The sequence below is a fragment of the Sitophilus oryzae genome, unplaced genomic scaffold (genome assembly GCF_002938485.1).
Source record: "Sitophilus oryzae breed Bouriz unplaced genomic scaffold, Soryzae_2.0 scaffold_1177_pilon_pilon, whole genome shotgun sequence".
In the NCBI taxonomy this organism is placed as follows: Eukaryota; Metazoa; Arthropoda; class Insecta; order Coleoptera; family Curculionidae; genus Sitophilus; species Sitophilus oryzae.
Genome location: NW_022145812.1, coordinates 2,139,799 through 2,211,887, shown reverse-complemented (window position 1 = coordinate 2,211,887; position 72,089 = coordinate 2,139,799). Strand labels below are relative to the sequence as shown.

General features: G+C 32.9%; 2 protein-coding genes across 2 annotated transcripts in view; both read right to left on the bottom strand.

The window, feature by feature from the left end:
- Positions 1 to 15,389: 15,389 nt before the first annotated feature.
- Positions 15,390 to 56,685, bottom strand: LOC115889798 (Kv channel-interacting protein 1). The gene is made up of 6 exons (XM_030909877.1): positions 56,536 to 56,685; positions 45,809 to 46,132; positions 40,736 to 40,805; positions 40,101 to 40,171; positions 20,624 to 20,788; positions 15,390 to 15,791 (listed from the first exon to the last, which is right to left on the bottom strand). The coding sequence occupies exons 2-6, from the start codon at positions 45,962 to 45,964 to the stop codon at positions 15,633 to 15,635; spliced, it is 621 nt and encodes a 206-aa protein (XP_030765737.1). The 5' UTR covers positions 45,965 to 46,132; positions 56,536 to 56,685; the 3' UTR covers positions 15,390 to 15,632.
- An 8,064-nt stretch (positions 56,686 to 64,749) lies between these two features.
- LOC115889785 (suppressor of lurcher protein 1) overlaps positions 64,750 to 72,089 on the bottom strand; it is a 246,276-nt gene continuing 238,936 nt past the window's right edge. The window contains 2 exon segments of the mRNA XM_030909869.1: positions 64,750 to 64,874; positions 67,471 to 67,718. Of these exon segments, the coding sequence (XP_030765729.1) occupies positions 64,825 to 64,874; positions 67,471 to 67,718 (298 nt within the window). The 3' untranslated portion in view covers positions 64,750 to 64,824.

The following is a 72,089-nucleotide window of genomic DNA, read 5'->3' as shown; positions in this document are numbered from 1 at the left end:
CCCTCGACAGGCTGCGTGGATTTGACGATTCCGAAGGGGGACTCGTATCTGCTGTCCCTCGCCCTGAGAATACTGTTTATTTCTTTGTATTTTTTTTTTTTGTTTTGGTTTGGTTGCATTTTATACCTAACTGCCAGGTTGGGGAAGGTTGACAGGATAAGGGTAAGTGGAATTTTATGAGAGCGTGGAAAGATAGGAGGTTAGGATAGGTCAGCGGACAGCTGGCGATACTGGCAGTACCGTTTCCGCATACGATAGCGGTAGGTATACTGCTGGCTACGGTACCCTTGCCGGCCAGACTTACTTATTATTATTATTATTATTATTATTATTATTATTTTTTTTAATTCACAGGTTTTTCTTATGCGCTAGCCGGGGTTTAACCAAGGCTATCACATTTCCACATCACCTGGACAGAAACCTTCTCACAATTGCTGTAGTGCCCAGAATTACAGCTTTTTGTAATAGAACAAGGACTGATCTTCGTAATCCCAAACGCCTCAGGATATCAGGTAAGTTTTTATGTATTAAACCGTTGGCAGTAATAATTATTGGCAAAATTTTTATGGTTTTTAGATTCCAAACTCTCTTCAACTCAACGCTTAGAGCCTCATATTTATTTATCTTTTTTTTGTACGCCCTACCTATGTTATCATCTACAGGAATTGACACGTCTATAATGGTAAGTTCTTTATTTTCCTTTTCCAAGAGCATGATATCAGGCCTATTATTGAGTACTAGTTGATCCGTAATTACGCTCATATCCCAATAAAGCTTAGCAGAATCATTTTGGATTATTGATTTAGGCTGGTATTTATAATATGCCTCTTTATTTTGGACTATTTTGTGTTTCAGACCCAGTTCTTGGTGGATGATTTTGGCTACTTCATTGTGTCGGTTGAGGTATTCCGTAGGAGCCAGATGAGTGCAGCTTGACACTATGTGCTGGATTGTTTCCTCCTGTTTGCACCCCATGCGGCATGATGTATCGGGTAAGTTCTCTTTTAATATGAATTTCCTATAGTTTTTAGTTGGAATTACTTGGTCCTGTATTGCTGTCAATGCCCCTTCAGTTTCAGTAAATAAATATCCCTGTGTTAGATAAAGAAATGATTCCTCTCTTCCTACTTCAGGGTTTTGCAAACTGTTATAGCACCTACCATGCAGAGACTTCTTTTGCCATGTTTCTTTAAAAGTTTGTGGTATGGGTTGGTCTTCTCTAACATCTGAAAGTGATAGTGGTAATAACTGCTTATCTATTTGGATTATTGCTCTAATTAATGGATGGTTTTGTCTATTGAAATATTTACATAAACTGTTTTTTTCTTGTTTTAAAGCCAGCTCTAAATTGGTTAGACCTCTACCGCCCTCACATCTTGGTAAATATAGTCTTTCTATTGCAGATTTTGGGTGATGTATGATATACTTTGTTAGAAGCGTTCTTATTTTCCGATCTAGAGCTTGTATGTCTGTAGGAGTCCAGGCAAGAACTCCGAAGGTGTAAGTGATAGTAGGCATAACCCATGTGTTTATAGCGTTGATTTTGTTTTTGGCTGTTAATTGTGTTTTTAATATTGTTTTCAATCTGTGGGTCATTTTCTCTGAGTATTGTTCTTTATTTATCTTCTGGTTTATAGCAAACGACTCGGCAAATCCTAAGTACTTATATTCCCCTTCCAAATTGTTGATGACACTTCCATCTGTTAGTTCAATATGTTCTTGTTTTTCTACCTTTCCTCGCACAACATGAATGGCAGCACACTTACACAAACCGAACTCCATTTTTATTCCCTTGCTAAATGTAGAGACTATCTCCAAGAGACTATGCAATTGTTGTCTTCCTTTTGCATATAGTTTGAGGTCGTCCACATAAAACTGGTGTGAGATATCTTCTTCTTTATTTATTTTGTACGCATAAGGGCTAGAATTTAGTAGATGACTTAAGGGGTTTAAAGCTAAACAGAACCATAGGGGGCTTAAAGAGTCCCCTTGGTAAATTCCCCTTTTTATGTTTATATGCTCCGTTTGGTAATGAAAATGTGCCGCACCCACATGCAGTTTTGTTTTCCACGTTGTCATGAGTGTTTCTAACAGTCGTACAACTTGGGGATGTATGTTATATATGTTCAATACTTTAATAAGCCAGGAGTGTGGTACCGAGTCAAAAGCCTTTCGGTAATCTATCCACGCCATTGAAAGATATCTCTTTTTAAGTTTTGCCTGCTTAGATACAATACAACCTATTATGAGATTTTCTTTGCAGCCCCTTGCTTTATTTTTACAACCATTTTTTTCCCATGCCATTAAGTTTTTGCTATATATATGTTTTGAAATTTTCTGTGATAATATTGATGATAACAGTTTATATACATGATTCAGGCACGTTATTGGTCTATAATTTTCTGGTAGGCTTGGGTCCCCTGATTTCGGAAGCATGTATGAGATTCCTTCCGCCAGATTGATAGGCACACTCTTCGGATCATCTATAAATTCTTGGAAATGTTTAGCCAATGTGCTATGACATCCAGTAAAGTTCTTTAACCAAAAGTTCTGTATCTGGTCTACCCCGGGTGCTGTCCAATTTTTTGATGTGCTTAAGGTGTCTGATGTTTTATTCTTTAATATTGACTTTTAGCATTTCTGGAGTTTCTTGACAGCGCCCAATTTCCTTGTTAAGCCAATAACTCTCTTCATCATGAGTCACTTTATTTTTCCATATGCCATTCCAAAAAGTTTCCATTTGTGATTTGGTAGGTATTTTTTCTGGAGGTTTCTGTTCTTCTAGGTTTCTATAGAAGGCTTTTTGGTTATTAATAAATTGTTTGTTTTGTTTAAATCTTAATGTTCGTTTTCGGTAGCGTTTAAGACGATTGTTTGATCCAGCAATTTTCTGTTTAGTCTGTTCCAAGAGTTCTTCTAGTTTTGGTCTATAGTTTGGGTTGGTTGGTGATACAGAGATGCTTGCTGCTATTTTTTGTACCTTAGTTTGATGTCTTGTAGTTGGTTTATTAGGCCCAAATAGGAAACTTTGGAGTACTCCAGCTTTCTTCCTCCATTATTATTTTATGGAATGTACGAAGCCTGTTCCAAGCCGGAAAGATACATAATGTAATTAAGAGTTAATATTGATATACTTGGATGCAGCGAAGTTAGATGGCCCAATTCGGGGCACTGTAGGATTGATGACTATGATGTATATCACTGTGGAGATACAACAACACAAAACAGAAATGGAGTACCTATAATAGTCAGCAAAGAAGTAAACAATTTTGTAATTAAATTTATGGGTATATCAAACAGAGTGGCACTACTTAAAATTAATGCCAAACCTTTTAATATAAATATTATACAGTCATACGCTCCAACCTCAGAAAGCTCTGATCAGGAAATCAAAATATTTTACGAACAACTACGGACAGCCTTGAAGTACACAAAAAAACAAGAAGTCAATATCCTGTTAGGGGATTTCAATGCTAAGGTGGGCAAAGGTTCTGTTGACAATGTTGTGGGAAATTTTGGCCTGGGAATGAGAAATGATAGAGGAGACCGCCTAATCCAGTTTTATCAAGAAACAGACAGTGTGATAATGAACACCTATTTCCAACTACCGCCTCGACGGCTCTACACATGGAAATCTCCAGCTGACTCGCCGCAAAAAGTGATTAGGAATCAGATTGATTTTATTATCATTAACAAGAGATTCCAAAACTCTGTAAAATCCGTAAAAACGTATCCAGGAGCGGATATCCTTTCAGATCATAATCTTCTGCTTAGCAAAATCAAGATACGATTGAAGAAAACTCGCAAAAGAAATCCTCAAAAACGCCTAGACACCCACAGGCTAAAGAACAACACCACAAGAATGGAAGTTAAAGGGGAACTAAATAACAATATTAACAGCATATCTCTGGATATAAATTATGTTAGAAGATACCTGGAGCAAAATAAAAAATCTCTGCAATCTTGTAGCAGATAATATGCTTAAACCTGAAAAAGGAACAAAAAACAGCAATGGATGACAGAAGAAATCTTGGATCTTATGGAAGGACGACAAAACCACAGGAATTAGAACGAAAGAACGTACAAGAAAATAAACAACAAATTCAACAAAAAGATCAAAGAAGCAAAGGAAAAATGGTTACAGATCCAATGTAGGGAGATTGAAGCCTTGAAACAAAAACATGACACCTTCAACCTGCACAAGAAAATCAAGACCATGGCAGGAAGGACTAGCTCACGCAGCAGTAACTTGGTATTGGACAAACAAGGTGGTCTTATAAGTGACACCGGAGGAATACTGGAAAGGTGGAGAGAATACATGGGAGAGCTGTTTGATGAGGAGCAACAGGCGGAAACCATTGTCCATGCTGATTCAGGTCCAGAAATAATACTAGATGAGGTACGGCACTCAATAACACGGCTAAAAAATAACAAAGCAACTGGACCAGACAATGTTCAAGCAGAAATACTGAAGCTGTTGGAAGACAACCAACTTAAACTTCTGACAAAGCTACTCAATAAAATATACGAAACAGGAGAATTGCCTAGAGACTGGCTGGTTTCCGCGTTTATTCCCCTTCCTAAGAGAGCAAATGCTACTAGGTGCTCTGACTACCGAATTATAAGCTTGATGAGCTATGCATTAAAAATCCTACTTAACATCATTCACTCTCGCATATATAGAAAGCTTGAAGAAAACATGAGCAAAGTTCAGTTTGAATTCAGAAGTGGAATGGGAACGCGAGAAGCCCTATTTTCTATACAGGTCCTGATACAAAGGGCCAGAGACGTAAACTGCGATGTCTACGCTTGTTTTATCGACTTCGAGAAGGCGTTTGATAAGGTGCAACATCACAAATTATTTGAAATATTAATGGAATATGGTATCGACGACAAAGACTTTCGCCTTATAACAAATTTGTATCTGCACCAGAGAGCGACCGTGCGTGTAGACAACGAAACCTCCCAAGAATTTACAGTGAGTCGGGGAGTGCGTCAGGGATGCATACTGTCACCAATTCTGTTTAATACGTACTCCGAAATACTGTTTAGACAAACGCTCGGTGAAACAGAAGAAGGAATAAAGATCAATGGCGAAACCATCAATAATTTAAGGTACGCGGACGATACAGTTCTCATGGCAGATAGTGCTGAGGAATTGCAGAAATTAATATACCGAGTAGTAGAGGCATGTGATATGTATGGTATGAGGCTTAACTGCAAGAAGACCAAAATTCTAGTAGTTAGTAAAAATGATGAGGCGCAGTACCACCAGTTTATGGCGAATAACGAAACCTTGGAAACAGCAGATACAATCATGTATTTGGGCTGCAGCTTGAACAAGGAATGGGATCACTCACGAGAGATCAGATGCCGCATAGAAAAATCCAGAACCGTTTTTAACCGTCTTAGAAAAATTCTATGCAATATGCACCTGAATATTGCTATAAGAACACAGGTCCTAAGGTGCTACGTATTCTCCACGCTAATATATTGAGTGGAAGCTTCGACCCTGACAGATGCTACATCTAGACGCTTGGAAGCATTTGAAATGTGGTGCTATCGCCGCATGCTCAGGATCTCATACACTTACCATGTTACAAACCACCCCGTGATCCAGAGAATGCAAAAGGAACTAGAAATAGTACATAGCGTGAAAGTGAGAAAAATGGCATACCTTGGGCATGTGATGCGTAAAGATAAATACCAACTTATCCAACTGATATTGCAGGGCAAAATAGATAGTAGAAGAGGTCAGGGACGCCGAAAAACATCATGGCTGAAAAATATTAAACAGTGGACGGGAATGACGACCGTACATCTATTCAGGGCGGCTGTCAATAGGATTGTGTGGACCAAAATGATTGCCAACATCCATAGAGGATAGGCACTGAAAGAAGAAGAAGATAAAATTAAATATATTTTATTTTCTTAGATCATAATTTAATGACCGATTTAGACGATAATATAGGCGCCAAGTTTGCCTAATTTATCTTTTTCCAAAAATCCAGTGAAAAGTAGTACTATTGCTACCAAAATGACCGAATTAAAAATAAATTGGGAATTGTTTAAATCTAAATTGGACAATATATGAAATTTTGACGGAGATAGTAACAATTTAAACAAATTTATAAAGAGATATGAAAGTTTTATTGATAGCTATTCTTCTATGAATAGTCCAGATTTGGAAAAACATATTTTCGAATGTATACAAGAAAAATTAATAGGTAGAGCTGAGGTAATGGTCGGTAATCGCGCTGAACTTAATGATTGGGTTAGTTTAAAAAATGCTTTAATACAATGTTTTTCTGATCGTCGCGATATCGATTGTCTGGTATAAGAACTGACCAGAACTAGGCCTTTTAAAAACGAACACTTGTTAAATTTCGGGAGTGGATTACAATTGTTAAGAAGCAACGTCAATCAAAGGGTTAGTAATGACATAAATTTAAATAGGGAACAAAAATTATGTCACATTAGTTACTTTGATAAAACAGCCTTAAACACTTTTATAGCTGGTTGTACAGGGACGCTTAAAAATAAAATGCATATAAAAACACCAAAAAGTCTCGAAGACGCAATCTCGTACGTAACCGAATTTGAGAATTTTGAGCGACTTTATGGCCAGTGTAATAACGTTTTTGATAAACCAAAAAATAATTTTCAAAATTCAAAACATAATACGAATAATTTTGGCAACCAAAACTTTAATTCGTATAATCAAAATACTCCTAATAATTCATTCAATAATCAAAACCCCCAAAATAAGTTTAATAATTATCGACAAAATGATGTACCTAATTTTAGCAATAATAACTATAATAATCACCAAAATCACTAAAATAAACCGGCATGGCCTTGTCAGCCAATAAATATTCAAACCAGACAAGTTCCACCACAAAGGTTTCCAACGAACCGAGAAGTTTTTGGGCCTCCCGTAAACGTATTTAAACCAGGACAATTGCCAAAATCGGAGCCAATGTCAACGACCTCCAGAATACCCAGTTTAAACAGTAGTGGAGGATTTTCACAAAACTCTTATAATCGAAACAAAATGTTCGATAGAAATCCGAATTTCAATTTCCAAGAGTTGTACAATAATGATTGTAGTACAGAGGAAAACTATACGGATTCCACGGAAAATTATTGTGATCAGAATACGACAGATTACAATCAAGACGAAGATACTAATCAATATATTGACAATAATCAATATAATGAGTATTAATACACTCAACCAGGTACCGAAGAAATGTATCAAGAACAGAATTTTCAGGATACCGGGCCAAAAAATCAACAGAGCTGATTGAGATAAATATCTCATCGAACAACGCCTTACCTTATATAGAGACTATCAACCCGCCTTTGAAACTTTTAATCGATACAGGAAGCACAAAATCGACAATAAAAGCTTCGATTATAGAAGAAAAATTTCCAAATTGTATTTACCAAACAACAAATGATATAAAAACAGCTTTAGGTAGTAAACAAACGAAATTTCAAGCCACTGTACCGATTCTTCTCGATTACGGTATCAATCATGATATTGATTTTATACTTTTTGACTTTCACGATTACTTTGACGGAGTGATTGGTTTAAATGATCTTTGCCAAATGAATCTAAATATTAATTTAGTCGATCAAAAGTTGATTGGAAATAATATTCAGATACCTTTTAAATTTAGACAGCTTTATGAAGTAAATTTTTCAATTAGTGTAAATCCTTATAAAAAGTTTATTTAAAATTTACCCGTCAGTGTTTTCGAGGGAGAAATTCTTACTAAACCAGGTAAAATTAACGAACTTTATTTTCCCCAAATTTTATCTTAGCTAAGGACGGTTTTGCCCCTGTAGAAATACAAAATCACACGGATAGGACCATTTCAATAACACTACAAGAACCAATACCTGTAGATAAATTCGAGCCAAATGTTTGTGAACTATACACATTTGAAAATGTCTCCAGAGAAATGGAACAATACCATTTAAACAGGACAAACACAGAAATAGACAAACTAATAAGGACAAGTCATATGAACACCGAAGAACGAAGAGAAACATCCAAATTGTGCAGAGAATACTCCGATATATTTTATAAACCAGGAGACAGATTAACATTCACATCAAAAGTAAAACATAATATCAGGACATAAAATGAAATACCTGTACATTCTAAGTCAGTGATTCCCAAAGTGGTCCAGGTGGACCCCCAGGGGTCCACGGGAGACTTGCTGGGGGTCTACGTAGGCGTGAACAAAAAATGGGGGTCCATAAGATGTTAATGGGGGTCATTATCAGACAAAACTTACGTCAACATCATTAGTGCCTACGCTCCCACCCTTGACGCTAAAATTGAGGATAAGGATAAATTTTACCAAGCTTTACAAAATGCCCTTCAACGAATTCCAAAGCACGAACGAATCATCTTGCTAGGTGACTTTAATGCCCGTGTAGGCAAACAACAGGAAATATGGCCTGACGTATTGGGAAACATGGAATGGGAAACGCAAATAGCAATGGTGAACGCTTATTAACAACATGCGCAGAGTATAATCTTTGCATCACCAATACGTGGTTCATGTTGAAGGACAAGTTTAAAGGTACCTGGAAACATCCTAGATCAGGCCACTGGCATCAATTGGACCACATAATCGTTCGAAGGACGCATCTAAAAAGATGTTAGGCTCACAAAGCTAAAGTAGATGCCGAATGCGGCACTGACCACCGACTTTTGATTTCAAAAATGAAAATCAGTTAAAACCCAAACATCCACGCTGTAAAAAGCAAAACAACATGACCAGATTGAACGTACGGGGTCTAGAAAACAACAATACCGCCGACGCCCTCCGGGAAGCATCAAAGAATCACTTCCACCGATAACTTCAATCTCAGTATTGGAAGCTGAACAAGGCTGGACACAATTAAGGGATGCGATTCATAAAACCAGCGAAGCAGTACTGGGAAAGTCGAACAAAAAGAAACAACCAGACTGGTTTGACGAAAATCAACCGCATATACAGGCTTTGTTGGAACAAAAGCATAGAGCATATCAAGCCGTCACTGCAAATCCACATAATCCAAGACTGGTAGACAACTTTAAAGCAGCCAACAAAATGCTTCGAAGAGAACTGCGCCAAGTAAAGGATAACTGGTGGTCACAAAAAGCGAATCAGATTCAAGAGTACGCCACGCATCACGATTATCGTAAATTCTTCGAGGCTGTAAAAGAAGTATACGGTCCAACTAAGAAGGTAAGCTGCCCAATCATGGCTCAAAATGGCGAACTTCTAAAGAGGAAGAACAAATTAGAAATCGCTGGAAAGAACATTACAGCCATATCCTTAACCAAGAAAACAACCCCAATATGGAAGCATTAAACACAATACCTCAGTATAACAGCCTCGATGTATTAGACATCCCAATAACAGAACAAGAAATAAAGACCTCCATAAAACAGTTTAAAAACAACAAATCAGCTGGCTGTGACGATATTCCAGCGGAAATCTATAAGTGTGCAAGTAAAGAACTTATTGGTCATCTTAAGGCTCTCTTTGATGTCGTATGGGAAAGCGGAGAGGTACCTCAGGATTTTCGCAATGCGAATATAGTGAATATATTTAAGAACAAAGGAAGTGCATCAGACTGCGGAAATTACCGGGGAATTTCGTTATTGGCTATCGGCGGAAAAATTCTTGCAAAAATAATGTCAAACCGCCTGCACCCACATATAGAAAAAATTCTTCCAGAATCGCAACAGGTTTTCGTACCAACCGCGGCACCGTCGATTCCATATTTTCCATCCGTCAACTACAGGAAAAAGTAAAAGAGCAGCAGTCTAAACTTTATGTTGCATTCATCGATCTAACAAAAGCCTTCGACTCTGTGAACAGAGATGCGCTTTGGGCAATTATGGAAAAGTTCGGAGTACCCAACAAAATTTCTTACAGTGTGTAAAAGCCTCCATAACAACAACAAGTCAAGAGTGTCACATCATGGATCACTGAGCGACCCATTCCTAACAAATACAGGAGTTAGGCAGGGATGTGTCTTAGCGCCTCCTATTCAACATATTCATGGCAGCGCTCTCCATTATAGTGGACAGCAAACTGCAGGAGAGAGGATTGGGCATTAGATAAAGATATGACGGCGGTCTGTTCAACATAAAAAGACTCAGGGCAAAAACACGTACAAAATTTATCACAGAACTTCAATACGCTGACGACTGCGCTCTAGTTGCAAACACGGTACAACAATTACAAGAAATGTTGAACACATATACCTGGGCATACGAGGCTTTGGGCCTTAAGCTGAACATCACAACAATGCTATAAAAATCGGAGAAGAACTATTCGAATATGTGGCGGAATTCAATTACCTTGGCAGTTTAATTTCGGAAAAGGCCAATATTGACTCTGAAATTCAGCACAGGATTAGTAGCGCCTCAAGAGCATTCTGGAAATTAAAAGACAGGGTTTTCTACAATCATGACTTGAGTACAAAAACAAAACTTGCAGTATACCGAGCAATTATAATCCCCACCATGATATATGGGGGAGCGAAACCTGGGTGCCTTACCGCCGACACATGAACGCATTGAACAAGTTGCAACAGAGACACCTTAGACAACTCTTAAGAGTCCGGTGGTTCCATCATGTCTCAAACGTATCGGTCCTTGAAAAATCTAACTGCGAGAGTATTGAAGTCATGGTCACAAAATCCCGCTTAAGATGGGCTGGTCACGTATGCAGAATGCAAGAAAACCGCATACCAAAATCTCTGCTTTACGGTGAGCTTGTGGACGGTAAGAGGAGGCCGGGTGGACAACTGAAAAGATACAAGGACATTTTCCACGAAAATTTAAAGGGAATTGACATGCAGAATGAGTGGGAAAAAGCAGCTCACAATAGAACTCAATGGAGAAGGGTTGTAAACTCAGTTAACAGCGGCAACCAAAAAGTAGAGAGGCAACAAAGCAATGAGATTTTTGAATGTCCGGAGTGCGGTAGGCAGATAACATCACGTATCGGGCTTTTCAGTCACAGAAAAGCTCATGAAAGAAAACGCCTTGCGTGACCATTTTCTTTATGTGTGTCGAATACTCGTCAGCGAGTAACGGCTGTATGTATGTATGTTAATGGGGGTCCACGAAAATTTATCTGCTTTTGATAGTAAAGAGCAAAAATGTAAGCATAGTTTTTATAAGGGCCTACCTACATTGTTTTAAGTACCTATCTAAGCAGATAATATTTTAATAAGGCAAGCGACTGTTACTTGTCCAAACTTGCGTATTCGATATTACGTACAATTTCGTGTACAGACTGCAAGTCTTTTTGCAAAAGCGCTATCCGCCCGACAATGCTTAATGCTTGTTCAGACATGAACTTGATCACCACTATAAATACTTGATGCCAAAGGCAAACGCATTCATTTGTTTCCGGAATTTCGAAAAAAAGGCGGAATTTGGAAAAAAAGTTGTGAGAAAATTTATATCTGTGTTTGCTAGTGCCGGAGAAAAGTAAGTAACCTACCTTTTTTTTGTTATAGTACTTAAGTATTTTGTTTACGTGTACTAGTCGGTTGATCACAACGGCCTGTATAGATAGGTAACTTAGTAACTTACAGATATTTTAATTGTCCTCTTTCGATTTGAAGACAAACACAGCACGTTTTATTCAATTGTTTTTCACGAGAGAAACACTGCCTCTCTAAAAAGGCCGAATAAGCAATATTGCAGAGCAATTAATTTTGTAATTTTTCTTGCAAATAACTACTAATTTTATAAAACAGTAATTTCATAATCATTTTAAATTGGTTTTGAAGTAACTATTTTATCAAAACTATTCCTTTTCGGAAAGAGCGAGCGGTGCGCGGGCGACGGGAAAAGGGCGGGGCTTGGACTTCGATGCCAGTTTGTCACGTTTTAACAATGAAGCCGCAGACAAAAATACGCAAATACACGGAGCGCGTGAACTCATTGATTTAATAAAATGTTAGTTATCGTTTTATGGACAATTTTGGGATTTCGACTTTTATTTTTCCTACACAAATATGATCAGTATTCGATACTGAGTACACCAATTTTTATTTATACTATTAAAAATTAGTGGTAAATTATGTACTTTAAAATTGATACCGTTTTGTGAAAACGTCTGTATTTGTCTCAGCGGTTTATTAGTTGGTCCCTTTACAAGCCGTAATTCTATTTCTGCGTGCTGACAAAGGCTGCGGTGTGATACCTATATTCAGAAAAAAACTTGGTTACTAAAACATTTTTTTTACAGGTAAGGTAACTGACACGAAACATGGCTACAGCAAAGAAAAAATGTCGACAATATAGTATCGATTATTTGAAATATGGTTTTGTTCCATCAGAGGCAGACAAACAATTGCCCATGTGCCTATTATGCAACAAAGTTTTGAGCAATGACTCTATGAAACCATCAAAGCTCGAAGATCATCTAAAAAGGTGTCATACTGATAAAATAGGTAAAGATTTAAAATATTTTCAAACATTGAAAGAAAAATATGGAAAGAGACCCACCATGCACAGTATGTTCGCTTCAACATCTCAAAGTAACGATGATGGCTTGCGGGCATCTTACAATATCTCATTACTTATAGCAAAATCTGGAAAACCGCACACTATCGGAGAACAATTAATTTTACCCGCTGTTGAAGAGGTTTTAAAAACTGTTTTGCACAAATCTCCATTTGACGTACTAAAAAGAATTCCATTAAGTAACAATACTGTACAAAGACGCATTGATGAAATGAGCTCTGATATCGAAAGCTTTTTGTGCAATCATCTGCAAAAAACTCATTTTTCTATACAACTGGACGAGTCAACGTTACCCAGTAATGAAGCATTACTATTGGCATATGTCCGATTTATTGTTGAGGAAGAAATTCACGAAGAATTGCTATTTGCCAGAACTTTGGAGACTGACACTAAAGGCGAATCAATATTTAATGTCCTGAGTAATTTTTTTACGGAAAAATCGATCCCATTTACAAACATTATTTCAGTGGCAACAGACGGAGCTCCTGCAATGGTCGGGCGATATCGTGGGTTTATAAGTCATCTCAAAAGAATTATACCAGGACTTACAGCTATTCATTGCGTAATCCACCGACAACATCTTGTGGCAAAACATTTAAGTGACAGGTTGAACCAATCTCTTCATTTTGTAATAAAAGCTGTCAACAAAATCAGAAGCAATGCATTGAATACGCGTTTATTTGCTCAATTGTGCGACGAAAATGATGAAGACTTCCAACGACTGCTCTTACATACTGAAGTACGCTGGTTGTCGAAAGGTGCATGCTTAACGAGATTTTACTCTGTTTTCGATTCCATATTAGAGTTCTTAGAAAGTAGAGATCCAGATTTAAAAGAAAACTTGATCAAATTCAAAGCAGACATTGCGTATTTGACAGATTTGTTTAAAAAATTTAATGATATTAACTTGCAGTTACAAGGGGACAGCCTGAATTTAATAAAAACAAAGGGGATAATTTCGGCTTTTCTTGGGAAATTGAAATTTATGAAGCAAAACATTAGTCGGCGCGAATTCTCTCAATTTCCAAACTTGTCGCAGGTAGAATGTATTGATGAGGATATCCATACCTACAGTCAACATTTAAGTGCTCTGCATGATGACTTCAAAACCAGGTTTGAAGATATACTGACGATGGATATACCACCATGGATCATAAATCCATTTGATGAAACGGAAGTGGCCAATGTTGTATTACAAGAGGAGCTGCTCGAGCTAAGCACTAATGAGGAGCTGAAGGTGAAATTTAGAAAAGGCTACCCAACATTTTGGCTGCAAGCAGAAATACCCGAAAAATATCCTGGACTGTGGGAAATCGCAAGGAAATTTTTAATAGCTTTTCCCTCGTCATACCTTGTCGAAAGGAGTTTTAGTGCCGTTACAAACCTCTTAACAAAAAAAGGAGCAAATTAAACATCACAGAGCGGGGGGATTTGCGGTTATTGCTCACAAAAATAAAGCCAAACATTGATCGTTTGCTGACACTCCATCAGATACATCCTTCCCATTAATTAAAATTATGACCTGAACCTATATTACCTTAATATTTTTCTTGTAATTCTATTCTTTTAATAAATAAAGTGATATAAAATGTACCATTTTTCGTTTTTATTTTACATATCGGAATATAGGGACAGAACTCAGAAGTGACACAATTTTTATTTTTTGGCGACTTTAAGAATGTGGTAGAAATGTAGCAGCAGGGGGTCCACCGAAACCAGTAAAATTTTGAAAGTGGTCCACGAGAAAAATAAGTTTGGGAACTACTGTTCTAAGTCATATAGATATCCATATGTACACACGAACGAAATCCAAAAACAGATTAACGAAATGTTAGACAAGGGTATAATAAGACCTTCATCAAGCCCTTGGTCGTCCATATTGATAGTTCCAAAAAAGATGGATACGTCCGGGAAACAAAAATGGAGAGTAGTTGTAGACTACCGAAAAATCAACGAAAAAACGATAGACGACAGGTACCCTATACCAAACATTAATGACATCCTAGATAAATTGGGTAGGTGTAACTATTTTTCTTCACTAGATCTTGCCAATGGTTTCCATCAGATCGAAATGGAAAAGAGCTCCATTGAGAAGACCGCTTTTTCTGTAGACAGAGAACATTATGAGTACACACGTATGCCCTTTGGCTTAAAGAACGCGCCGTCTACATTTCAACGTGTGATGGACGAGATCTTGGAGGATATTCAAAATAAAATCTGTATGGTGTATATGGACGATATAATTATATTCAGCACAAAACTAGACGAACATATAAGAAACCTAAAATTAATATTCAAAAAACTGAGAGAAGCTAGACTAAAAATACAACTAGATAAGTCGGAATTTTTGAGAAAGGAAGTGGAATTTTTAGGTCATATCATAACAGCTGAAGGAATAAAACCGAACAATAACAAAATTGAAGCAATAAAAAAATTCCCTATACCCAAGGCACCAAGAGAAGTAAAATCATTTCTTGGACTAGTTGGTTATTACCGTAAATTTATAAAGAACTTCGCTAAAATTACAAAGCCTCTCACCCAATATCTGAAGAACACAAAAATAGTCCATACCAAATAATTCATCGAAAGTATCAATTTATGCAAAAATGTTTTAACATCAGAGCCCGTAGTAACGTACCCAGATTTTACATTTATGATTACATAATTATATTTTTATGATTACATTTCATGTTTCATTAATTCTATTATTTATACAATAAAGCAAAATAAGCAAAGAAAAACATTTTTAATAAAAATTCACATGTACTTTTATTTTTTTACTTTTACTTTTTTTGTACTTTTATCTTTTTTAATTACAATTACTTAAATAAATAAAAAAAAATATAATTGACAATAACATATTATTTATATTTTAAAATAAAAATAGTCTCTGTACCGTATCCAACAGTATGTTTGTAAATTTGCATTAAATACATATACAGGATATGCTATACGCAAATTCCTAACTTTTCAAAAACACAACTCTAACGATGAAATAATCTCTTGACCCATCAATAATTGTGGAAGTTTAATCTTTGATTGTTACATAATTTGTCACTGAAATTATTATACATCACAGAACACAGTCGAACATTTGCAATGATCTTGTGATGACTTCGTCTTTAAGGCAAGATTCCATGAATTCTTCAATAGTAATAACGCCGTCTTGGTTCAGATCTAACTTTCGGAAGACACGGTCGATTTGTTCTCGTGCTTTACGATCTTCTTCAACCTATGAAATAAATAAACATAATCTTAGTATTGACAAGTGTTAACACTAGGTTAAACAGAAGTTTCAATTGCAAATGTACGGATAATATAAAAATCTCAGTAGATCAAACTTAAAATTATAAAAACTGTTCATCAAGGTGATAAAACTATCAACTACTTTTCTTCCGAAAGGTTTCTCTTGACATCAATTGCCATATAAATGTTAAATTATTTAAAAAACAATTTAATTATCCTAAACTAATAGGCATGTTCCAAAAAATATAAATTCGCAAATAAATCATTGATTGCATAGATTAAGTCTTCATTACTTACAATACATAGGAAATTAGGAAAAATTCCATGATATAATTTTAGAAATTAAATTATAATTTCAAATTTGAACATTCCCGGATGAGTTGTGACGTACATAGCCTTCACCAATCACGTTTCAGATCGTAGAAAGGGAAGTTTCATATCATATGTTGGTATGACTGATTGTCTGGCTCATGCATATCGGGCGCAGCCGTTTTGGATTTTGTTATTATTTTTCTTCGTGCTTTTCAGTTCAGCGGTAAATTTTTTTGGTTGTAACTTTTAATATCTAAATGGCTCAACACTATGAAAAAACTTTTTAGGATCATTTTCGAATGGTGACGGAGTATATGGTGGACAGTTTTTATATAGACAATTTAAAATACTTAAGTGCTGATATAAAGAAGTTAAAATATCAAGGTGAGATTTTTTTTCTTGAAGAAGTTATTTAAAAGTAATAAAACCATTATTTATAGAGCATAGAGTGAATAATAATGATAACAGTTCGATTGGATACGTTCAATAAAAAGAGGGCTTCTGTACAATCAAACAAAAAGTACACCTGAATTATGTGACTGCAATAGTAAAAGTGTACAGAAAGTGGAGGGAACTAAATTTTTATGCTGTGCAGGTAACACTGGTGATTTTTAAATTATAACTAAATATGTAGGTTTTTATTTATCTATTTATATTTTAATTTTATTCGGTATGTAAACATTATGTCATACATAACAAATAAAATCACGAAAGGTACCACGGCTATGATTGATGGTGAATGAAGGAACTTCAACAAATTCTAGCAACTTTTATTGCCATTCTTGTCTTCTCATAATATTTATATTTTATATTCTTGTAGCGGATTAATACTGTAAATTGACTGCCCTGATATTCAGTAAGTCTTATCACTAAGTTATCACCATCAAAATGTAAATTATTACAATATTGTAATTAAAACACTTTATATTTACTTGCCTTTTAATTTAATAAATTTAAAAATAATAAAATATGTATATGTAATGCACAATGTATGTTTCCTTCGAATCTTCCTGATGTATATAACACTCTTAAAAAATAATATTTTAAACATTGATCACATATTAATACATTTAATAACAAAACTTTAATAAAATATTTACTTGATCTTATGTAAAAAGGCACTGCATTAGAGCCTTATTTTATCTATACAATGTATTTTATTAATAGTCTTCTGAAATAACTTAACCTATTTATTAACATTCTTGGTACCAATAGAATTTTTCTAATTGCCTTGTTCATCTCTCTAACTTTTCTTTGTCAGATAGGCGTACTTTTCATGATCAGATTTTAGCGTAACTGTTTTATGCCATAATTGTGAATACTGTGATTTTCCGGAAATACTATTAATGTTAGTTATCAGGAATTACATTTTTTTCAAATTAATTTTTCCCCACCTTCTTCCAAATGTAAAAAACAGGCCATTAATGATTTAACAAATTTTCCATCTTTTTTCTTAGTTACTGATAAATGTTATCCAACAATAGAACAATTCATTTTTTAGCATTATTGAAAAAATTTAAATGCAAATTTAATTTAAAATCAAAAATAAACAATTGTAAACAATGTCATTTTGACATTGAATAAACAGCAATGCTGCCAACATCATAAAATTCACCAAGTTTATTTCGAGACCAAAAACCAGCCAATCATATTGGCTAGGGCTACATACGTCATCGCAGCGCGCGTAAGTGTGAAATTCAAACTTTTACCCCATTTTTTGTCATAGTATTAAGTTATATATAAAAAAGGCTAAGTAGCAAGCAATAATTAGGTTGAAATCTGCATAATTACGTGGAAATTGAAAAACATGAAACATGCCTATTTTTAATTAACGAGTTGTGTAAAAAACATCTATATTTCTGATTTCTAAACTACTTTAGAAAATTAGGTAACTATACTTTTGCATAGTTGATAAAGAAGTTTTAGAGAATGTTAAAATAATTATTAACAACTGCGACGTATTAGATTTTATAGTGGTAAATATTGCAGACGCTTGTTGAAGTATTTATATTAATCACACTAGGGATTTATTGAGTTTTTACTTAATACCCCTCCTAAATAAATAAATTTATTATCTTTAAATCATTTTTAAAGTAATTCTTTAAAATTCATGTGGCCTTTTACAAAAGTGTCCAACCACGCAATACAAGCTTAAAATTTGTATAACAGTTTACACAATATGAATAACAATTAAATAATTGTTAGGTGAGATTTAAAATAACTTAAAATAAAAAAAGTATACAGGGTATCCCAATATTCCGTGGACATAGAACAATTACGTATTTTTTGAATCAAAATAAATTTTTTGCACATAATCTGTGCAAAATTAATTTATTTTGATTCAAAATTTGTGCAATAATTTATCTTTATATAAAAGTGCTTCGGTTGTCCGTTAGAGGGCATCAATGAAAAATAAACCAGAACGATAATTAATTTAAAATTTATTGATCTTTTTTTCATCAAAAGCCTATTGCCAAAATTATTTGTGAATAATAGATTTTATGCGCCTCCATAGCTTGATGTGACAAAAAACATTTTTTGGAAGTCCGCTTTGGATAAATAATTTTTTTCCTCAAAAAGTAAATCTCTCATTATTTTTTTAAGGGGCAAAAAATGTAGTAAATGCTAGGACCATTTTACGAGAAAAAAAAAATCGGTAGTCGGTTGAGTTAGGTTAGGTTAGAAAAATATTTATAATAAAATGTATGTAGGGGTGAGAGTAGTTTTCACCCTTCCTGTACTTTTCCTTATTTTTGTAAAAGTCAAATATTAAAGCACTTAGCAAAACAGACACCCAAAACCTCATTCAAACAGGAATAAGGGTTCTCAAAATATCTGAAAAATGTTTTTAATTTTTTAAAGTTTGACGCCACCTAGCGGACAAACGAATCACTTTTGTTTAGAGGTAAATTATGTCCAATGAATTTATTTTAATTCCAATAATACGTAGTAATTCTATGTCCATGAAATATTGGAACATCCTGTATAAATATATTGAATATTCTATCACCGCATTGGAAGAATTTGGGTTTTAAAGGGCCACAATGTTAATTCTAATGAATTCTAAACAAAATTTGTGGGACTGTTTAATGAAATGTACTAATTTAAGCTTAAATCACTCAGCGAAATATATTCTCATACATTATTCTGATTCTGCATAACAACTTTCTGTTAAATAGTCCATTATATGTAATGGTGAACTTGAGTTACCCTCCTACTGTTACTATAGGCAGTTATTAAATAAGTTAGTTTATTTTGTAATAGCGTAACATTATCTTGTAACAGAGATATTCTTGTAATAAATCAAACCATTCACCAATAATTATTTCATTTCTGTATTTACTCATTCATGCAATATGTTAATAATGATTAAAAAATATCTATGTGGCGGATTCGTCTCTCCAAAAAATCCTATATGGGTTTTTTGCCACTGCAAGAAAATCTACAAAATAAAATACTTATTCTATGTAAACACTTCTGCGTTAATCCCAAACGGAAACTACTTATCAGAAGTTAGGTTTAAAGATATACAAATTTGCCTAACGAACAAGAAAATGCTTAACGTTTCGGAAAGTTTATCTCTTTCCGTCGTCGGAAGCAAAAAAAAAATACAAAGAATAAAGAAAAAAACTATATAAAAATATTTAAATTCAACTATTCGAGAACACTTTATTTTTTTTTAAACAGATACGTCTACAAAAGCCGTTTTCCGACGACGGAAAGAGATATACTTTCCGAAAGGTTAAGCATTTTTTTGTTCGTTAGGCAAATTTCTCTTTAAGTGCGGCGCTACACGGTCCGTTTTTGCAGGTTCCGCACTGCGGATCCCGTTTTGCGGTATGGCAATATCGCATGAGATGGCATAGCAGATGTAACACCATCCATTCTTGCGGGATATGCGGCGACATGCTGCAGCAATGCAGGATTACGGGATGCGGGAATCTTGGTGACGACACAGTCAGTTGAATGTAAACTGTAGCAAGGTACGTTTCTGCGGTATGCCGCTTTGATCGCGAAAAGCAAAATATGTTTGATACGGACCAATTTATCGAGCTTATTCATGGGCTACCTGCCCTTTGGGACAAGGGCAGGTAGCCCATAGTAGAATTTGGAATTTTAGAATAAAAGTTTTCAAATCTTCTTCTTCTTTCGCGTTCGGAATTAAAAGGATGAACCCAGGTTTTACGTAGACATAGTTCCTTCGCGTCTGCCACACAATATCAAAATGTGCGTAGTAGCTGCACGAAGGTCCCGCAATCCGTTTTTGCAAGATCGTATAATTGGAGGCCACGATCCGTTTCTGCGGCATCCTGCAAAACGAGATGCTGCAAAAACGGACCGTGTAACGCCGCACTAAACCTAACTTCTGACAAGTAGTTTCCGTTTGGGATTAACGCAGAAGTGTTTACATAAAATAACTATTTTATTTTGTAGATTTTTTTGCAGTGGCGAAAAACCCATATAGGATTTTTTGGAGGAATGATAAAAATGATTATAATACATTACTTGATGAGCCCGCCGTCCCATCAATTCATGGACCGCAATAACGATTTCTGATAATTCTCCTCGGCTTATGCATCCATCTCCATTGATGTCGTACAGTTTAAAAGTCCACCGCAGCCTCTCGTAAATACTACCCCTAAGAAGCGTTGACAATGTAATCAACAAATCCTGAAAAAAGTTTGCATTTGTAAGAAAGTACAGAAGTAAAGTTGTATACTAAGAACCAAAAAAAATATAATCAAATAATGTCTGTATATATAAAGTATATACTTTTGTGGTGGGTCAATTTCTTCAAAATAATCTTTCGTCACTGGAAGTCAGTGGCGGCTCGTGATGCATGCATACATACATACATACCTACATTGGGGATGAAAGGGGTATTGGGGCTCGTGATGCGTGGGACCGGGTGGCGATAAAAGTTTTAGTTGCGTCTGTTTGTCCCCCACCCTAAATTTACTTAATATCCTAACCCAGTTCATAAAATTATGTTATATCTGGGTAAAAAACATAGCTCAAGAATATTTAGGACAAAACTAAAGCAAAAATAACAGCATTCAACGTAATAACATAATGATTGACATAATGTACAAGTATATGTTTTTTTATCTTCTTAGATACTAATTTTTAAGTACTTTGATAAATAAGGTAAGGTGCCCGGTGGCGTAGAGGTACAGGCTCTCGTCTACCAATCCGAAGGTAGTGGGTTCGATTCCCACACCCGGCATTTCATCAGCCGACTATTTTTATTAAAATAAAAATAGTTTGTGTACCTAGGCCGACTCAGCCTTAAATGAGTACTTGGGACTCACAATCCTGAGGTAATAATAGGCGGTTGAAGCGGTAGAAGCCACATTACCTTCCTTGTATACCGAACGGCTCTAGTATGGCAAGCTGTACCTTGCTACTCCCAAGGCGTTAAACGCTATATACGGAAGCTATTATTATATATAAATAAGGTACATAATAGTACCATGCAGTATATCATAGGATTTTATTTTATTTTTATTGATTTACGTTAACTTAAAAATTGGCCGGGTGCGTCTCAAAAGTGGCTCACCCCTATAACTTTTTTATTTTTACAGTTAAAAAACGAGATCTGGTATGTTCGTATATGACATAAATTAGGATTGATTAACATATTCAATTGTTTTCAATCACTTCCGGTTTCACCGGAAATGACTACAACTTTTGTTTTTTAAATGACACGCTCGGTATTTTTTACTTTATTCGATAGAAAATGACACTGAATAGAATGACATATCATATATCAACCTTTTACATTTTCGCATATGTTTTATTTGAAATTATAACTTGCGGTTCGTAACGAAAATTTGACTCGAAATATCAAGTGTGTGGTACCAAATTATTCGTAAAAAATGCTTTTTCCAAATATGCTAATGAGCCACCCTCGTTCCATTTAAAAAAATTGATATATGATTAAAAATACGATTTGATCATTTTCTAACTGACCAGGGGAAGAAAAACATTAAACAATCAAATCTATTTTTCCAAGACTCCTTGATTGAGAATAAGCGTTTTTAACATAACCATGGCACTCTAGATTAAATTTTAAAATTCATTTTTGTTTTAAGCGAGAATGGCGAAAGTTGACATATAATATGTCATTCTATTCAGAATGTCATTTTCTATCGAATAAAGTGAAAAAAATGGCACCCTTTAAAAATCAAAAATTGTAGTCATTTCCAGTGAAACAGGAAGTGACCAAAAACAATTGAATACGTCCAATCAATCCTAATTTATGTCATCTACTAACATACCAAATATCGTTTTTTTATCTGAAAAAATAAAAAGTTATAGGGGGGGTTAGCCACTTTTGAGACGCACCTGGTATAGACAATTAAATCTACAAAGAAAAACAGATTCTCTTATACATATTGTATATTTCGAGACTAACAAAAAAAAAGAATAATTGAGGAGGAGACTTTTTAGATGCATTTTATCCATTTTTTCGAATTTTGACAAAGAAAAATACCACGCTTTTGCATAAAACTTACCAAAAAACTAGAATTCTTGAAAAATGGATAAAAAAATTAAATAGTACAGCTATATGTGAAAAATCTGATCGAATCTTGATGATATATCTGAAAAAAAAAATAAAAACCCGTTGACTGTCCTTTAAACGTGAAATTTTTCTTTATTTTGCTGCTACTACGGTCCGTATCACCAACTAGATGGTCCTCAGTCATAGTTCCATTCTTTATTTTATGTAGTATTATTCAAAAAATAGAGAAGATTTACAAAAAAAAATCTTCATTTGGCAATGACAAACAAACAGCAGTTAAACAAGGACACAAGGACGTACTTTTGTTTGTTTGTCTATTGCCAATGGACATACAGCACATAGAAAGTTTAAATTATTTTCATCATTTAATTCAAATGGGATAAAATGTATTTAACACGTCGTATCATATTGTAACTCTGTGTATGTAGTTTGCAATGCCACCTGTGGTTGAAAATCTTAAATAATGGACAAAATGCATTTAGATTAAAAGTAAGACAAGTGACGAAAAACGTTTATTTTTCATTGAATTTCTACAGTAATTTTTAATCCATTTCAAACATGAACAATGTCTCTCAACCCAAGTACTTATAAATAATGTGATAACAATCAAAAGAAACAGTTTCAAAGCTTCTACTAAGGGCGTTGTAGTGTACTAAAGCTACTTTTGCAAGATTATTCTCGTTATAAATTATTTTATAATCGCAACTATTATACATATTGTTAATATTTACAATTTACTCATTAATTTATGTTGGTAAAAATCATTGCGGTAAAATTTTGTTATATCAGATATTAAATGCGTTATAAATTTTTTATTGGATTCTTTAAATTTCTGTGAATCGGCAAGTGATAAATAAAAATAATTGATATATATCTGCAAACCTTATTTCTAAATGTGTAACAATGATATTTAATATTCGCAATAAATTTAATATATTAATAAAATTCGCAGAGAAGTTATTTGACTTCGCCCCTTTTAACATATCAAATTGAAATAGCACACTGAGACTTTTCTGTAATATTTTTAATAATACTTTTCTGTAGTTTTAACTGAATTTTCGATAAAGCCCAAAATCAAAAATGCCCCTCGTAAATTATGCCGTATTTTTTCAGAAAAGAATGCTCAAAAGTTCAGCCACTTATGTAAAACAACCAACTGGGATACTAGCTCTTATGATGTCGACACCGAATTTTCTATTTTCGTAAAAACACTAACCAGACTAGCGTTCAAATCCTTTCCTTTTAGGCCTATCAAAAACAAACATAATAAACCTTGGACCACTAAAGGTCTACGCATGTCTTCTAAAAACATGCGTTCATTATCTCACTTAAAAAAATTCTCAGGCAGTGTCTTCTTCCACAATTACGTAACTATACAGAAAAATTTATCATAAGACTATAAGAGCCGCTAAGGACCTTTATTATAATAGGAGAATAGTCAATTTTGGTAATGTTGCTAAAGAAACATGGTCTATTGTGAATGAATTGAGAAACAAAGCTTTTCTTCGTCTAGCAATATCTCTACCTCACCTGAGAACCTTAACGATTACTTTGTAAATGTAGCGAAAAACTTAACTAATACCATATGTCCTTCTCATGATCCACTTTCTTATCTCTCTAATGATAATGTAAACTTACACAATTTCTTTTTTTCGCCCGTAGTTTTAGAAGAGCTTCGCAGTACAATTAATACCATCAATAATAAATCCTCTTCTGGGACCGACGGGCTAACTTTAAAAATGTTTTCGAATCTGCCAGAAAGCACTCTGAATCACCTAACAACTTTGATAAACATGTCGTTCCAAAATGGTATTTTTCCAAAATGTCTTAAGACGGCAATAATCATTCCTCTGCATAAAGGAGAAGACAAAGATGAAACTTCTAACTATCGCCAATTGCACTCCTTCCAACGCTATCTAAGATCATAGAAAGGTTGGTTAAAAGAAGGCTGGTATCTTTTCTGTTTAAGTACAAAATACTTACTAAATATCAATTTGGATTTCTAAGCAACAAGTCCACAAATGATGCTAAGTTTTCCTTTCTTAATAAAGTTTACTCCAGCCTAAACAACCATCATTCTACAGCAACAATTTTCTGTGATTTTTCTAAGGCGTTCGATTGTGTAAATCATAAGATCCTAATTAATAAACTGCAGCACTATGGGTTCAGGGGATCATCTCTCGAATGGTTTACGTCGTATCTGAGCAACAGAAGTCAACTTGTGAGGGTGGATACCACGTTGTCTTCTAGCAAGTCAATAGAATGTGGAGTACCACAAGGCTCAGTACTAGGCCCCATTTTGTTTCTTCTTTTTATTAACGACATTGCTAAAATAAAGATCAGTGGCAAAATATGTCTTTTTGCGGACGACACTAGCTTCACTTGGAGCAACAAGGACATCACGGCACTTCATAGGATTATATCAAATGACTTAATCACCATTAAATCTTGGTACGATTCAAACCTCCTGAGTCTCAACATTTCTTAAACTAAAGCTTTGTCGTATAAAAACTCGTTGCAGCCGCTTGTACTTAACAACACCACCACTGACGCCGTAAAATCTGTAAAATTTTTAGGGCTTGTTGTGGACAATTCTCTGAAATGGGACATACATATCGAAGCTTTGTCGAAAAAATTGACCTCTGCCTGTTTTGCATTAAGGTCTGTTTCTAAGGAGCTTAACTTGTCAGTGGCCAGAACTGTTTATTATGCACTTTTTGAGTCGCACCTCAGGTATGCCCTTCCATTCTGGGGTACGGGTTGTGCGACTCAATTTGACCGCATTTTCAAGCTCCAGAAGAGAGCTGTTCGATATGCACTGGGACTAAACAGCAGAACTCATTGCCGGGACTTTTTTAAAGAATTAAAAATATTGACTCTTCCTTCCATATTTATATTTGAATTGAAAATCTGAATCAGCTGCCATTTCGAAGCAACAGGTAAAGATGAGATATTATCTTTATTAGATTCGTTATTATTATTGAATATTTTTAGGGTAGAGTTTTGGATCGACCCACCTTAACTCGTATTTGTGTTTTGCTGGCACATTGGTGTTCTTTTGCTTTTGTCCTTCAGAATGTTACATGGAAGAAAGGAGAGTTTCTTTGTTTATTATTGAGCCCTCGAAAGTAATTCGAGGTAAGTAAAACGCTACACATTATTTGGCACCCATAGGCGTGGGGCCTCGAGAAAATAAAAACAGCCCTTAATTCGACACTCTATATTATTTAGTCTGTTTTGTATTTTTTACTCGTAATGTATTTCACTGGAGTCTGACAGTTTTCCTGATTAATTTTCTTACATTAATTTTTGTAGTTTAATCTTTTTTGGCATGATACAGAGGAGGAAACAGTTGTAGTTTTTCTTGTTACGATTTAAGACTGAAATTTTTATTCTCTTTCTTATTTTTGATATTTCTAATTATTATTATTTGGGTCTATAGAATTTAGACAATTTCATATAACGGAGATATATCAGCTGTGTGTTTTGATATTTTTGATATTTTGATATATTTTTGAACCTGGTATACAGGGCGGTCAAGATTTAATGCTTGGACCTGAATTTTTTTTTGGGGTTAAAATTTTTAATAGTTTAAATTTTTTTTTCTTGGTAGATGCACATGAAAGTTTATCTATTGTTGGGACTTCCTTATACAGGGTGGTCAATACCTTTTTGTGACTTTGAATTTTTTTTAATTTCAAGGTGTTTGACATTTCATAAAGTTTGAAACTTTATATATACAGACATTTTGGTTTGTATTTTCCCTATACAGGGAGGACAAGCATTAAATTTTCGACTTTGATTTTTTTTATATCTCTAGGTGTTTTAAATTTCGTATAAATTTTGAACGTTATACTTAGTTGAGATTATTTTGATAATTTTACTATACTGGGTGGTCACAACTTGACCATTTTGATTTTGTTTGTGTTGATTAATTGATTGCAATTAATTTTACAAGTTTTTGTGATTATCGATAATTGTTAGGGCGAGCTGCTAAACTGACATTTAGGGTTATTTTTTTGCTTATAGAAGTACGTTAGGGTTAATCACATCTCATCTATTGTTTAGTTTACCTTAAGGTTTCTATGCGAATGTTTTTTTTATGCCAATTTTTTTATTTAGTATCGCATTTACTATGTTTCATCATCTGAACCTTCAGTGTTGATACAGGAAGTGTATCCTTTGAGTTTTTTTGAGTGTATGACGAGGGTGACTTGTCATATTTGATACGTGAGGTATCGTTTTGTTTTCTTTTGACAGCTGTCTATGTACGTGTCAAAGGAATGTTTGGTACTTGTTCTGTTATGATTGTTGCCGAATAACTTTTCATAAACAGACATTTACCGTTTAGTAATTTAATGTCAGGACATTAAATTTTTTGCAGTGTTGCAGACGACACATGCGGGAGCATTTGTCGTATTTATGGTTTACAGTTAGCAGGAGGCTACTGTGAACATTTTGGTTGTTAATGATTTTTTTGGAGACGTCCAAGATCATTAACGTGTTGTCATCATTTGACATGATGATTGTTTTTGTGTTATTTGAGCGATTTAGCGCTTGTGGCTCAAGTTTATGGAGGATTGACGTTTGACATCTCTGTTTTCGAATTCTGCTGCCTAGTTTTAATAGTTTTTACTAGATCTGATAGCCAATGCAATGTTTCCGAAGAACTATATCTGTGTCAAAACGCGTCAATAGTTTGAGTTCAGTTGGAGTTCTAGTTTTCTCTCTTTACTTGGAGATATATTTTTTTGATGACACTTGTGTCAGATTCAGATCTTTTTGTATCGTGAGATATTTTTGTCTTGGTGACATCTATATCAAGTTTAGTTTTTTTTTTGAGTGAATTTTGGCAGTGTCTGTATGGAATCTGCAGATGCATTGAGTTTCTTAGTGGCGTGCATGGCGAGATGATGATTGCTCTGTTTTGTTAGCTTTTTCTGGTTTTTAGTCCCGGTGTGTTGTTTCGCGAGCAATTACACCAATATTTTGGTTTAGAATAACTGTCAGTGCGATAGTTGTTAGTTTGTTTTTTGCCTGATGAGTTGTCATAGAGACAATTTCGTCATTTTAGTCCCTTATGTATAGTTTAGTTTAGCTCTTTAGTTTCATTTAGCCCTACAGTTTACTTGCGTTTAGCAGTTGTATTTTTTTTGAGTCTGACTTTGAACAATGTCGTGTATGACATTTTGTGATTTTTGACTTTACTGTTTTCTGTAAGTCTTTGAGTTTGTTTGATTGTCATTTTGATATTTGTTTTTTAGTTTCGATCTATGGCTATTACCTAGCCTATGGTCGTGGTTTGTGGCCTTGTGGCCTATATCCGCTCTACATGGTGGGCGAGTTGAGTGTGCTACTGGTGAAGTGCATGCTCAACAGGAAAGAATAGCCATGTACGGGTTCCTCGTGACGGTAAGAGTCCGTCAAATGCCACCGTAGTATGTGATGTCTCAGAACATCGAGAGTGTCGGAAATTCTTTCCGTACACCTTATTCACATATTACGTATATAGTATTACTTTTATAGTAGTATCTATTTAGTAAGTTTTACTTTGATAGTAAAACTTATATTCATTGGTTTATTTATTATATTGATTTGATTTTGATTCAAGATACCTGGTTTGGGTTCCGTCGCCATTTGCTCGACAGGGCGTTGACCTTCCGTCGACTATCCTAGGCGATGAGTAGGTTTTGTTTTCTTCGCTTTCTGAGATAGTGCTCAGAAGGTTTTTCCTTGTATTTTTTTGTATTTAGAGTCATTTTGGGGTATCGTTATAGATATGCTCTATTTATCCCATTTTATTTGATGTACACTACAGTGCATCCCTTCATGCTGACAGATGTAGGGTATTTTTTTCATATTCATTTCATTTTTATCTTTTTTTACAGTTCTGTCTCTTGGTGATTATCTCTGGTTTTTGTTGTTGTTGGTTCCAGTCACTGCGTTGGAGAGAAGGGTTGAGCTAGTGTGAATTCTGTTGAGGTGTTTAGGTTCGGGTAACCTTCTTTAGCCTCTGTTGTTCTAGTCTGTAATTCCTTGTCTGACGTTGTTAGTATGATACATTCCGTCTGAGAGAAGGTTTGAGCTGGAACAGTATATTTGTCTGGTTGTTTTGGTCTTATAGTACCGACCGTCGTCAACTTTTAACTGCTCTAGTTCCATATAATTCCTTGTCTGGCGTTGTTGGTATTGTCCATTCCGTTTGAGAGAAGGTTTGTACTAACACAGTAAATTTGTTTGGTTGTTTTGGTTTTAGGATTCCGGCCGTCATATACCTCTAGCTGCTCTAGTTGCGTATTGTTCCTTCTCTGGCGTAGTTGATTTGGCATGTACTAGAATGTTGGTTTCAGGAACTATCACCAAGATTATAAATCGAGACGTATCGATACCATGAATGGATCGACGTTCTCTTTAATTTTTGTTGAGTCGCGTTGTTTGAGAACATAGCGTATTTTGGAGTCTACACTTGTCTAGCCTGAGTTATCGATAATTTACACCTATATCGTTATAAAACACCTAACTATAGCAGTATTTATTAATCTTGCGTACCATACTAGCTGATGTACCTCCATATTATTTTATTTTAGTGAACAGTGGTCGAGTATCTCTGTACTTTACGGAGTATCCAGTGACCAGCGACTTTAGTAATTTTACACCTTCAGTTTTTTATGATCTCCTGCATCATATATTCCTTACTGGTACTTTTCGTTTTTTTTTTGGTTTGCCGCTTCCTTTTTGAGAACCTGATCAATTTTCAAATGGGTTTCGTCTATTCTGAAATTTACGACGTAGTTTTCTTCTTTTAATTTTTTTACTATCCTCAGATTTGTGAAAAAGAAAGTGTACTTTACAGGTCCATTTCTTTTCTTTTCGGAAGAGGGCGGTGTAACGTTTTTAGTTCGTTACATATCTTTGTTTATGATATATGATGTCTGGCGTATCATCACCGGATTCCCTATCGTTCCGGCCGGATAACTTATTTGACGAATTTTTACGTTCTCTAGTCCACAACCCTGTAATCGTTTGACACAACCCTGTTATCGCTCTGAGGAGGCGCTGTCAACATCGCTTCTGTCAACTCTCTCCGTGCTTAACCTCACCAGAGACCTCACTTTGTTTTTGGCCACGGTTGCAAATCCTGCTTTTAGAAACGGCAATTTAAATCTTGCTGCAAAATCTGAATCAGCTGCCATTTCGAAGCAACAGGTAAAGATGAGATATTATCTTTATTAGATTCATTATTATTATTGAATATTTTTAGGGTAGACTTTTGGATTGACCCACCTTAACTCGTATTTGTATTTTGCTGGCACATTGGTGTTCTTTTGCTTTTGTCCTCCAGAATGTTACATGGAAGAAAGGACAGTTTCTTTGTTTATTATTGAGCCCTCGGAAGTAATTCGAGGTAGGTTTGTTTTGTTTATTAGACCTTGTTTGGTTAAGAGTTTCATATTTTTAGGGTCCAAGGTACGGACTATTTACAAGGTACGGACAATATCCAAGGTCCTAGTAGTGTTCCAAGGTACGGGTAGTGTTCCCATATTGCTACAGTATGGATACAGCGTAATCCCCATGCTGCTTCGTTCCCATTTCTCAGTCTAGTCAGTAGTTACGGCTGCATCAATTCATGGTGTCCTCACTCTGGCCCCCTTTTGTTGTATTAGATGGCCGAGTACAGAGATGCGAGACCACCTCACGCTGCTACTGTTTGAAGCAAGGTTACATAAAGAACAGCTAAGTGTAGATTTAACTTCTAGTTTTACATTTAACATCTAAAACATTTTCAGTCATAAACAATAATATACATCTCTTAAGTAATATCGTACAGACTAAGTTTAGTGGTTAGATTGTTAAGAACATTCATGTCGATTTAATATTTAAAATATGATTAGAGATCTTAGGTTTCATTACATTACGTATTGTAATGGTATTATTTTCATAGATATTTAGTACAACTCTTAACGCCACTTTCGTTGACATATAACCACTATAACAATTATTAAAATTGTACAATGCTATTTACCATCACAGTCCGTCTTGAATAAATATAGTCATTAGTTTTAAGTAATATACAACTGTGTTTTCTTTCTCTGTACATGCCTGGCGCCCAATAGCTGTATTTTTTTGTTTATTGTTATTGATTAGTTTTCTCTCTAGTGAAATACCTTACCCACGACTGCTCTCCGATGAAAAGCTGCCGTTCGCAGTGGTAATGTTTATAAAAAACGCTACAATATTACTAAACGCTATAATACACTATCTTTATGTATTGGCAACATTAACAGTAAATGATGTAATGTAATAAACCGCTTAAATTCTGACAAAATTGTATGGTAGGCGCCACCTACCTAGCCTACCTAGCCTACCCTGACAAGCCGCCACTGCTGGAAGGTACAAAATAAAAAGGCTACTTCTCTAAACACCACTGCATTGAATCCAAATGGAAATTAGCTAATACCCCAGTCAAAATAGACATTTCAATTAACAATAATTCGCATAGAGCTGAAAATTGGTACAGGTCTTAAATACACTATTATAAATGGTATCTGAAAAAACCCCACCCCTCCCACGTCTGCTAAAAAAAATATTCAAGGTCAAAAGTCAAAAATATGTTATTTGCTCTTTTTCTCCTAAACGGTAAGAGCTATCGCAAAAGTACCATAAACAAATATTGTAGACAATTAAATTTTCTACAATAATGGTTATTATACTTTTTTTGTTACGAACCACCATTCCTGAGATATGGCGATTTCAAAATTTGAAAAACTCATATTTTTCATAATATGCACACATTTCCGCACCACCTGTGAGGTAGTGTACTTGGCGCGTTGTTTTTTTTAACGTGGTTTCCCCTGTAGGCCTAGTCCACGATCTATTGTGGTTAAGTTTTATTACGCATATACTATTAATTTTAAAAAACGGTGCTCTAGGTAATGATTATAGTCGAACGGATTATTGTTGATTTTGGGAGAATTTTAATCTGAGTGGTAATCTTCAAATGATACTTCAACAGTAATGACTCTTTTACAAATCACAGTTTGCGCTACAACCCTTTTGGCAATGGCAAAAAATTGTGTTAAGTAGTTTTTCTAGAGCAGGTGGAAGTAAAGTTTCAATCAGCTCCAAAGTATTATCTATAAATTTCCAACCCCGATCTTCTGGGTTCAGTTGATTACCCAGCCACAATTGAACTTGATAGTATACACGATATAAGTGTTGACAGGCAGAAGCAAACGTTGGAGGAAGGCAAGAAAGTTGTACCATTTTATTGTTCGGAGTATTTTTAACAAAACTTAAATATCTATACTTGTCTATAGAATCAATTTTTTTGGAGCACCATATATAGCAAGAAGCAAGCGAATTCCACTTGTGATGATGACTTGTGGAGAAGAGTAAATCTTTTTGAATACGCCTGTGCAGACATACTGTTGAAGTATCATTTGAAGATTACCACTCAGATTAAAATTCTCCCAAAATCAACAATAATCCGTTCGACTATAATCATTACCAAGAGCACCGTTTTTTAAAATTAATAGTATAATGTGTAATAAAACTTAACCACAATAGATCGTGGACTAGGCCTACAAGGGAAACCAAGTTAAAAAAAACGCGCCAAGTACACTACCTCACAAGTGGTGCGGAAATGTGTGCATATTATGAAAAATACGAGTTTTTCAACATTTGAAATCGTCATATATGGTTCGTAAGAAAAAAGTATAAGAACCATTATTGTAGAAAATTTAATGGTCTACAATATTTATTGCAGTTGAGGGTTGGAACCTTTGGTGTTACACAGCAAAATAAAAACACTAAATCACCACAATACACCAAAACACTTTTACTTTTACACTGGACGCGCGTTTCGCTAACCATGTTAGCATCATCAGCAGATGATTATAAACTAAAGTTCAATCTACAAGTTGAGCGTTTATATACTCGCCCAGTGGGCACAGAGTGGGCGTCGCAAAATCTAGCCAACCGAGTCAGAGCCCACTGAGCGTAACAGTTAGATTTCCGTCACTAGAGTAGTAGGAACAAAGAACTTGAAGGAATTGGACCGTTGTCTCTGTTCATACTATCTTTACATTTATTGTGATTTAGTGTTTTTATTTTGCTGTGTAACACCAAAGGTTCCAACCCTCAACTGTAATCTTCGATAGCTTCACGGTCAACGGAACTGAATCTTTATCGTAAGTTTAGTACTAAAATTAGGTTATTAGGAGCAGATATTTGGTTTCTTAAATCATGCAAAGCCAATTCAGAAGTAACGTTAGTGATAAGGTAGAGAAAATTGCAAAACAAAAATGGCTTGATTTAGAAATCAAATTTCTGTATAGTAAACGAAGTATGCTTGAAATTGAAGCCTATGGACTTTACAAAAAACTTACTTATAAGCTTTCTTAGCTAACTAATGTAGAGTATGAATGTTGGTGTCTCTTTCAGAGAAATATGTTTGTGGTTATCAATTCAAAATTCGTTAAGAAAATGTCCATTTTGAATAGTAAGTTTAAAAAATTAAAAAGCTCTAAAAACAAACATGTTTTCCAAAGAGACAAACATAGTAGAGAATATTTCTTCGCAGACTTTTGATAAACAAGAGCTCAGTTTATTAAACAAATGTATAAAGTTTGCATTGCCCAACTCTGGTAGCGCTTTGGAGGAAATCGTCGTTGGTGTTGAAACTGCTATTCAGCACTTGCCCGAGGCTTCTAAAGTATTTACAAGAGAGGTTTGTAGAAATCAGTTATCAAAAAATATCGTTTCAAATAAATGATTAAAATCTAACAAGGAGCACACACAATATTGTCAATAACAAAGATTGTTTCTACCTAAAAGCTGATAAGGGAAATAAGGTTGTTATATTAGATAAAAAAGACTATTACGATAAGGTTAACAACTTAATCGATAATGGCCCTTACATAAATTTGAAAAATAATCCTTTGTCTAAGATGGTAGCAGACGTTAAAAAAATCTCTAAAAGAATGTAACACCCTTATTGATATTTCTTTAAAGAGGAAATTGCAAGTATCCAATCCCTCATTACCAAAATTGTATGCTTTGCCAAAAATTCATAAACCGGAGAACTTTATGCGCCCAATTGTTTCGGCTGTAGGTTCTCGGACTTATAATTTGGCAAAATGGTTATCAAGGGAGTTCCAAGATTTACCTGATCATGAACCTTCCTTCTCAGTTAAAAATAATATTGAATTCATTAACAAAATTAAATATATAACATTGAATAAAGGTGAAATTTTGATCTCCTTTGATGTATCTTCGTTGTTCCCAAGTGTTCCAATTCCACATACTTTAGGCTACTTGAAGGAATTACTGAACGCAAATGGTCTCGACAACAAAACTGTGACTGAATATATTGAGCTTACATCGTTATGTATGAAACAAAATTGTTTTCAATTTAATAACAACTTTTTTGAACAGCGGGAAGGTACAGCAATGGGTAATCCATTGTCTCCATTTTTGGCTAATTTATTCATGAGCAGGTTTGAAGTGGAGGCTAAAAATCAATTTGAGTATTTTCCAAGAGTATGGTTTAGGTATGTGGATGATATTTTTGCTGTTTTTGACACGCATTCGGACATCATAGATAATTTTATTTCTAAGTTAAATAATCGTTTTCCTTCCATTAAATTTACGCATGAAATTGAGAACAACGACAGATTACCATCTCTAGATGTATTAGTTATTAGAAATGCTAATAATTGCCTGGAATATGATATCTACAGGAAAAATACGATCACACGCAGATATATTCCTAAGGAATCACATCATAGTGTTGAACATAAAATGGCTAGTTTAAATTTCTTAGGTCATAGATTACTTAGTTTCCGACTTTCCAACAAAAGATATGAAATAGAAAGAGATTACATTAGGAATGTAGCTGAGTGTAATGGATATTCTCCTTCACTAGTTGATAAATTAATTAGAAAACGTAGGTATAGGTTAATGATTTCTGAAAATTCGACTTTTCAAGTGGAGAAAGATACGTCTAAATATTTTTCGATACCGTTTGATAGAGAGTTATCCCGTGGTCTAAAAGAAGTGGGAGGGGTGGGGATTTTTCAGATATCATTTATAATAGTGTATTTAAGACCTGTACCAATTTTCAGCTCTATGCGAATTCTTGTTATTTAATCCCCTTTTTTTGTCTATTTTGACTGGGGTATAATATATTGTAGAAAATCAAAAATTTTGAAACGTTAATTATATTTTATCGGTTAGGCACAAATAATACATTTATATTTTCTACACTCTCTTCCAGTGGCGAAAAAAACTACAATTGTTTTCCTAGAAAACCTAAAAATGAGTGTGCATTTATACCATAGTCATTCCTGGAAAGCCAAATACAAAAAACTTATAAATAGAAACATAAAAACATTTTAAGAAATATTTTTGTAGATTTCCACAAGTCTTGAATCAACAGACTCAACAGTCAGGAATATTGACAGGTTTTTTAATATCGTTTCTTGTTTATTCTATAGTTTATTTAATTTTTTTTTAATTTTTACTTTGTTGTATATGTTAACTGCTTTTACATTAAGGTCTTTTTTATTTAGTATTTCCGAAGTCAATTGGAAGTACTGAGACTCTTAATTCCTTTGTCCCGACGATTTCGCCAAAGGCGCCGACAAAGACAGTGCCTACACCCAGTATATTCCAACTAACTTCAGATAAACATTTTATTCCCTTTTTCAAAGTTTGATGTCATGTGATTTTGGGCTGTATTTTTTAAACAATGAATAAACCAGTCTGTTTAATTTTAACATTTTTATTACTTCTCCTCGCTATCTTTTACATTGTACAACTTCACAATTTGACATTTTATTTCCGTTTTATTTATTTTATGACTTGTCTAGCTTTATTATTTAATTATATTGCTTTTAAATTTGTATATTTTAATTCGCTATTTTATATTTTTATAATGTTAACGAGTTTTTTATTTTTATATATATTTTAATTTTTCTCATTTAAAAAATACTCAGCTTTGACTAAAGATCTATTATAGGGACCACTTGGAAAAAGGTCTTGGAAAGCTAATTATGGTTTTGATATATTCAGTTGACATGAAAGATAAGTTCCTAGTTTTGCACGGCTGCTCGACCGCCGCTCGACTCAGGAGGACCAAAAGACTTTTTTAAGATTTTCGGCTATAGTTCTGAAATGTTGCGTTCTGGCCAATATTTCATTATTACAAAAAGACCATTAAATTCTGCGTATAATGAGTGTCAATTCGTTCAATTCGGTCCAGTAGTATGACAGAAATCAAAAGATGAAGAATGGTGTTATTTACCAACTTCGCTGATATACGCATTAAAGTGACATTCAAACGTTCGTCACACAGAAATGATCATTCTAAATAATAAACCATACAATGAAACTTGCAGAGCATCAAATTACCATTTTAGTCTATAGGAAATGAAAATTTTCGCGTCCCGTCCAACCCTCCATAAAATTACTTAAGAAGTGGTATTCTGAATTAAACTAATACACAATACATGTACAGGGTGGGTCAAATTCGACGCTTTTAAAGGGCAACACCCTTTTCTATAGGAGATAGACGAAAACTAATATCGGAAGCTGGAGCTCAATTTTTGTCAAAAACATGATGGTGAAAACCGCATATTGATATCTGTTACCGTTTCGGAGTTAAAAATGTGCATTTTTAACAAATCGCGGTAACTTTTTTGCTATAAAAAATTTTGTATTTTTATAAAAACATTTCCAAAGCACTTTTTTACGTAGAATTTAATGGTTTCAGTATAATTTTTTTAAAGTTAATAATTTAAGAGTTATCAACAGAAAATTTAATTTTTTATATAGGACACCCTGTATATTTTTAATTTATTGTAAAGAATTTACAATAACATTTCCAAAAATATAGCACACTTGATATTTTGCTCGATTCCTCTTCGAAATATAGAGTTTATAAAAATTCGTCCACTTTAAATAAGTAGGCTTTGAACGGCGCCGGCTGTAATGTAAAAAATTCTAGCTGTGAGCATCAATTAAAACGAAAATAGATAATATTTGCAATGAGAGATGCAGAATTTTATAACAATTTGAACTGTATTTAACCAACATCAACACATTTAAACTATATCTAGTAACAATAAAAATAAATAGCAAACGAAGACATGAGATTTTGCTACAGGTGTTCGGCATATCGACCGTTTTCTGTTAAGGACAGACGGGGCTGTTTTTGAACATTTCTCGCGGAATTCATTAACTCAATGGGGGTAAAAGATACCGTCTCATAACTGCTAAGCATTTCTAATTCTTGTCTAGATTATACGGGCAATTTAAAAATTAGGACTTTTATTCTTCCGCAAAGATGTCCATAGGATTAGATTCATACACCAAGTCCGGCGGCTTCGACGGCAGACATCTGGGATCTTGGTTAGCTATTCAATTATTCTCGAAATTGGCTGCAAAAAGTTGCTGACAACTTCAGCATTCTGAGGCCGTGCCTCGTATTGCTGGAAAAATATGTTTTCGAGTTTCATTAGGGGTATGTCATCAATAAGGGGTCCAAAGCCTATACTAGTTAAAAGTGGCGAGCTTTTAAAAATTCTGTATTTGGAAGGGGATTATACCAATATATCAAGTGTGCTATATTTTTAGAAAGGTAATTTTAAGTCCTTTTCAGTTAATTGAAAATATACAGGGTGTCCCAAATAAAAAATCAATTTTTCTGTTGATAACTCTTAAATTATTAATTTTAAAACAATTATACTTAAACCATTAAATTCTACGTAAAAAGGTGCCTTCGAAATGTTTTCATAGAAATACAAAATTTGCCATAGCAAAAAAATAGAGCAATTTGTTAAAAATATACATTTTTAAAAAACACCCCGTAACTCCGAAACGGTAACAGATATCGATATCACCAATATCACCATCATGTTTTTGATCAAAATTGAGCTCCAGACACCGATATTAGTTTTCGTCTATCTCCTATAGAAAGGGGTGTTTCCCTTTAAAAGCGCCCAATTTGACCCACCCTGTACATTTAATTAACATTAAAATTATTATATACTAAATTTTTAATATATACGAAGTATTCTTCTAAAGCCATAATCACGATAATGTCTATATCTTCATTGCGGGTTCATTCTTGAAAAAATTCGCCATTGAAATAGAAATCTAAAAAATAAGAGTTTTTTTGTAAAATACCACTGCGTCTAATCCAGACGGAAACTAGCTTGTCAGTAACTTTTTACATGTAAAACAAATTTGTCTAAACAAATGTTGTGCCTGGCAAATTTGTTTTATGAGTAAAAAGCAACTCACAAGCTTGTTTGCGCTTGCATTCTACGCAACGCAAATTACCAAAAATTACTTTTTCATTTTTTAGATTACTCTTCCAACAGTTTTTTTTCACGGAATCATGGCATATTCTTCCAAATACGCTTTAAAGTCGAGGGCCCATAGACGCTCACATTTGGTTCACAAACCTCTTTCAAAACTGACTTGTTATTGTTTGACATTTTGGCAGAGATCGTGATATCTTCTCCGTAATATGTAACGTAAAAACCGAATTGGGCCTTACTGAGTTCTGAGTTATGAGTATCTGAAGCAATTGTAATATATACCTGATCTAGATCTTCATTGAACAACTGCACGTTTTCTTCGCACCCTTCCTAGGTTTCATTGGTGCTATTTTTGAAGTAGTAGGTGCTAATGCTATGAATAGAACCAACAGATCTGTGTCCTCTCCAACAATTTTTACTGGTGAATAACTCAGTGATAAATCAATTGCAGTCGTAACAATGAGTCTATCAGCATCTTCCTCTGCTACTTTTACAATAAATCCTTCATCTAACTTTTTATAAAGCAAGCTAATTAGACGTTTCTTATCATGGTCGTTGGATAAGAAATGCCCTTTTGAAGCGGTAAAACTAGTAGAAATTAACTTAAAGCATCAGTTTTGGCTATACAGCTGAATCGAATTGAGCGAATTGATACTCATTCCACGCAGAAGTGTTGGACGACGAAACGCGAAAATTTTTATTTTCTCGACATGTATCACTTGATGTACAATTCTTATTTTGTGCTCAGTAACTTTTATTGTACGGTTTTTTATTAGAATGATCGTTTCCGTGTGACGAACGTTTGAATGTCACTTTAATGTGTTTATCAGCATCATAGGTAAATATCACCATTCTTCATCGTGCGATTTCTTCCATAGTACTCGACCGGATTGAACGAATTGATACTCATTATACGCATAATTAATTGTTCTTTAATTTTTGTAATATCAAAATATTGGCTATATATATATATAATATTGACTATAGAAACAATCTAAAAAAAGTCAAAGAATTATACCATCTTTTGGTACTCCTAAGTCGAGCGGCGGTCGAGCAACCGTCCAAAACTAGTATACTTATCTTTCATGTAAGGTCCGACCGAACCTGAATTTTTAGTCTCGGCCGAGACTGAGACCGAGAAAAAAATAAATTCTCGGCCGAGAACGAGTCCGAGACCGAGACATAATGCAGTATTTATTTAATAGTTTATTATAGAAAAAAAAATATGATAATAATGTAATAAAAACGTTATTTTCATGCAGAAAAGGATTTATTGGAATTTAATACATATAAAATTACTTTTTTAGTCTATGTCCTATGTTATAGGCTAAAAAGTATTTTTTCGGCATTGCATTTTTTCAAATTATGCAGTGTTTCATCATATTATTTCTAAATAGAAGCTTGTTGGTGGTGCAGACTAGAATTTTACAAGCTGCTGGTTTCAAAAATTTTACTTATTAGTGTGATAAACGAGTAACTCATATAAAAGAACAATTCTGTTAAATTTATAAAACTTACATTAATAAGACACTAACATCTAACATTTCGTTGAAGGCGATTCTTTAGCCGTCAGGGAAATCCCCCTCGTGATTCAATCAGATCATATATGGATCAGATTGAACCATTCTTATTTTTTTCGACTTCGGAAGAGTATTTCATTCATCCACGCATCGATATGTGGAGCGATACTCTCAAAAATAAACTAATTTGACGATTGTGAGCACTCTCGGCCGTGGCCGATAATGCAGGCCTTTTTATGCCGAGAACGATACCAAGATCTCGGCATGTGAAATAGCTGAAAATTACTGTAACCGAGACCGAGACCGAGATCTCGGTCGGATCTTACTTTCATGTCAACTGAACAAATCGAGACCATAATTAGTTTTCCAACACTTTTTTTCCAAGTGAACCCTCTAATTTGATTGGCCTATAAAGCCTTGTTAACACGGTCAATGCTTATTTGGATGGAAAACACTTGAATGCTGTTTGGACCGTACCAACTGATTTAAAATCGGTTGATACGATTCTAGCGGCATCCAAATGAATTTTGACCGTGTCAACTAGACTTAAGGAAATTTTACGTATTGTATTAAAATTGAAATATCTGTCAAACTTTTTGTAATTTACTTACCCTAAAACTAATTGCTCCATTGCAATTAACATCAAATGCCTTGAACACGTAATGGGCGTATAAAGTAGCATCTAAAAAAATGGTATAGTTTTATTTCTTTGTCATTTAAACTGTTGGTTTTGTAAATTAAGGAATGTAATATCTTCAACTCTTTACTATAGTAAATGCCACGAATGTTTGGGAGTGATTCATCGCTTGATGAAGTTAGAATAGACACGCGCGCTATCATTTTTACATTAAAAACGTAAATTTTTACCGCAGGCGTAGGTTTTTAAAGGCCCGGTCTAATCATCTGCCTACGATCCTCCTATTTATTCTAAAATGTTAGCGTGATTGACAAAGACGATACTATATCGCGTTTCTTTAATTGATTCGTTTTTGTGCGTCAGTCCATTGGTGTGCTTGCAGTGCGACCAATGGGGCATTCCATTTTATATTTATAACCAAATATATGTTTTGACAAGAGGTTGACAGTTAAAAAACAAATTACAACAGATTATATATTGATTATTATATGACTTGAAACACCACGGCACTGGAATTAAGTTTTAAGTGACGTTGAACAGATTAGTTCACATGGTTGCGACCGATGAATCACTCCACAAACATTCGTGGCGTCTACTATACATACTTACTTCCATGCGGGAAGAATTTGGAATAGATTTCCTTAAAGCTATCTTCATGAACAACACCTTCCGGACATTCCTGAAAATAATTAAAATAAAATATGTATTATTTTTTTCTCATTCCACCACAGAGGGCACTGGTATTGGTGTATTACAGTAAATGACTGATTTCTTGTCAAAAAACTTATACTAACAAATTTAATACCATTCTAAATAGCAAGAATAGTATTCCTTATTTACTGAATAAAAAAATAATAAAAAATAAAATTATCATACCAACCAACACAAATATTTTGGTATGTCATACGAACTATCACAGTGGAAAAATTTAAATAAAAAATTTGTATATTAAAGGTGGCCTCGGTCGGCTGCTCCAATTAAAAAAAGTTTAAAAACGTGAAACCAATTATAATTTTTGGCCATTAAAAATTTATAGGCATATAATATAAGAAAATTACTATAAAACAGTTACCAAATAAATTGTAAAATAACCTGACTGCTAATTATCGGATGCCGATCTCGTTGCAATGGTCTATAGAAAATACAAATTTTAACCAAGGTATTAAAATTTACAATACATTTTTTCTTATTTATATTATCTGATTCAATTTAACCTATTTGAGAAATATTTTATACGCAATTCCGCGATAACGGTTCAAAAATAATTTAAATATATTATAGGTAATACGTAGATTATACAGGGCGTCCCAGAAATAAGTGCAAGTATTTTAACTGTTAGTTATAGTTCAACGCCAGAAACACGCCTGAGGTTTTTTTCGCGAAATTTTTTTCTTGAAAATTCGAAATTTTTTGAAAAATTTTTTGGATTTTTATTTAGTTTTTAGTTAAAAACATAATTTCTTGATCATTTGGCAACATAGGTATTAGATTAAATTTACAAGAATGAAAATCCAGAAAAGATCCAGTGGTTCTCAAAATTTTAGCAAAAAATCATTTTTTTGGAAATTTTCAAAGTAAAATAACTCCGTTATTTTGTCTCAAAATTTTAGCAAAAAATCATTTTTTTTTAAATTTTTAAAGTAAAATAACTCCGTTATTTTGGACTTATTTGAAAAACCATAAAGAGAAAATATGTTTCTTTTATCGAGATCTACCACCCCTTAAAATACTTGCACTTATTTCTGGGAATAAAAATAGGATTTTGACTGGGGGTAGGCAACAACGCCTTTTGTGGGCATTATATGCACACTACTGCTATTTTAAATTGAAACCTCTATTCTCTACAAAAAGAAACTTAGTATAAAGTTTTCTATTTTAAAATGCAAAACTTATTGTAATATTTTGTTTGATTTTAATATAATCAGCATTGTATTTATACTAAATTATAAAAACTTATAACGAAGGATTTCTGTTAATACTTTGTAAAAATAAAAGTAAAGTTGCAAGTTTAGTCCCCCGCCGAGTTTACCTGATGCTAGTTCGAAAACAACCTGGTACAATATCTAGACATTACCGGAGCTTTATCTATTTAAATAAAATTATTTATGTATCTTGAGCAACTATCGAGCAGCCACCCCTATAGTCTAAGAGGCAGCGCCGAAAAAAAATTCTGAATTTACCAAAGAATTTACCAATTTTTAGACAGTTGAATACAGTAGTTATGTACATACATATACCACGGTCAGTCAGTCAGAACAGGAACCTCGGGGATGTGGTCAAAGTTGTGAAGATAACTTAGGTAATGCAACGAATTTACTAAGGCTGCGATTTTCAGTATTATATATTATACATAAATAACGGCAATGTTAGTCAGTCAGCTGAATATACGTAAAAAAAATAATATATTGATTAATATTTATTAATATTTGATTGGGGGTCATAATTTTATTGGCGGACATCGATCAATGTCAAAATTTAAATTATTATTATTATATAAATTATATATAATTATTTTTTTACCTATATTGGGGACGACTGACCAGCACTGTTCCGCTATTCAGCTGACTGACTAACATTGCCATTATTTGTGTATAATATATAATAATGTATAACGATTTTCAGCCTTAGTAAATTGGTTGCATTACCTAAGTTATCTTCACAACTTTGACCACGTCCTAGCAGTTTCTGTTCTAATTTTCGCTTGACTGACAGCGGTATATGTACCGGGTGTCCCACTAAGAATAGCTCTCGGCTGTATCTCGGAAAGTATTAGCCGTAGGGCTTACGGAAAAAAATATTTATAACTAAAGGGGCTATGAGAAATTGCTGGAAATTATTTTCAAGTTTGTAAAACGGCCGCTAGGGGGCGCAACTGCTGTGGAAAATAAGAAAATAGAATTTTTACAGAATTTTGCCTAGATAATGGGCACTATAAATAATAGCTTCATAATCTTCAGTAAATTTTGGATTTTCTTTTATTAGATCAACATTTTGATAGTCTTAGCAGCGTTTTTTATCTTTTAATTGCTTTTTTTAAAATACCTTCATTATTTGAAGTAGTTGAAGTTGTTGGCATTTTGAAAAAGCAATCAAAAGATAAAAAACGCTGCTAAGACTATCAAAATGTTCATCTAATAAAAATTGTTTATACTATTACGTGAAAAGCAACTTTTTTCCAAAGCCTACCATGACTTCACTGAATCATCGTTTCTTGTTCACTGTTATTAATATCTTAATTATTAGATATTAATAATACCTGTGGTATTATGGTACTTCGTCGATTTGAAAATTAACTAACTGTTTCTATCTTATTTTTTATTGGAATGGGCATAATCAGGAGGGCTACTGATACCGTGTTGTAAAAATAAGATAATTAAGGGCTTATTTTTTGGTATTTATTATAATTTTGCTAATATCTTCGGTTTGAAAGAAGATATCAAGATGCGGTTTTTGCTACTCTTTACTAACAGTTAAAATTACATATACTATTGCATTTAATGTTTTTGAAAAAACGCGCAATGTTTGTTAAATTTTTAGTTTGTTTGTAAGACAACGCCCCCTAGCGTCTACGTTCAAAAGCATATTATTATTGTTTATATGGTATAATATAGAATAAGAAACGCTCTTTTAAACGAGCCCTAGGTTGTTGGATTTCGATCATCCAGTCCAGAGTTATTAATATTTAAATAAAAACAGATCTAACCTTCCCCCACCACTTTATTTTGGTAGATAGGGGAAAATCGCTCTAACAAAATATATTCAAAATTTACTGAAGATTATGAAGCTATGACTTATAGTATACCTTATTTAGTCAAAATGGTGTAAAAACTCCATTTTCTTATTTTTTGTTGCAGTTGCGCCCCCTAGCGGTCGTTCTACAAACTTGAAAATAATTTCCAGCAATTTCTCATAGCCTCTTTAGTTATAAATATTTTTTCCGCAGCCCCTACGGCTAATACTTTCCGAGATACAGCCGAGAGCTATTCTTAGTGGGACACCCTGTACATACATAACTACTCTAATCAACTATCTAAAAACTGGTTTTGGTAAATTCAGAATTTTTTTTTCTTTGGTGGCTCTTCATCTACTAGGAAGACCATTGCAAACTACTTTGACTACATTTGTCTAGTAGATCCCCTCAAATAATAGAAATTCGTAAAAATAATTACAGGGTGTCCCATTTTTGTGTGTTTTGTGGATTTCTCGTTTATGAGTATATATGTTGGAGGCAGATGCCAAATTTCGGTCAATGTCCAAAATAATTAGACATATAACGATTTGTCCATACTAAACTTGCCAGGGGGTTAATCTTTTTTTTTTTTTGGTATAATATAACAACAAAAGATTAACACCCTCCGCATAGAAGTTGAAACCAATGCAATCAAAACTCTTCCGCGTAACATTGTGGATATAGCTAGGTATATTTAATTATAATCGCCATATGTCTAATTTTCGGCATCTGCCTCCAACATATACAAAGATGCAGTTTTCACATCACTGTGTTACTTTTTTATAATACTAAAGATGCTATACACAGATTCTAGTTTTTCTAAAAGATAGGCGATACAAATTAAAAAAATGCAAAAATGCTTAATTAAATCCTTCTCTTGTAAAGTTATTCAATTTAATAAGTTTATATATATATTTGATATAAATGCTTTTGTACAAAAATTTCAATAAATGTATCAGATAATAATAAAATAAATAAATATCAGATAAAAAATCGACATTTGGTATGTTAGTTGGTTGTTAGTGTTGTTTGGTTGTTATTTGTGTAATGTTTTGGATTATCTTTTGTTTGTTTGTTTGTACCTTGTTTGTTTACTTTGTTTTTTTAGTTTTCCTTTGTCTACAAATTTTAAAATTTTTTGACAATAAAGGCATTTATTTATTTAGTATATAATCTAAATTAGGATTGATTGACGTACTCAATTATTTTCGGTCACTTCCTATTTCACCGGAAATTACCACAACTTTTGATTTTTAAATGGCACCCTTGGTATTTTTTTTTATTGACATATCATATGTAAAATTTTAACATTTTCGGATAAGGTTTATATGAAATTGCAACATGCGATTCATAACGATAATTTCACTCGAAATACCAAGTGTGGTACCAAATTATTCGCAAAAAATGCTTTTTCGAAATATGCTAATAAGCCACCCTCATTCCATTTAAAAAAATTGAGATAAGATTAAAAATACGATATGGGCATCTTATAACCGACCAGGACAAAACACTAAAAACATCAAATCAAATCTATTTTTCCAAAGCTCCTGGATTAAAAATTAGTGTTTTTGACACAGTCATGACACTTTAGATTGATATTTAAAATACAGTTTTGTTTTAAGCGAATATGTAAAAAGTTGACATATGATATGTCATTCTACTCAGGGTGTCATTTTTTATCGAATAAAGTAAAAAGATACCGAGGCCGAGGGTGCCATTTAAAAATCAAAAGTTCTAGTCATTTCCGGTAAAACAGGAAGAAACAGGAAGTGACCAAAAATAATTGAATACGTCAATCAATCCTAATTTATGTCATATACTAACATACCAAGTCACTTATTTTTATCTGAACAAATAAAAAAAGTTCTAGGGATGAGCCACTTTTGAGACGCACCCGGTATATTTTTTAAATCTAAAAGTTCTCTAAATTGCTATTAGTACTATTCACTTACCGTCTTAAACCCCCTGTACATAATTCTGATTTCTTGTCTTGTAAACTTCGTAAGTCTGCATAAATCTTCTAGGGCCACTGGAATGGGCTTTGGTACCCTGGACGGTTCAATTTCAAACACTACTTCTTCTATTGGACTGTCAGATGGCGTTGCCATAGTTTCAAATTTGGAAACTCAAATGTGCCTTATTTTTCAACACAGTTAAGGGGACACGTGGTGGAAAACCAAAGCCAATTTTGGTTTGGCATGCTTTAATTTGAGGTAATGAAAGCTTGAATTCATTTTACGGCAGTATGCAATTTGTTTTTATTATTCATATGTAGCCTAAAAGAGAATAGTACTCATTATAAAATATATTAATAGAGTTTCGTTGTTAATACGATAGCGCCATTATTCAACAGTGTGTGGACCATTATTGTATAAGTTAATATTATTGTATCAGTTAAAAACAACCGTTATTTCTATTTCGTTAAAAGGAGCAAAATACAATACTGCTTATGAAATAGAGGGACAATCCTTTGTTTAACTATGCAATATTAATTTTAATATGCATATGAAGCATCGATTATTTTAAAACTATAATTTTGAAGTTGTGTTATATACATCAATGATATACATGAATTCGATTTGGTAAAGATATTGATAATATTATGGTAAAATTTGGAAATTTGTTAATTTTTTTAATAATATTTAACCTTCAACTGGCGTGGTGAATTTTTGTAACGCTTATGGCTTGCTGGGGTCCGCCGGACCCCATTTTTTTTTCAGTTTAAAATACATGATGAAGAGATTTTATAAAAAGCTTGTTATTTTAACACTGTTTACAATATATTCAAACTTGTGAACCAACAATTTCATTAATTTTCAACAAATTAATAAGAATGGACACAAAAATAAAGTAAAGCGCATCTTTTAGGAACTTTTGACAACAGAAATATAACTTGGCTAAGAAACCCATAGAAATTAAAAACATATATATTTTATGATTTTACCGTATTATTAAAAGTACAAGCAACTGAAATGTGAAGCTAAAGTAATAAACATAAATTATTTTCAACAAAACTGCAAACCTTGAATGTACATAACTTTTTCAAATACAGTTCATGCTAATATAGGATCTGCATTTGCCGCACATGGATCGTGCACACTTGATTCATGAGATTTTTGTTTTTTTTTTGTCATTTCTTCATTGACATATGGTGCCATATACCACATCTTTCTTTTCTGGTATTGATTATTCAATTTTCTCTCTTCTATAAGTAAGAGATTCAGAATCGGAGTTATGGTTACTCTTCGGAGAAAAATCAATGTCTCGATGGTCTTCATCTCACTTAAGCCTCTTTAGGTTCATCAAACCACTCAATTAATGCTTCCTCAAAATTAGCGTCCCAGTGAGGCACACTTTTTAGACTAGCCTCCTAATATTGTAACATTCTTGGCGTGGTGGTGTCACACAGACCCCAATGAAACTTTGGCCCTCGCTGGTAGGAACACTTGATAAAATCAAGTGCGCCTTTAACAGTTGCATATTGGTACACTAACTTAAAGGTAAGTGGCACGGCGATGCCTAATTCTTAAACGTAAACATTTTACAGAGGTTTAAATAGTGCTTGGGATCCGCTGGACCCCACCACGCCAGTTGAGGGTTAAATCGACATCATCAAGATATTCGAAAATTTATATAGAAAATACTCCACTATTTTTCGCGTTAATTTACATTCTGTATTATTTCATTAATTATGTCTAAATCGAGGGGTGTCTCACTAGGGTAAAAAATGCACAGGTATTGCCAAAATGTCATTTTATACAAGACTGACAGTGACTGCCGACGACTGCCAGTGACTGCCAAATACTGCCAGCGACGGCTAACGACTGCCAACGACTGCCAGGGACTGCCAACGACTGCCGGCTCAGCGGTATCTTAAGTTCCGGGCCTGTGTCGACCCTTGACATATATTATTTATCAACACATCAACAGGGTGGGCCAAATTGGACGCTTTTAAAGGGAAACACCCTTTTCTGTAGGAGATAGACGAAGACTAATATAGGTGTCTGGAGCTTAATTTTATCAAAAACATGACGGTGAAAACCGGACATAGATATCTGTTACCGTTTCAGAATTACGGGATGTTTTTCAAAAAAGTGCATTTTTAACAAATCACTGTAACTTTTTTGTGCTACAGAAAATTTTGTATTTTTATGAAAATATTTCCAAAGCATCTTTTTATGTAGTATTTAATGGTTTAAGAATATTTTTTTTAAATTAACAATTTAGGAATTATGAATAGAAAATTTGATTTTTTATATGGGACACCCTGTATATTTTTAATTCATTGAAAATAATTTAACTTGATATTTTGCTCGATTCCTCTTCTCTCGAGATATACAGTTTGTAAAAATTCGCCCACTTTGAATAAGTAGGCTTTGAACGGCGGAATAATATTTGCAATGACAGATGCAGAATTTTCTAACAATTTAAATTACATTTAACAACATCTTCATCTTCTAGTGCAGATCCATTAATGGATTAATGGATGATGATGCGATAACATTTTCCATTGCTTCTCTGTTCCGGGCGGTGTGTATTAACGACCGAACATCGAGTAGCCCTGTCCACTGTCTAATATTCCTCAGCCAAGACATTTTCTTCCTTCCGATATCCCTCCGGCCATCGATCTTGCCTTCTATCAACAAATGCAAGAATTGATATTTGGGGTTTCGCATTATGTGCCCCAGGTATGCGGTTCTTTTCTTTTTAATCAATTAACAACATCAACACATTTAAATTATATCTAATAACAATAAAAATTAATATCAAACCAAGATTTGAGATTTTGGTTGTTCGATATGTCAACCGTCTTCTGTTATGGACAGACGGGGCCGTTTTTGAACATTTCTCGCGGAATTAATTAACTCAGTGGGGATGAAAGATACCCTCGCATAAGTAGTTCTAATTCTTACCTAGATTATATATGGGCAATTTAAAAATAAGAACCTTTATTCTTCCGCAAAAATAAAAATCCATAGGAAATAAGTCCGCCGCGCCGGCCTCGATATCCAACGCCTGGGATCTTGGTTAGCTATTTAATTATTCTCGAAATTGGCTGCAAAAATTTGCTGATAACTTCACCATTCTGAGGCGGTGCCTTGTCTTGCTGGAAAAATATGTTTTCGTTTTCGGTTTTTTCGAATATACAGGGTGTCCCAGAAATAAGTGCAAGTATTTTAAGGGGTGGTAAATCTCGACAAAAAAAAACATATTTTCTCTTTTTAGTCGACCATACCAATAGGCTATTAGGATCCGCAAAAAATTTTTTTTTATATTCACTCAAAATGAGTTATTTGGGTCATAAATGACCTAAATACAAAATATTTTCGTGGTGTCTGTCTGTCTGTCTGTCTGTCTGTCTGCCGTCTGTAACACGATAACTCAAAAACCGCTGAACCGATTTTAACCATATTTGGCACAAAAATACTGTGGCACCCGAGAATCTGGCCATTAGTTTTTGGTGGGGGTGGGTGGTTGGTAAGGGGGTATAGGGGTTAAAAATTTAAAAAAATCGTAACTCCAAAATTACAGTAGCTAGCGAAACGCGGTTTTCAAATTAAGATTAGGAATAATATTTGCAACAAAATTTGTAATAACATCAAAATCAGTCAAAGTCGCAGTTTTCGAGATATTGACATATTTTAGTATGGGCGGCTATACGTGCCTCCCGGCGCCAATTTTTCATTTTTCAAATAAGTCCAAAATAACGGAGTTATTTTACTTTGAAAATTTCGAAAAAACATGATTTTTTGCTAAAATTTTGAGAATCGCAGGATCTTTTCTGGATTTTTTTTTCTTGTAAATTTAATCTATACCTATGCTACCAATGTTGCCATATTATCAAGAAATTATGTTTTTTAATTAAAAACTAAAAAAAAATCCAAAAAATTTTTCAAAAAATTTCGAATTTTGAAAAAAAAAATTTTCGTGAAAAAAACCTCATAGGCGTGTTTCTTGGGTTGAACTATACTACCAGTTGAATTAGTTGCACTATTTCTGGGATACCCTGTATATAGCGGGTGTTTCAAAAAGCATGTGCCATCTTTCGTGGGCAGATTCCTCACGTAAAAATAAGATTTATTTTTCATACCAACATAGGTCCGATTCTGCTTTGTTTTGTACCTAGAGGGTGTTAAAGTCTTAATATTTTTTCGATTTATTGTAATTTTCTTCCAAATGCTTTTAGCGATTCGAATGAAATTTTGAGGGTAAAAGTTACTATTAATGCGATATATTTTAACGCTAAAAAAGTGTCAACATATTCACCAGGGACGTGCATACGGGTTTTCTCTGGAATATTTTTCTAAAAAAAGCATGTACGCCACTGCCTTTTTCTTCTCTTGTTAGCGCAATAGTGTAAGCCGTTTAATGCCGATTAAAAGTTGTCTCTTCATATTTTGTCCATTTCGCTTTTCATTTGATTCAAGTCTAATAGCAACCTTTATAAAAATTTAATATCATTAACTTGCAAAAGTTTTAAAAAGTACTTTTTGATTCCTCATCAAAAAATATGAAAAGTTATTATAAACATTGCTATGGAAATGCATAGTTTCATAATTACAGGGTGTTAAAAATTTTAAAATTATTTTTTTTTGTAATAATTATCTTAAATATCATTATTTTTTTATTTGAAATTGCTGTATGTTGGACTAATGGTAATGATAACTAACAGTAATAATATTTAATAATAAATTAGGTAAAAATATAATTTATTAATTTTATTAATTGTGATTAATAAAATTGCGTTTATCTCATCCAGGAGGCCGAAATGGGCAAATTATCAAGAGATAACTTTTAATTGGCATTGAACGGTCTACACAATTTAGATATCAAACGAAAAAAGTCAGTGGCACATGTTTTTTTTTGAAAATATCCCAGTGATAACCCATATGCACGTCCCTGATGCATTTATTAACACTTTTTTAGCATTAAAATATGTAGCATAGTAACACCCTCAAAATTCCATTCAAATCACTTAAAGTACTCGGAAGGAAATTATAATAACTCGAAAGATTATTAAGACTTTAACATCCTGTAGCTACGAAACAAAGCAGAATCGGAACTATGTTGGTATGAAAAATAAATCTTATTTTTACTTGAGGAATCTACCCATGAGAGATGGCACATATTTTTTAAAACACCCTGTATAATTTTTGTTTTTCGATTAGGGGCAGATCATCAATAAGAGGTCCACAGCCTACTAGATAAAAGTGACGAACTTTTAAAAATTCTGTATTTCACGGGGACTATAACAAAATATTAAGTGTGCATATTTTTGGAAAGGTAATTTTAAGTTCTTTTCATTTAATTAAAAATATTCCCAGAGTGTCCCAAATAAAAAATTAATTTTTCTAGTGATAACTCGAAACTTATTAATTTTAAAAAAATTATACTTAAATCATTAAATTCTACGTAAAAAGGTGTTTTGGAAATGTTTTCATAATACATACAGAATAATACAACATAAAAAGTAATGTTTTTGTTTTTACTTACTTACTGACAGCTACTTTAAAAAAATTATACTTAAATCATTAAATTCTACATAAAAAGGTGTTTTGGAAATGTTTTCATAATACATACAGAATAATACAACAACATAAAAAGTAATGTTTTTGTTTTTACTTACTTACTGACAGCTACGACTGTCAACTGCTTCAACGTATCTGTACCCCAGAAGCAAACTATGGGGAACTTCTAGGGTACAGGATCGGGTACAGGCAAATACGTTTAAATTTTTATTTTAAACGTATTTGGGTACAGGTATGTAGTTTGTATACTAATACTAAATCGTTGGTGCGTCCGGACTGAATTCATCTGTAATCGAGTCGCATCGACTGCGTCTCGACTGCTAGAGCGACCAGTTAAATCGCAGTCGCTGCTTAATTATGGCGCGTTTTTTATCAAATTTTTCTTTGGTTGAAATTTCAAAAATTATTTTTTTTATAAAAATGAGAAATTTAAAAATTATTCAGGGTTTCTATTTTGCAGAAAAATAGTTATTTATACTTATTCAGGCCTATGTTATACAAAACATATAAACTATAATTAATCTATTTCACTGTCTATTTCTTTAATTGGTGCGTCTTGATTCTAGATCGAGACGCACCGGGCTCGAGGTGGCACCGAAAGCACGTCGCAGGCGCTCTGTGTAGTTTATTTATGGCCGATGCCGGTGCCGCGCGTTTCTACGGCAACCACAAAAACGCGCATTGTAACCGGGATTAAGCTTGACTTTCATGCATCCGTTGTCCGACGATACGTTGATACGATATTAATTTTATTGGTTGAATTTAAAGACTTTGATTGGTTAGAAACGGTTAACCAATCGAAGCCTTTAAATTCAACCAATAAAATTAATATCGTATCATCGTATCGTCGGAAAACGGATGCATGAAAATCAAGCTTTAGTCGTACCAGTAAAAAAGTATGTATTATAATTTTTTCTGATAGAATCTACAAATTTTGCGTCACTGATAATTTTTACCATATCGAAATCTAACATTTCTCTAAACAAATTGAATTATTACAAAATCTATTAATTTTAATATATAATATCATATCGAGGGTCACAAGCTCGGTCGCAAGGCATGGATCTCGTATAATAATTTAATATAAAATTGGGTATGTTTAAAAAATGATTAGCATGAGTTACTGTACTGTGACCTTCGAAATGCAAAAAAGTTACCGAATTGAACGTAGAATCTAATTCTAAAATAAAAATAGAGTATTCTCATTAAAAATATATGTTATATCCGAACGACAATCAACAATCACAAATCCAAATATTTTTTGAAGTACCCTGTATACTCTACAGTAATTTTAAAATGTGCTTCTTAACCTTCCCTATAACTTTTCTGTTTAACATTTTGTTCCAAAAAGCGTTAAAAAAACAAAAGCAAAACATTTTTGATATACCTTGAAGTCGTTAGCTTTTCATTATCTATTATACTGCAGTCATTATGAATTAATTTAACATCATTAACCATAAAACAAAAATTTATCTGAATGTATCTGAAATTTTCGAGAAAATTTTCTTTAACCCGATCATCACATGAGTCGTTTTATATATATTTTGTTAAACAAGAATTATGCTGCAAGTTTTTTTTTACATTAAATTGAAAAACATATATATATACAGGGTTGTTCACCACATACGACACGGAGTATTGTAGCTAAACGATGAGATTTTTACAAATTGTAAGTTTGGGGTTCGTTGAAGGACTATTAGAGCTACAATTTAAAAGTATTTTTACAAGATACAGTCTCCCAAATAAATAAAAAATATCAAAGTTGTATTTTTTTGAATGGAACACCCTGTATATTATTACATTTTTACTTTCTACGATTAAAATAAAGGTAAATTTGATTAAGGTTTATTATACTTAAACCTTACCGTTTTTGAAATATTTTCAATTTTGTGAAATTGCAGTAAAAATTTTAAAGCTTCATTTCTCCAAGGGTATCAGTGTTTTTAATACTAAATATTTAATGAAGTTTATTTATTGATCAGTTATTGTGTTGCAATAATAAAAATAATACTACCTTATACAGAGTGTCTAAAAATTTATTTTACATAATTATTAGCTTCAAACGGCAATAACTTCTTTAATTTAAATAGAATGCCCTCTATATTTTAGGAGAATCAGATGCAGAATTAAATTGTCTATCAAATAGTATTATACCATTTTTTACCTATCCCTTCAAGTTTTCGTAGAAAATGCATTTTCTTATAATTTAGACCTCATTTATCAATATATGTATGGAATATTGACATTTTAGATTGTTTTTAAAGCAACAAATGTACAAAATGTACAGACTAGTAATATTATCGTTTTTAGCAAAACGATAATATTACTAGCCCATTTGTATGCAAAAAGAAAACTATTTAAATTTTTATAAAAGAGTATACCATTAATTAAATATAACACCATTATTTCCGCCCATATACTAATTAATTACATACTTAATTGTGTTCGTTAATAAATTATTATAAATAAATGTGGATTTGAGTCAGAAATCAATATAATAATAAGTTATCAAATTAAAGTCTCTGTTGTTATAAATAAGCATTTATTAAAAAATGAAATATCATTTTTAAGGTGTTACTTTTTATCACACTGTCTAATGCCCATACAAAATTCAGTTTTTTAGTATTTGGAGCAATTATTATTAATCAACGCAAACAGTCAGTTAATGTAGTTTAAATACTGGAATCATAATAATTGATCCTCTTTAAAAAATATTTAAACAGTTTTTTTATTTTTTAATGAAATAAACGAATTATATCGACAATATTAGTATCTGTACTCTTTAAAAATTTGGTATCTTTAAAAATAATCTAAAATGTCAATAGTCCATGGGTATATTGATAAATAAGTTCTAAATTACAAGAAAATGCATTTTCTACGGAAACTTAAAGAGATAGGCAAAAAATGGTATAATATAATTTGATAGACAATTAAATTGTGCATCTGATTCTCGTAAAATATACAGGGTGTTCTATTTAAATTAAACAAGTTATTGCCGTTTGAAGCTAATAATTATTTAAAATAAATTTTTAGACACTCTGTATAAGGTATTACAATAACTGATCAGTAAATAAACTTCAGTAAATATTTAGTATTAAAAACTTTGATACCCTTGGAGAAATGAAGCCTCAAAATTTTTACTGCAATTTCACAAAATTGAAAGTATTTCAAAAACGGTAAGGTTTAAGTATAATAAATCTTAATCAAATTTACCTTTATTTTAATCGTAGAAACTAAAAATGTAATAATATACAGGGTGTTCCATTTAAAAAAAATACAACTTTGATATTTTTTACTTATTTGGGACACTCTGTATCTTGTAAAATTATTTTTAAATTGTACCTCTAATAGTCCTACATCGAACCCAAAACTTAAAATTTGTAAAAATCTCATCGTTTAGCTACAATACTCCGTGTCGTATGTGGTGAACAACCCCGTATATTTGCTTCAAAATTGACAAGTTTTTATACAAAACATCCCGAAATTTGCCGATTGACTTCTGAATTCCAAGAGACTGCCAGTGACTGCCGCGACTGCCTAGCGACTGCCAATGACTGCCGCGACTGCCTAGCGACTGCCAAGCGACTGCCGATCGACTGCCGTGCGACTGCCTATGACTGCCATGTAATTATAGGTGACTGCCGTAAGACTGCCAAAGACTGCCAGCGACTGTCAAGAAAATGTACATGTAATTCCAACAGTGAGACACCCCTCGTTCTAGATTATATTGTAACTCAATTTGTTTAAATAGGGTGGACCAAATGTGGTGGACCACTAATAACCTAAAATTTGATATGCAAATGTCAGTTATCAAATTGCTGCGGTTATAGAGTTGAATCTTACTATACCCTTCACTTTTAATATTTTTCTATCTTTCTTACTTATAATACTTTCCATTTCTGATCTCCAGACTAATTGTGAAATAAAAAATATACAGTGCATACCATGAAATCAAGAACTAAAATCTTAGTGGACAAGTGTATTAAATAAATTCTTAAACAACGCAGTAGATATTTGTCGGTAAATTTTAAAACAATTGAGCAACTAGTATAATATGTAATGGTATTAGCGCAATTGTTATAAAGGAGTAGTATGGTATACAGTAGTACTGTACCTGGTATACAGTAGTACTGTATACCAAGTCAGTCTCAGGTTAAGTGGTTCACCCCTAAGACTTTATTTTTTCAGATAAATGTTAGTATATATGACATAAATTAGGATTGATTGACGCATTCAATTATTCTCAACTTTCTGTTTCACCGGAAGTGACAACAACTTTTGATTTTTAAATGGCACCCTCGGTATTTTTTTACTTTATTCGATAGAAAATAACACTCTGAATAGAATGATATCATATGACAACTTTTGACATATTCGCTTAAAATCATCGTTTTTAAATGTCAATCTTGAGTGGCTGTGTTAAAAACACTAATTTTTACTCATGGAGCAATGGAAAAATAGATTTGATCCTAATGTTTTTAGTGTCTTTTCCTAAATCGTATTTTTAATCATATCTCAATTTTTTCACATGGAACGAGCATATTTGAAAAAAGCATTTTTTTGCGAATAATTTGGTACCACAGACATGGTATGTCGAGTCAAATTGTCAATATGAACCGCATGTTACAATTTCAAATAAACCATATGCAAAAATGTCAAAAGTTGATATATGATTTGTCATTCTATTCAGGGTGTCATTTTAATTTTAATAAAGTAAAAAATACCGAGATTGCCATTTAATATTCAAAAGTTGTAGTCATTTCTCTTGAAACAGGAAGTGACTGAAAACAATTGAATACCTCAATGAATCCTAATTTATGTCCATATACTAACATAGAAAATCTATTTTTTTTTATCTGAAAAAATAAAAGTTATAGGGGTGAACCACTTTAAGACGCACCCGGTATAAGTCCAAAATTTTTCGTACTAATTTACTTAACCATTATTATTACGTTATTAAGACTTAGTTCATATTTATAACAAAAAATATTACTGTGCCAATAAAATGTCAAAATATCTATTAATCTTCTTCTAATACCCGCAAGATTTGGCGCCGTTGGAAATTTTTCGCGACAAATGACGCAACAACGTAACCAACGTGTCGATTTTACTGCAGCAGGACAAAAAGCACTTGCACCTAGTTGTCTTACCTGATAACAATATCCTCTTCACCAGCGAGTACAAAATCCCATTAACGCGTTAATGATGGAAGTAAACAGTAAGAGTTATTCAGTCTCTGCGGTTTTTAGTTCTAAATATTAAAGCGTATAAATCAATCCTACAAAGCTGCCTGATCCGGAGCCGACCCGGACTCGAAACTGGGCTTGTTTAACCGTGGGGCTCTGGAGCGGCATGACACTTTGCGTTTGCGCAACAAACCTATTGTGAGCAGGGCCGTTCCCGTCAGAGATCTCTGGAAATATTGTAGTTAGTCTTTTATTTACACATTTTTGTTGGCTTGTATAAGTAGGTATCTAATGAAATTTTATAGCGTTGTTTGATAACATCTTAATTATGTTTTTACAATTTAGTTCGATCCTTTAAAGAAGCGTGTTTTATAGTTCCCTAAACTTTAATTTAATGTCAAATAAAATAATTTCTATCCATTAGAAGCCACGCATTAAAATATTTAGTTTATTTAAAACAAGGATGGGTATTAAATCCCTGATTTCATAGTCATGGAGCAGCAACTTCAAATTATGACACTGAATCCTAATACGCCTCTACAGGTTGACGAACTATTTAAGAAAGCATATAAACTTTTAAATTTGAAATTTACGGTACAATTTTTAATAAATGTTACAAACAAAAGTAACGCATGTTTTTATAGTTAAAAATAATGAATCAAATATGTTTTTAAAAAATAGTATATAGTTTAATATAAAAATGTAATACCGCATGATCGAAAAAAACGGCGCCAGCGATAGCGATGGAATGAACATTGTTGTCATTTTAAATGTAAAATGATATGGGGAATATTAGGATGTACATTTTAAAGCCAACTGGGCGCAATTTTTTTCGATGATACGGTATCTGTTCACATAAAAAAACATTAGAATCATAAATCTTTTTGATTTTTAATTGCGTATTCCAATAAATGTTGACGGTGAATTTTTTAATAGTTAATAAATTTGTTTTAGAATTAACCTGTAATAAGTGGTGTGTTTTATAGAATTATATATAATTCTATAATACACAAACACACCAATTGTTGGAGTAAAATTAAAACATTTAATCGTGTTTTATCTAGTCCTTGCATTGACAGTTTTTCGATGCACTTGCTATATAGGCCAAAATGGTGAGATACAGAAAACTGTAATTATACAAGAGCAATACTAAGACATGCTAACACAATAATACATTATCGACGTATACTATCAGGCTTATTATACTACTCTCAGGTACTCACAATAGGCATTGACCTCAAATCGAAGGAGGCAATAGAGAAAGAGGGACATATCCTCTATTATAGATACGGGACAACACCGGTATCAGGTCTAAGGAGAGACTAAGTTTAAGAGGTGGAGAAAATGGAGACAGATCCTCCAGCCTCCACTTCACGGGTACCTCAGCCGGAGGCAAGCTTCGCGACTGTGAATGGCACGGAAGGCCAAACTCCAACAGTGGAAGGGTGTGTACCCTCGGAGGAAGAACTGTTGTCAGAGAAGGATGGGAAATACCCTGTTCCCTCTACAACAGGGTATGATAGGTTAGAGAGTTTGTGATGACTCAAGGAAGGGGGCACAATAGATCTTTAAGGTCGCAGTGATTAACCCGATTTAACATTCTACATTCTATATTATTTTGGTAAAGTAATGGTTGCAAAATAGTTGGACTAATTATAATACTTATATATACATATACAGAGAGGCGCGTGTATCGTACGGCGCGGCGTCTAAGGAAAATATTAGTTTGAATCTAAATAGATATTTGGGAGCACATATGTATATAGGTTAATTTAGAGAATTTTTTAAATATATATATATATATATATATATATATATATATATATATATATATATATATATATATATATATATATATATATATATATATATATATATATATATATATATATATGTATATACGGGGTGCGTATAACCTCTATAACTTTTTTATTTTTTCATATAAAAAAACGAGATTTGGTATGTTTTATACATAAATTAGTATTGATTGGCTTATTTAATTGTTATTGGATATTTCCTGTTTCACCGGAAATGAATACAACTTTTAATTTTTAAATGGATTCTTTGACTTTATCCGATATAAAATGACACTCTGAATAGCATGACATATCATATGTCAATATTTGACATTTTCTAATATGGTTTACTTGAAATTGTAACATGCGGTTCATAACAACAATTTTTACTGGAAATACCAAGTATGTGGTACCAAATTATTCTTAAAAAAATGCTTTTTCCAAATATGCTAATGAGCCACCCTCGTTCCTTTTGAAAAAAATGTGATATAATTAAAAATACGATTAGGTCATCTTTTAACCGGTCAGGAAAATACACGAAAAGACGAGTAAATCTATTTTCCAAGGCTCCTTGATTAAAATGTCAAAAAAGAATAATTCAAAAGTTGACATATGATATGTCATCATATTCACAGTGTCATTTTCTATAGAGTAAAGTAAAAAAAAATACCAAGGGTGCCATTTAAAAATCAAAAGTTGTAGTCATTTCCGGTGAAACAGGAAGTGACGAAAAACAATTGAATACGTCAATCAATCCTAAGTTATGTCATATACTAACATATCAAATCTCTGTTTCTTATCTGAAAAAAAAAATAAAAAAGTTATATAGGGCCATATTTGTCCAAAAGTTGTGTGTCATTTTGTGATGAGTGTCATTGTCCAAAAAAATGTATGCATCAAAGTTATGCTTTTTTTTGTAGTCGAACACACTATATATTAATTGATTAATCGCGGTTGGGTTGGGAAAAAATAACAAGCTATAAGAGAAGCATTTATAAAAGAACAGATTGAGCCATTACAGTGTACATAATGTTCCCACATTGTGGTACTCTGGAATTTTTGAATTTACTATGAACCAATAACTAGCCCTAGATTCTACGTTCTACTTGTCTATTCTGGCACCCAACAATGCTGCCAAGTTGTAGCAGGTTGTTTATTTTGTTATAATCTAATTTTTACCAGATGCTTATCTAAAATTTGATTAAAAATTAAATTCAAATGTTTTTTTTACGAAAATTACAATCAAAGGTGATATATCTCTATCTATACACTAGAGAACTGTTAATATTGGTCCAATAGAAGCAGCAATTGCTTTAAACTGGTTCATGTTTCCTCTGCTGAATATTTCTCGAGATAATATTTTTCACTAGTGGTTTTTTTTATTCCAAAGAATAGTGGTTTTAATAGTAACCATCAGATAATAATTAATGCATACTGTCAGATACGTCTCATACACGTAACGTATCCGTCCAGTATACTCTTAAACAATATTTTGTCGGACACCGGTAGGTGCGGATCTTGTCAAAAATTGTATTAATTTTTCTAACACCTATTGCAAGTAGAAGGGCAATTATTGCACATGTTATTTATGAGAAAAATTGAAAACCCTTACTTTACTGAAGCAAACTGCAACGCTTAGTGTATGAATATGTAAATACGCTGTCCGGTTGCTGAAACGGAAACCCTACGGATCGGAAACACTACGTATATGATAATATACACCGACCTTTTACACTTGACCATGCCTTACTTCTTTGATCATTTGGTTAAATTAAAAACCAATTTGGAGGGCATATTATAACATTCTAACAAAATACACCAAATAGCAATCAAACTTTGAAATAAACCGTACAAATAAACATCTTTAGTTTAGCTGGCAATTAAAAATCATGAAATTAAGGGACAACAAACGGATGCCAGAGTAGACTAGTGGGACATAGACGCTAGTATAACTAACCAATGGCTCAATATACGTTTGCTATTCTTAAGTGCCACACGGTTTTTTTAACGAAACTTTTAATATTATTGCAGTATGGTTAAAAAAATTGTAGAGTATCAAAAGATTATTATGTCGAAACTATGAGGGGCGTAGTTTTGACACGTCTTTCTGTCTGTCGTTTGGAAAGACAGCGGTTTTGAGAGAATGTGGTGAAAACAGTGGCGTAGCTATCACAGAGCAGTTCGGTGCAAAGCACCGGGGCCCCACAGGAACTTGGAGCCCCGCATAGCCCTTCAAAAAAATATTTAATAAAAAATATACATTATTTTGGTTTTGTTCTTTACTCAGGGGCCCCCAAAAATATCTTGCACTGAGGCCGGCAGTTGTCAAGTTACGCCGCTGGGTGAAAATACCAATTTAATGTAAATATACAGTAACAAAACCCACTGTAAAAGGAATAAAACAACTATAGACAAAAACTATTTATTTTATACTACTATACAATTGGTACTTATATTTTTTTCCTAAACTACTAAATAAGGAAGCACAAAAATAGAAAACTTGTATCTTATATTTATATAGTTATTTTGCCGTTATAAATATGAATCATTGTGTTTAGTGCATCTTAGAATCATATTTTAGATGTTTATCGTTTATTAGAAAAATGTACAATTAAAACAGTTTTTTCCTTTGCCAAAATCTGAACTAAAAATTGTAAGATTTTAGTTGGAAAGTATAGATATGTCTTTAATATAACCATGTTGTTCATAGAACTTTTATGTCCATATATATTTATAAGATTAAAAGGAGCTGGACTTATACACTATCATTTGAAACTTATAAATTTATAAAATATACAGGGTTCCAGGCTGAACATGCCTTAGAAGTTTCTAGAGAAGTACAGTATCTAGATCGGAGATTTTTTGCATATCATTGTTCCACAACGAGATCTATAGATTAAAAATATTTTCAAAATGGCGGCATTTCCGGAAATACTGGCAGTTGACAGCAACTTTCTGATTTATAAATGGGCGCCCCCATTTTTTATTACATACTTAAATTCCCTGTAAAATTTAATTAATTTTGATATTAACCTCTTTATACCTAGCATTAACCGTTTTTGACAAGAAAAAAAATATTTAAAATTTTTAGGCGAAAAAGACTGCCTGTCGGAAAAATGTGTATAGCCTAAACGTCAAATTTAGTGATTATCACAGCCACTGTGCCATAAAGAGAAGACATGTGGCTATCTATTTCAAAATTCGAATGTCATATAATAATGGCTGCAGCTGTCATAGAATTGGGCGATTAAAAAATTATCATAAATATTTTTTTTTCAAACGGAAACCCACATTCTTATTTTACTAGTGAAAAGTATTTTCAATTAGTTATTTTTTGACTATGTTACTTTACCTAAAATAAATCGTTCTTAAGTTATTCAAGATTTAGTTTTAAAGAGTATATTTTTCTGGATTTTAACCAAACGCCATGTCATATTGTGACACTTTGTTCAAAAATCTGTATGTTATCGATCATTTCCAGGCCAATTTTGCGCTGTTTTTTTTTCGATCATACGGTATATTATTAATATCCACTATTAGATATCACTAAAAAGCGAAAATACGAGATATATTTTTATAAATACACTTTTTAAACTCTTAAGGGCAGGCAGTATTTATAATATAGACATTTCAAATAATTCATTTTCCGACAGATGGACATAAATTGTCTCACTGTTTGACAATTAATGTCAAAGGAAGCTAGATAAAATCAAGGAAAATATACATTTTAAAACTAAATCTTGAATAACTTAAAAAGATTTATTTTAGGTAATGGAACATATAGTCAAAAAGTAAGGAATTGTAAAGCCTTTTCACTAGTGTATTTCACTAAAGTGGGTTTCCGTTTGAAATAATTTTTAATCGCTCAATTCCATGACAGCTGCGGCCATTATTATATGACATTCGAACAAAATAATTTTTGAAATAGATAGCCACGTCTTCTCTTTATGGCACAGTGGCTGTAATAATCACTAAATTTGACGTTTAGGCTATACACATATTTTACATTGGCAGTATATCTAAATTGTTTAAACAATTATATGTATAACTTTCATGATAAAATTTACAGTTGACTTTTTGGAAATATTACAATAAAATATCCTTAAATAACAAATTATTCAAAGACCGTTCAATTTTCTACAGAGTATATATTGATTTTTACAAAACGCTGATTTGTTAGAACGCAATGAAATTAAAAAAAATCTTTCCCGGTGTTATTTAACTGGAAAATTGAAAATCACATTCAGACACCTCTTATAGGAGCTCAAACTTTACCAGAATTTTTTTCATCATCCTGAACGATATTTTCATGGTAAATAGAAAGAAAGAAAATTTTTTTGGTGCACCCTATTATGTATGTTCAAATTTACAACCAATTTACTATCTTTATAAAATCTTTAATACGTTTTAATTGACTACCTACCCTATAATAACAAAACGGTAAAAATCCATTTTCGTCACTGTGGACACGTGGAAAAAAAAACATACTAAACTAATCAAAGATGTTTGAGCCAAACTGCTATTAAGTGACTTAACCCCATTTAGCCCAGGGCTGACATCGGACTTAATTTGATTTTAAACCGATTGTTTTATTTATTGGGACAGAATAGCGTAAAACGAGAAAGAGCAAAGTGTAAAACATAAATAAAAAGCTAAGTAACTTGGCGTATATACATATATCAAATACGCTAATTTTGGACTCAACATAGTTTGCTTCTAGGGCACAGAAATATATTTGTGTGTCTGAAAATGTTCTATCCTTTAGATTTCTAAAAAATTGTGTCTAGAAATTGACCTCGCCAGGATTACAATCGATTTTGATTTCCCAGTCGTCTTTGACGCCGTTTTTTCAATCATGCGGTATTATATTACTGTAGAAGAACAAGGTACACGACCATAGTTACTGTGAATTTCTAGTACGTACAAAAAAAACAATAATTAATTTGCATTGCGCAGTTCAGGGCTTATTGATAGTTATACACAAGAGAGTATCATAAAATTATGTTTTACAGGGCTTCTGCTTCTGAAAGGTGAAATTTTGTAAAATAAAATGTAATATATTTTGAGGCGACGATAATATAAAAAAACATGTATTATGAATTGAGTACATTGTTAAAACGCTTGCTACTTATGATACTTAATCTAAAAATAGTTTAAATGATATAAAAAATAAAAATGATATACAGAATAGTACAAAGAATAGGTAAAAAGGCCTTAACCCCTACAAGTGTGCCGATTTCTGCATTAAGTTCATCAAACCGAAGGAAACAATCATCCATCCAAAAACCGGTTTCGGAAATTTATCCCCATCATCAGGTCGACTTTGCTGGATCCTTCCCCCTGACAAAACGCAAAGCAGAAATCGCACTTAAAAAAATAAATATTTGTTTACTGGTATCGTGGTACTTTCCTTATTTACATTTACTGAGAAAATATACAGTATTCGAAATATTTTGACAGAACATATAATATTGCGAAAGCTCATATTAAAAGTAAAAGTACTTTCTCAATAAATAATCTGTAGCTGAGAATGTTTACAAAATATTGTAAAACTAGATCTGTCTTACCAGAAGAGTAATTACCAAAATTGTATTTCTCTTAATAAAACAATTTTAAATTTATAGAAATTAATTGTATTTATGGTGTATAAATGGGACATTTTTCATAACTTTTATTTTTTTTCTTAGTATTTCTTCTATAAAACACATTTGGTGGTAACGAAAGTATAGCAAAGCTAAAAATATACTCAAAGTACTCCTAAAAAAGTCAGTATGCAGAAAGACTCTCTTAATTTAAAGAACATGCCTTTCTAGACCATATACCGTAACCAATCAAAAATATGCACGCGACGATAGGAGTTGAACGCTTACCACTTCATACTGATGTCACCAACAAAAGTTTGGTAGTCAGTTTCAAAAGTATTAAACCTCAAAACGAAACAATAAATTTATAATTTCAGTTTTTCCATGGTTCATCACAAAAATATTAAACAAATTATAGGGTCTGGTATATGATATTATCTGGTTATAGGGTATTACAGGTATATGATCTGTTAACAATTATTGTTAGGAACATCAGGGCTGCTAAACAGGGCTACAACAGAAAACAACAAGGCTACTAAAAACTTATATTCATAAGTTTTTAGTAGTTTCATTTCAATGTTTCATTTTTTATCTAAATATGGCGTATCTCATTTTTACACCACTTGGCTGACCGTACGTGTTGACAAGTATACGTACCCCACGACGACTATTGAACTAGATTTAAAAAGTTTTATGAACAATTGGTTAGGTTTATAATGTTTCCTACATCTATCTTATTTTTTCACTAAGCAGTCTTGGAGAATTAAGATAAAAACAAGTCGTTTGAATTAAGATGAAAATAAATTAACACATATTTTATTAATATCACGTATAATTTAGTGTTTGAACTGATAACAAATCTCTTCTTTAAGTATTTACACAGCTGTCCTCAATAAGATCACAGAAAAGTATAATAGTAGATTTTCTGCAACAAAAAAAATATATTTAAAGGAGAAAATATTTATACACGATATATAAGAAATAAATTATGTCGAAATAATTCACAATCTTATAATAAGAAATTGATAAAACATTCAAAATAATCAAAGCTCCAAAATCAATTCCCTAAAATCTATTATGAAAAATGATATAATGTCTGAACTAAAAAGATTCAAAATTCGTTTAGTAGTAGTTTGGATTTAAAGCCAGAGCTGCCAGATGTATCCGGCTTCAAAATTCAATTGAAGCGCACACGGGAAAAACGATGAAAGTCCATTTTTTGCTAATTAGGTTTTAATACGTATTTTCCGCCTTAAAAAGCTGCACCTTTTGGTACCTAAATAAACGGAAATATCAATAGCGGTCACGTAGAAACAGGCATTTAAAAATTTGAAAAAGATAAAAGTCCATGCGTAATTTGAATTAAAAAACTCTCTCCTGAACATTTATCGGTTTTGGACTCTCATCGATTTTGTGCTCGTGTGCTCTCCAATTGGAATTTCTGTATTTTTGAATCTCCTTTTTCATACAGTGCCATATTCTATACAAAGCGTAAGCTACCTTTTACATGTACTTGTGATGTGTGTCATGAGTGTTTATGAAATACACGGGACATATAGTTTATAGCAGAATCCGAACGACAGTATTTGAGACGCTGCGCTGTATACCGGGTGTGTCTCAAAAGTGGCTCACCCCTATAACTTTTTTATTTTTTCAGTTAAAAAAACGAGATTTGGTATGTTAGTTATATATGCTAGTTATTTATATCATATAGTTATATCACATAAATTAGGATTAATTGACGTATTCAATTGTTTCCTGTCACTTCCTGTTTCACCGAAAATGACTACAACATTTGATTTTTAAATGGCACCCTCGGTGTTATTTTTACTCTATTCGATAGAAAATAACACTCTGAATAGAATGACATATCATATGTCAACTTTGGAGATTTTAACATATGTTTATTTGGAATTACAACTTGCGGTTCGTAACGAAAATTTGACTCGAAATACCAAGTGTGTGATACCATATTATTCGTAAAAAAATGCTTTTTCCAAATATGCTAATGAACCACCTCTCGTTCCATTTGAACAAATTGAGACATGATTAAAAATACGATTTAAACATTTTCTAACTGGCCAGGACGAGACACTGAAAACATTAGACGATCAAATCTATTTTTCCAAGGCTCCTTGATTAAGAATTAGCGTTTTTAACATAGCCATGGCACTCTAGATTGAATTTTAAAATACTATTTTTTATTAAGCGAGAATGTCAAAAGTTGACATATAATATGTCATTCTATTCAGAATGTCATTTTCTATCGAATAATGTCAAAAAATACTGGGTGCCATTTAAAAATCAAACGTTGTAGCCATTTCCGGTGAAAAAGAAGTGACCACAAACAATTGGATACGGCAATTAGTCCTAATTTATGTTATATATATATATATATATATATATACCCCGGGCCTGAAATGTCGAAATCGGGTCTGAGGCCAATGAAGCAACGTAGTTTTTGGGCTCGTATAAGCGGTTTAATAAATCTATATATATATATATATATATATACTAACATACCAAATCTCGTTTTTTATCTGAAAAAATAAGAAAGTTATAGGGGTGAGCCACTTTTGAGACGCACCCGGTATACTAGGTAAATATTATACTCAACGCGGTTTGCCATTGCATTTCTTGAGGTGGCATGGCGGTTCGCTGACCGCGCTATTTAATTAATTAGCTCTATTTGATTAATTAATCTATTTAACTAAATATTTCTCGTTGACTAAATAAAGCGACCGCATTGGCTATGGATCGAACCCAGTTCCTCTCTCACAGCAAACCGACACACTACTGTTGGAGCCACGGCCGGCCACAATATTTTTTGAAGTGAACTTTCTTTACGCGCGATGGGAGTAAAAATGGAAGGCCGTGACACACGAGAAGCGTCAGAAAAAGTGGTAACGATCGGAGGTTTAGACGGAGCGTCGTAACTCGGTCCCTATGGGAACGGATGAAAAGATGGAGCTCGAAGAGCCACATCTTTTCATGGTATATTGACCAATAATATTTTGAATCAAGTCAAAAAATCGTCCGATTTAAATGGAATTTTTGTATGTCGTGAGATTGGATCAAGGCCAACTTGACCGTGTAGGATACGACATTTCGTTGACATCTTCATCAGGGTGGGACTAACGATTTCATAATGAAGAAAAATGTGGGTCGATTTCAGCATAATTGGGGACGGGCTGTAGCCCGTTTAAGTCGAGGGCGTCTTCTTGTAAAATGACACCCTCGATGCTTCTAAATGGACGAAATCATCAGTAATTATAGAGGCACCCGAATGGAGTCCTCAGATGGACAGACGGGCAGACGGACAGCCAGACGGAAGCTAGAAGAAGTTTCACTTCAAATATGTTGACATAGTGCACACACATTTTTTTATTTACATAATTGAAGTATTAAAATAGTTAACATATAATAGTATTTCAGTTTATTTTTCTTATTATAAAATTGTAACAGTATTTGCGCAAATATCAGGGAAGAGATCGATCACACGCCAATTAATACTACTTTACCTAATAAATTTGTTCCAGAACCAGTTGTAGGTTTTGGAGTGTAAACTTCAACCTCATTTAAAAAACTGTACGAAGCATTGAATCCTGTGCCATCCAATCTATCGTTAGATCTAAAGGTAACTCTAAAGAATTTTCTGTCGGATTCGATATCAAACTCCTTAAGTTGACCACAATGGCGAGAATATTTTCTGTCTCGCGCCATGTAATTTGAAAACTCCACGTAGTCACTTGCAGAAATAGCTTCACATCTAAAAAAAATAGTAAATGGTATTCAAATTAATATTCAAATTTAATAGCATTTAACATGTATTTTTTAACGTGACGAGTTGCCGTTAGACAGTGAAAAAAATTTCTGTGATGCACCTTTCGTTTTAGAAAACGAGAATTGGTATCTCGGTAACCGTAATAGATACGAACATAGTTAAATTGGGACAAAGTTGCGCTTTAGGATGTTCACCAAAATGCTATCAAAAAAGTTTTAAAAATTTCAAGGATTGCTGAGTTTTTTGAAAAAAACTGATTTTTTTGAAAATCAGTTTTATTTTTTCCTGTCGTTAATTCTTAGAAAATCAAAACAACAATTGCACATTCTCACAGCACTTTCTTAGGGCTATCTGAAAATATTTTTAGATTTTCAAATTAGTTGATAATTTTTGAGATACAGAGGCCAACTTAATTTTTAAAATACGGACCTACATTTTTTATTTCAGATTTTGAAAGAACTCGGTCTCCTGAGTACAATGATATGCCACACTTAATATTTTTTTTGTTCTGACATTTGAACACAATTTATTTAAATTAATTTCAAGTCCGGCTCTGTTTTTTTTTTAATATTTAATCTATTCATTGTTACATTATTGATAAGCTTTCAAACTTAACAATGACGTGGGATAAAACATTGAATACGGAAAATCAAATGCAATAAAATAATTAATATAATCGTTGATTGAAGAAATAAGCAAACCAATTCTTTCAATCAACGATATAATATATACAATCAAATCATTTTCCCGGAAAATGGATTGGAAATGGTAGAGCAGTATAATGTCCAGTGAGGTTCCTGGACCGATTATTTGACCACATTATTTGACGTCATTTGTAAAAGTGAAATCGATTCATCTCAATATTTACAATAAAGTGTACTTCAACTGAGTGTACTTCCGAGTACACAATGCATTCGGAATTATAAGAAGAAAGTTCAAAGAGCTATAAATAAAATTGAGCGAAAAATAAATTTGTGCAATAAGGAGGGTGGTAACCCTTTCGAACATGTAGAACATTAGAAACTAATTTGTAGAAATTGATTTATTTTTAATAACTACGATTAATATTATGCATATTATTAGATCGCACACTGAGACTTCAAATTCATAATAAAAAAAGTTAAAAATAATATCTTTAAATTTCTGACCTGGATATTATTTATTGGAATCTTCCAACTGGCTCGATTTTCCTTATTCAATGTTAATTAGCGCTGATCAATATTGTTGCCATGAATATAATCAGATTAAATAATTTAAGAAAGCAGAATCGGACTTATCGGAAATTATTTTAAATAATAATTAAATAGTTTTGTTGCTGTTAAAGTATCGAAAACAAAAAAAAAGTATAAAGTATGGCATATCATTGTATTCAGGAGACCGAGTTCTTTCAAAACCTGAAATAAAAAATGCAGGTCCGTATTTAAAAAATTAAAGTTGGCCTCTCTATGTCACAAATTATCAGCTAATTTGAAAATCTAAAAATACAAAAATACTAACAGATAGCCCTAATAAAGTGGCTATGAGAATGTGCAATTAGTTTTTTGATTTTTGAAAAAGTAACGACAGGAAAATATAAAATTGATTTTCAAGAAAATCAGTTTTTTCCAAAAAACTCAGCAATCCTTGAAATTTTTAAAACTTTTTTGGTTGCATCTTGGTGAACATCCCAATACGGGGGCAACTTTGCCCCAATTTAACCATTCGTATCTATTACGGTTACCGAGATACCAATGCTCGTACCTCGAATTTGTAGCACCCTGTATAAAGAATTTATTATCTAGAAAATCATAACCTAGCCAAGTGTCTTTGCTGTTTGAGCAGTTCATTCAAGCATGTTCCTTTTCTCAATTTTTGACTATAGCACTTGCACCACTCCTACCATTTTTTGTTCCCACTAAAATGTCTTGCAATCTGTAGCGGTGCTTTGGTAGATTTTAAGATATTTATAGTTAATTCAGTTAAATCAATTCATTTGATGTGTTTCATTATATTGGTTTTTATTTCATGCCATTTTTTTATTCAGGTCGAAATTTTCAGCCTCAGATGTAATGCATTTTTATATATTTTTTTATTTTTTTTTCCATTTTACCCCGTAAAATTATTATTTATAATGTATTAAATTGTATACAGGGTCCGGCAATAGTGCGTCGGGCATCTGTAGCTCCTAGAATAAAAAACTTGAGAATTTTGTTTAAGTGCAAACTTAAAGTATGTACCATGATGTATTTCAGGAAAATATTTTAACTTCTATAGGGTGGCTCAAAAAAGTGTGAGTGGACATGGATGATTTTTTTTAAATAGAACACCCTGTATATTATTGCACTTTTGGCTTTCTTTCAGATCACTTTACATAACCCTAAGATATGAATAAATAAATTTCGATAGTTTCAGAGATATTAAAAAATAAATAAAAAATATATATTTTTCAACCCTTCTTAAAAAAATTATTAAAAATACAAGAACTGTTCTGAAATCAAAACTATTTTAGGTATTTACTTTAGATGGTCTGTACTTACTTTGCTATAAATATGAAAATCGTAAATCATACAGGATGTTCAAAATTCTACGCCAAACTTTCTAAAATATAAAATAATTTTTCTTCGTTTTTTTAAATGGAACACCCTGTATATTATTTTTTGAATAGGCGGAGAATTAAAAAATGAACATTTTTTGTATTTAGAGTATTTCAAAATTTGTAACGGTTTCGCAGATATTTGCGGTTTTATATTTCATATGGCATTTTGCACAGTAAATTTTTATCAAAGCCACCCAATTATTTTTCTCTCGTATTTTACCATTGAAAGCGCCATATGAAATAATACTGCGTGTATCTGCGAAACCGTTAAAAATTTTGAAATACTCTAAATACAAAAAATGTTCATTTTTTAACTCTCGATCCAATAAAAAAATAATATACAAGGTGTTTCATTAAAAAAAAAAACAAAGAAAAAATATTTTATATTTTAGAAAGTTTGGCGTAGAATATTGAACATTCTGTATGATTTACGATTACCATATTTATAGCAAAGTAAGAACAGACCAGCTAAAGTAAATACCTAATATACTTTTGATTTCGGAACAGTTTCTGTATTTTTAATAATTTTTTTAAGAAGGGCTGAAAAATATATATTTTTGATTTATTATTTAATATCTCTGAAACTATCGAAATATATTCATTCATATCTTAGGGTTATGTAAAGTGATCTGAATGGAAGCCAAAAATGCAATAATATACAGGGTGTTCCATTTAAAAAAAAATATCCAGGTCCACTCACACTTTTTTGTGCCACCCTATAGAAGTTAACATATTTTCCTGAAATACATCCTGGTACATACTTTAGGTTTCCACTGAAACAAAATTCTCAAGTTTTTGATTCTAGGAGCTACAGATGCCCGACGCACTATTGCCGGACCCTGTATAAACTTTAGACTTCTAAACCAGATAGTAAGAATTTCTTATGGAAGCACTTCTAATATCACCACCAGAGTGGCTGAATTTCAAAAATCGCTTCTTACTATGTACTTTGTACTTATTTCTTTACTACTTTACTTCCTTACATCATGTAAGAAATCTTTTCCAAATTTCATACACCTAGAACCAATTTTAACTTTCTTTTTCTAAAAACTTTCACTTTTAATTTCTGCCGCTTTGTGGATGAATTTTCAAAAATTACTACATAATGATCAGTTGCTTCATTTCAGAAACATTTGCATAAAATTGCATACTTATAGAATAGAGCTTTTCAATTTTTTATACAAATTATCACCCCCAATTTTACCCCAATAGGGTGGGTTTCTAAAAATTGTGTTTAAATATAGAATCAAAAATACAAATATATGCACTAAAATCTTTCTTTATTGCCACTTGAATGTTAAGTATATGCAGCCCGCAAGTACAACTGAAAATGAGTGGTCATATTTCATGCGTTTACATCCCTCCATCCAATCGTGTTGTTTGTAGTTTAGGGGGTATAGCGGTTTTAATTTGTTTAGGGGTAGAATGAATAATATGGCAAACCATATTTCCTATTTCCATTGTAACAACTTTTATTTATTTTTTTGGGTAATATTTCAATAAATATTCAGCGTTTATATTATTAAATATATCGTATAATATACATGAATTTTATAAATTTGTCTGATCCACTTTCGATATAGTCCAAATTTTTTAAAGTCGTTACGGTTTTTATTAGTTCAGATTACAGTTTTTAAACATTATTTATTTAAACATTATTTCGAATTTTAGTGTATACTCTAAATCCAAACAGCTTATTACTAATTAGCCCATAATAATACATACTGCCATTACTCGCTGACGAGTATTCGACACGCATCAGAAGATGGTCACGCAAGGCG

Excerpts from the sequence above, each read along its gene's own strand:
- LOC115889798 (XM_030909877.1), bottom strand. The coding sequence starts at position 45,964 with ATGGCAACGCCATCTGACAGTCCAATAGAAGAAGTAGTGTTTGAAATT. Across the intron at positions 40,806-45,808 it reads TGTACAGGGGGTTTAAGACG|GAATGTCCGGAAGGTGTTGT; the intron begins GTAAGTGAATAG and ends AATTATTTTCAG. Across the intron at positions 20,789-40,100 it reads ATGGAGCAATTAGTTTTAGG|GATTTGTTGATTACATTGTC; the intron begins GTAAGTAAATTA and ends AACTTTTTTCAG.